Raw genomic sequence first — 72089 nt, forward strand, 5'->3', positions numbered from 1 at the left:
TGTGGGACGCAGCCACCATGGCAGATGATTATGCCTTAACCCACCGAATAGGGGTCCACAAACCTAACTCCTCGCCTAGACTCCAGCAGGGGAGTTATGGAACAGCAGGTGCGGAGAACGACCATACATGGCGGCGGCCTCGAGATGATTATGGGGACAACTATGATACCCCACCTGTTCGAAATCAGAGGGATGCGGGCCCAAGACAAATTTATAGTTCGGGGGGCCCGAGGCAGACAACGAGTTTTTCCTCCGGGCCTACTTGCGCTTTTTGCAAGAAACCTGGACACTTGATGTCCAGTTGTTACCGCATGAAAAGCGAAGACCCAGAGCGGAGTCCGACTACTACGACTCCAAACGCAATGGCCATTGTGAGAAATCGCCATCAAAAGGGTTACCAACCATTTATTTCAGAGGGGTTTGTGTCACGGGATGGAGCCTCGACTAACCGGAAACCGGTTAGGATATTGAGGGACACAGGGGCACATCAATCTTTAATGCTTGAAGGCATTTTGCCATGGTCCGAGGAGACGGCAACGGGGGATAGTGTTCGTTTACAGGGGATCGGGGGCGGTGTTAGTGCTCCCCTTCATGTCATCCATTTGGAGTCCGATTTGGTGTCAGGACCGGTCACCGTCGGTTTACAAGCCACGCTTCCTGTAGAGGGTGTATCTGTGGTTATCGGGAATGATTTGGCCGGGGGTCAAGTTTATGGTAACCTGAGGGTTGGTAAAGAGCCCAGCAGGGAAAATAACGCCACACCAGCTCGGGATGGCGACAAAAGTGCCAAGTTATTTGTAGGGGGACTGAACTTCAAAACAGAGGAAGAAGTTCTGACCTCTGTCTTCAACAGATATGGGCCGCTGGTGGAAGTGCGGTTGGTAAGAGACTGGGAAACGCAACAGTCAAGAGGGTTCGGCTTTGTCACGTTTGCCAGCACAAAAGACGCCAGAGAGGTAGAGAAGAATTGGAATGGCAAGGATTTGGAGGGTCGGACCATAACAGTAGGGAAGGCATTTCGTAGACGTCGAGAGGTCTACAGGAGAGGACAACTGGGCGGTAGTTTGGGTGGTGGCCGCAATCAATATTATTATGGAGGCTCCCTGAGTTACGGCCGCTCCCGAAGGAAGGATTGGCAAAGTAGTGGCCGAGAAGGAGACCGCTAGTCATGGGACTACAGGGACAAGTAGTCCCACCCTAAGTATTAGGGAAGTTCTGAGAAGTTGAAGCACTGAATGCGGCGGAGCCGCCGAGCCAAGATTCCTACACGGATTAACCATGAACGCCGTTCCTAAAGGCGTCCATGTAGTGAACTTTCATGCACGGACTAACCGTGAACTCCACGTTCCTCAAGGCGCCCATGTAGAGAACTTTCCTGCACGGACTAACCATGAACTCCACGTTCCTAAAGGCATCCATGTAGTGAATACTTGGCTTGGCCTCCCGGAAAAAGTGCTATCGAGTGGCTTAACTTTGGATCTTTGATCAACCCCTTAACCTTCATTCACAAGAAACTGACGGTCAAAGTCAGAGGGTCATGAGATGGAGTTTGATTTGGCAGGGACAATGTCGTTGCTGGATTTTTAAGTGATAACTGTGCCCGGGGGGAACTGATAATGTGGGGGGGGGGGGGGGGGGTTGAGTTATCTGGTTTGTTTCTCCAAATTGGCCGGCAAAGAAAGTTTTCGCTGGGTTCAAACTTTCTTTCTTGAAGGGGGGGAGTGTTACATATTTATGTGAATGTATGTGAATTACCATTCAGGTCTTTGCTTATCCGTGTGTAGTATATTAAGTTGTTGTGTAGTTGTTGTGGTTGGAGGGTCAGGAGCCCTTCTGAAAAAGTGGCCGGAAACGGAAGTGACCGGAAACGGAAGGGAAAAGACACGAAAAAAAAAAGGACGAGGATTCTTCCTCCTCGCCCCGCACCGACGAAAGGGGGGATTGATTGAGCCGTGTGGAAAAGCGGCGTTCCCGAGCCTGTCTGGCGAGAGGAGTTACCGGGACGGATACCTGCCCGGTGGACGTCAACCTGTCGTGTGGCCGTGCACCGACCTAGCGTTTGGCGCCGTTCGTGACACCGTCTAAAAAGACGCGTACGGGTCGCCCGTTGGGGCCTAACACGCCTGGCAAGCGGCGTGGGGCTTTTGGCTTGCTTTCCCGTACCCGTTTCGCGTGGCCACGAGGGGCTGTAGCCGGGGTGCCTGGTACGATACCTGCCCGGTGGAAAAACGTCCACCCGGGGTTCGTTCAACCGCCCGAGTGCGGCGACACCGACCATCATCTTGGTCAGGAGGGGCCCAGAGACATTGTGCGGGACCGAGACCAAAAGGGGGTAGTGAGTACTCACCGGGACACACATATATAAGATGGCCATCTTACTCATAGGGAATTGATTGTGAATGGGGAATTGTTGATGGTTGTGTATGGTTGATTGCTCGGGGAAAATCTCCGTGGTTGTGTCATTGAAATTGTATGGTATCATTACCATTGAAATATATCCTTGAACGTCCGTTGTCTCTTGGGTGAAATTCATATGGATTGCGTGGCGAAAGCGCATATATAATATAGCTTTCTGGCGAAGTTCCTCTCACGGTCCGGGGGTCACCGAGACCAGGTATTCACCGAGGGGACCACATAACACAATCCACAATCAATTCCCTATGATTAAGATGGCCATCTTATATATGTGTGTCCCCGTTGGTACTCACGACCCCCTTTTGGTCTATATCCCGCACAATGTCTCTGGGCCCCTCCTGACCAAGATGATGGTCGGCGTCGCCGCACTCGGGCGGTTGAACGAACCCCGGGTGGACGCGTTTCCACCGGGCAGGTATCGTACCAGGCACCACGGCTGTAGCCCTTCGTGGCCACGCGAAGCGGGTACGGTAAGGCACGCCAAAAGCCCCACGCCACTTGCAACGCGTGTTAGGCCCCAACGTGCGACCCGTACGCGTCTTTTTAGACGGTGTCGCGAACGGTGCCAGACGCTGGGTCGGTGCACGGCCACACGACAGTTTGACGTCCACCGGGCAGGTATCCGTCCCGGTAACTCCTCTCGCCAGACGGGCTCGGGAACGCCGCTTTTCCACACGGCTCGATATCAATCCCACCTTTCGTCGGAGCGGGGCGAGGAAGAAGAATCCTCGTCGCTTTTCTTCCTCGTGTCTTTTCCTCTTCCATTTCCGGTCACTTCCGTTTCCGGACACTTTTTCAGAAGGGCTCCTGACCCTCCAACCACAACAACCCTTAATCTACTACATATTGATAAGCAAAGACCTGAATGGTAATTTACATATTCACATAAATATGTAACACTTGTTCCTTCAACCTATCCACTCTCTTTGTCATTCTCTCTTCCCCCATCTGCACCAAATGTCCAGCAATCTCAGCCGACATTTCAAAATGAACTTCATAAACGAGGTGGAAACAGAAATTGTTACTCGACTCTATTTAATGATCCAGGGTTATTTAACACCATCTTCAATGAACAGCTCCAAAAACTGCCAGAATGCTCTTTTATACAATCTTTACGCGTTTTTGTCTTTTTGTTCAAGTTTTCTTATTTTCTTTTGTTAAATTGCTTTTCCTTCTTTTTCTTTGAAGTATAGAGATTTCTTTATTTTGAAAAAAAGATGATAAGATGTTATTTGTGTATTTCTTTTTATCAAGGGCTGTCCGACTATCAGTTTACGTTAGGGCCGCCCCTGTCCACAAATAACTGTTCAAACGCAAACATTTTTTCCATGTCATATTTCTTCATTCTCGTTTTCAAAACTATTTAAATAAAATTAAACAAAATATAATTTATAGAACTGTGATTTAAAAGTTTTGATTATGATTTTAAAAAATTAACTTACTATTCTTGCATTAAAATTACGTACCATTAAACAGCAAAATACTTAAGGCTGGCAGGATAGCTCAAGGAAGTACACACTCACCTCTGAGCTCTCTCAGTTCGAATCTGTACCCAGCTATAAATTGTCATCCTGGCGTTTCGCATGTAGAGCGATTCGTCAATGTGAGTGCTGTTCCTCGGATATATATTAAGCCAAATGACCCATCTTCCAGCCCTGGCCGTTAATGGACGTCAAAACCCCCTGGACAGTGTCTTTTTGGAACAGAGAGTGAGTTATTGCAAGCACCCTGAACATTTTTTTTTTTATCCTACCAGCCTCACTCATCGTCAAGCCTTCCAGGCGGTTTGTGAGACTTAATTCAACAAGATCGATAGTCTAACAACGGCATAGCCGGGCTTGTCTGGTACTTTCGTTGAAGAGGTTTGTTTGACTTGGGTGGGGATACCAGCAGCAAATAATGCATGTATTGAATTATTTTGCCTTCAGGCATGGTCAGCCGGTTCGTGAATGACTTGGTTTAAATAAACGGCGAATGGCAAACGATACAAACAACAAACAACATGCATTTTAAGGCCATTTACCCTGCTAGAGCGGGGGTTAGCCTTGCGGTCCCCATGACAATCTTCTCCATTTTGCCCTATTTTCTGCATCTCTCCTTGTTAACCCCCTTGCCCGCATTTCGTTTTCCACCATCTTTAGCCAAGTCTTTCTCGGTCTTCCCCGTCCTCTACTTCCTTCTACATTCATTTCCATCACTCTTCTCAACCAGTCACTTTCATCCTTCCTCAACACATGACCAAACCATCTCAACCTGTTCCTCTTCACAGCATCAATCACAGGCTCAATTCCCATCATCTTTCGCAATTCATCATTTGTCTTCCTCTCTCTCAACGATACTCCGCACATCCACCGAACCATTCGCATTTCCACCCTTTCCAGCCTTCGTTGCTGCTCTGCATTCATGACCCATGTCTCGCTCCCATAAATCATAACACTTCTCACACATGCAGCATACACCTTTCCCTTCAGCTTCAACGACACTCCCCTCGTCATCAGCACGCCACTCAGTTCCCGAAACTTCTTCCATGCACATCTCACTCTAGCAACCGTTGCCGAGTCTGATCCACCTTCTCCATTCAGCATGTCTCCGAGGTAGGAAAATGTTTTCACACCTTCCAGCTTCATGCCGTCTCCAAGATCCAACTCAACATTTCCTTCATCTGCAGCTCCCACTGTGCACACCTTACATTTGAATGTAGCTGCCACACTGGTTAATGACCCTCTCAGACCACGACATTTTTGATGAACCCACTCAGCGCACATTGTACATTGAATGGAGTTCATGCCGACAACCTTCCTGCACACAGCACATGGCCACTTCCCAGTTCTTTCCACCTCACCAAATGCTTTACCACTTGCCATCACCTTCGTCTTTCCTATATTCACCTGCAGACCTTTTGTCTCCATACATTCCTTCCACTTGTTCATCTTTTCCTTCAGTCCATCCATACTTTCCGCAATCAACACCAGATCATCTGCATACAACAACTCCCACGGTAAACCCTCTTTTACGTTCTGAGCCAGCACCTCCATCACAGCTACAAATAGTAGTGGACTTAGTACCGACACCTGATGCACTCCCACCTTCACCTCAAACTCACCACTGTTCCCATCCTTCGTCCTTACAGCTGTGCGTGCTCTTTTTTACATTGCCATCACAACTCTGATCAACCATTCCTCCATTTCTAACTCCCTCAATGCCCATATCAATACTTCGCGTGGAACCCTATCGAATGCTTTCTCCAGATCAACAAACCCAAGAAACAACTTCTTCCTCTTCTCCATGTACTTCTCCTGCAACTGCCTCACAATAAAGAGCGCGTCTGTCGTTCCTCTTCCTGGCATAAATCCAAAATGCATTTCGTCGATCTTCACCTTCTTCCTTATCCTCCTCTCCAACACCCTTTCCAATACCTTCATTCCATGCACCAATAACTTTATCACTCGGTACGAGCCACACTCCAGAGGGTCACCTTTCCCTTTGTATAGAGGGACGAGGGTACTCAGTTCCCAATCCACTGGAATGCGACCTTCTTTTTTTTCTTTTTTTTTTGTATACTGAATCGAGGCTCGTGAAAGAGCTGACATTTACTTTACAAACAAATCAACTAGACAAACAAAATATATAAAAAGAGGGAGCGGAAGACAAGATGGGGAGAGAAGGGGAAGCACACAAACACTTGAGAGCACACAACATTTGAGAGCAGGGAGATGTGTGGGAGGGAGAGGACTTGGGGGGAGGAGGCATGGGAAGGGGGGGGGGTGGGAGAAGTACAAAACACAAGGACACCAAGGACTTCCAGGACAGAAGTTGATATTTCAAAATAGTGGAATTGGGGTGAAATTAGCGGGGGTAGAAAAGTTCAAGGTTTTGGATGGGGGAAGATAAGAGATGGTGGTGAACAGCTGTTTTAAAGACCTGGAGGGTGGAGTGGGATTGAAGAGAGTGAGGGAGTTTGTTCCAGATGCGGGAGAAAAGAGGAATGAAGGAGTGAAGGTGAGCAGAGAGTCTTGATTTTGGCAGTTTAACCATAAGAGGGTTGCAGGCAGATCTTGTGCGACCTGTAGGAATATTTGCGGGACAGAGCCCAGAGAGAGCTGGGGGGGGGGGGGGCAAGGCCATAGAGGAGTCGGTAGAAGACGGAAAGACCACCAACCTGCCTGTGGTGAGTGAGTGAGAGGCCCTTGGAGTTAGCTTCATCGCGGAAGATTCCAATGATTCTGAATGCTTTGGTTTCAACAATCTGAAGACGAGCTAGGTGTGAGGCAGGAGCACCAGCCCAGAGGGGAGAGCAGTATTCCATTGAGCTGCGGATGAAAGCCTTGTATGTGGTGAGGAGCTCAGGTGTGCCAAGGAAGGACTTCACACGACGGAGGATGCCCAGTCGGCGACTGGCTTTGGAGGCCAGATTTGAAATGTGGTTTTCCCAGGAAAGATCATGGCAGATAGTGAGACCCAAAAGCTTGAGTGACAGCACTTCTTGGAGAGGATTATTCAGAAAGTGGATGCGAGGGTTGTCCAGTCGGTCTTTTCGGAAAGACATCGTAAGAGTGTGAGATTTGTCAGGATTGAAAGACATGTTCCACTTGTTTGCCCAGTCTGTGATTTTGTCCAGGTTTGCAGAGAGTGAGGAGGCTGCAGACTGCCGATCTGAGGGATGAAGAATGGAGTGACAGAGAGTCGAGTCATCAGATTACAGATCTCTGCCATTCTCTTCACACCCCAACTTCCTGCTGTCTTCAACATATCTCCCACAACTCCCGTCGGCCCTCCCGCTTTTCTACTCTTCATTGCTTTAATCGCTTCCTCAACTTCCTTCTCAGTTATCTTCTCTGCCGGTCCTAAAACTGGGTGACTCTCTATGTTGCTGTCCCATTCATTCTCTGCATTCAACAGCATTTCCATATATCTTTTCCATCTTCCTTTAATTCCATCTGGGTCCACAACGATTTGTCCCACTTCATCCTTCAAGCAACTCACCCCCATCACATCACACCTCTCTTTCGCTATCTGCTTTGCCATCCTTAATACCGCTCTCTGACCCTCTTCCGAATCCAAGCGTTCTCCGAACATTTTCCTACATGCCTCCTACGCCTTTGCTACCTCTTTCTTTGCAGCCTACTTGGCTGCCTTATAACTTTCATGCTCTGCTTTTTCTGCTCCCGTACCCTTCGCCTTCTGCCACTCCTTGAACTTCTTCCTTTTCTCGTCAATCCTCTTTCCAACTTCATCATCCCACCACCATGTTTCCGAGTGCCTCGGTGGTCCTTTTGTCCATCCACATACCTCACCAACGGCTCCCAACAGATTATCTTTCATTGACATCCAACCACGTTCAAGCTCAACCACATCATCCTCTACCCTACTCAGCCTCTCTTTTAATGCCTCCCTTACTGTCACCTCTTTCAACCTCCACACCTTCATTCTTGGTTGGTACTTCACCCGCCGAGCTCTCCTCGCACCTTTCACCCGTATGTCGCAGACAACCAAGTGGTGCTGTGAAACAGCCTCCTCCCCTGTGATCACCTTTGTGTCCCGGAGGTGCTCCCTATCTCGCCTACGCACCATCAGGTAGTCAACGATTGTCGTTGACCCACCTGACGTGTATGTAACAAGCTTATTATCCCCTTCCTGGAACTGAGTATTACAAATCAACAAATCAGCTCCATCAGCAAACTCCAAAATCCTTTCACCTTCTCCATTTCTCACACCATATCCGTAACCCCCATGAACTCCCTCAAAACCATCCATACTCCTTCCCACATGTCCATTTAGGTCTCCTCCTACAACAACAACTTCCTCATCTTTCACGTTTTCCATCAGCTTCTCTATCGCACACCAGAACTTGTCCTTCTCTTCATCGCTCCGACCAACCTGCGGAGCATATCCCGAGATGACGTTCACCAAGAGCTTTCCAATCATCACTTTCACCATCATCAACATATCACTCACTCTTGTCACACTCACCACACTGTCTACAAACTCCTCAGAAAACAGGACACCAACACCATTCACGCCCTCCGGGCACCCTTGCCACCCAAACTTGTATTTCTGTCCCTGCCTACCCATCACCATTCTCACACCACTTCCCTACCATCTCGTCTCTTTCACACAACATATGTCCACTCTTCTTCTGATCAATACTTCCACCACTTCTCCTGATCTCCCTGTCATTGTCCCTACATTCCATGTCCCAAACCTCAGAAACCGATCTCCACTTCGGGCTGTACCCTGCCCATATGTAGTTGTAATAGTCATGGTTCTCTTTTTGAGGCAATGTTTTTATGGCCGGATGCCCTTCCTGACGCCAACCCTCTTAGTCGCCTCTTACGACACGCAGGGATACGGTGTACCTATTCTAACCAGGGTACACACCGTACACACCGGTCCAAGTCATTGTAATTCATGTAAAAGCACAAGGATGGTCGAGTCGTCCTCCCAAATACATTACACATACAAGCTCCTCCACAAGCTTGAGATCACCATTGATAACAAAGAAAAGGTTCGTTTACACTGCACGTTAAGCAGCTAAGATGGCCAGGTGTACAGAATGTAAACGCAACACTTTCGAAGGTGAGATCCACAGTGAGCAGAATCACTCGGAGCCCTCAGGCACGTCGTGCAAACGAGCCTCAGGAAGCAGGAAAGGAGGCCTCAAGCACGTCGTGCAAACGAGCCTCAGGAAGCAGGAAAGGAGGCCTCAAGCACGTCGTGCAAATGAGCCTCAGGAAGCAAGAAAGGAGGACTCAAGCAAGTCGTGCAAACGAGCCTCAGGTAGCAGGAAAGGAGCCCTCAAGCACGTCGTGCAAACGAGCCTCAGGAAGCAAGACAGGAGGACTCAAGCAAGTCGTGCAAACGAGCCTCAGGAAGCAGGAAAGGAGGCCTCAAGCACGTCGTGCAAATGAGCCTCAGGAAGCAAGAAAGGAGGACTCAAGCAAGTCGTGCAAACGAGCCTCAGGAAGCAGGAAAGGAGGCCTCAAGCACGTCGTGCAAACGAACCTCAGGAAGCAGGAAAGGAGGCCTCAAGCACGTCGTGCAAACCAGAGTCCAGCAGAGTTTGGAATTCTTCAGGAGGGATGCGGCACCGTTCTTCCAGGAGAAAGTCAATCAACACACACCCCGGCCTCGTCACGCTCCAGCGGCAAGCAGCGCTCGTCCATGCATCGTTTCTCGAACATTTTCTCGAATGGCAAACGATGAACCAATAAATTCCACATTCCTGTGCCACCTTCAGTCGAACGTCAGGCATTGATAGCAGGTTCTCTATATTTTCATTCCAAACAGCATCATCCATCATTCCAATCACAAATTAATATGATGGTGAAGAGCAGGGCCCTTGCTTGAGATGGACGAAGTGACAGGCAAGACACAAACTCGTCCGAGAAGATGTTTATTGTAAAAACCAACTCGGGAACTCTAAAAAGCCCGTTTATCGGGCTGCATATATATCACAACCAGAAAGCACAACCGAAACCGAAAGCCCCGCCTCTCAGGCGAGGCGCGCTTTGGTGGTCACGTGACCGACAGGTGCAAAGGATTATAACCGCATGCGCGGCACGCTTTGGTGGTCACGTGACCGGCCACCCCGGCGCCGTGGTTTGCCCGCCGGCTACGTCACCGGCTGGAGCAAGGAGATTCTGTTGCTGGTCTCGCTTGGGGGACCCATGGGTCGCTACACACGCCCCCCCAGAATGGACCTGATCCAGGAAGGTCAACCTGAGGGGGGTCCGGATGACCCGACCGAAACGACCCCTGGCCAGTCGCGGGGGGGGGGGGGTCCGGTGTGGTGGCGGGGGCCGGACGGGGGGTGCAGTGGACGGGGGGCGGCCGCGCTGCGGTGGGAGAGCCAGCCATGGCGGCTGGCCGACGTCCATGTGGGCCGGCTTGAGGCGGTCCAGCAAAATCCGGTCCGCCCGGCAGCCGATGTTGACGATGAAGGACTTGTTGTCCCGTCGTAGGACCCGGAAGGGTCCGTCGTATGGTGGCCGGAGCGGCCCCCGGTGCACGTCATGGCGCACGAAGACGTACTCCGCCGTGCGGAGTGCTGGGAGGACGTAGGATTGGGGGTCGCCGTGGCGGGACATGGGCACAGGGGCGAAACGTCGGGCGGCCTCCTGGAAGTCCGTGTGCTGGCGCGCGGCGGACCAGGGTCTGGTGATGTCGGGAATGAACTCGCCCGGTACGCGGAGGGCCTGGCCGTACACCAGCTCGGCGGTGGACGCCTGGAGGTCCTCTTTGGGAGCCGTGCGGAGGACCAAAAGGACCCACGGGAGCCGGTTGGCCCAGCCATCGTCCTGGAGGCCGGCCATGAGTGCGGCCTTCATGGAGCGGTGGAACCGCTCGCACAACCTGTTGGCTTGGGGGTGGTAGGCCGTGGTGCGGTGCAGGGTAACGCCCAATGTGCGGGCGACCGCGCCCCATAGTTCGGACGTGAACTGTGGGCCGCGGTCCGACGAGATGTCCGCTGGTGCGCCAAAACGCGTGACCCAGGTGGCGATGAATGCCTGGGCCATGTCGGCGGTGGTGGTGGAGGCGAGGGGCACGGCCTCCGGCCACCTGGTGGTCCTGTCCACCATGGTATGCAGGTGGGTGAACCCCTGCGATGGGGGAAGGGGACCCACCAGGTCCACGTGGACGTGGTCGAACCGTCGCTCGGGCACGGTGAAGGGAGCCAGCGGAGCCTGGGTATGACGGTGGTCCTTGGCCCGCTGGCAGGGTGTGCAGGCGTTGGCCCAGTCACGGACGTCCCGTCGCAGCCCATGCCAGACGAAACGTGCCGCCACCAGCCTCTGGGACGCCTTCCGGCCCGGGTGAGAGAGGCCGTGGAGCGAAGCAAAAATGCGACGCCGCCAGGTGACCGGCACAACGGGGCGAGGTCGGCCTTGGGAGATGTCACACAGCAGGACCGTGTCCGCGAAGGGGATGTCAGCCAAGCGGAGGCCCGTGTCCGCCACCCGGAGCGCCTGCACCGTGCCGTCGGTGGTCTGGTCCGTTGCCATCAGGGCGAAATCGACGCCGAGGTGGACGGCATTGGCGCCGACTCAAGAAAGGCAGTCGGCCACGGCGTTGTCGTTCCCGGCGACGTGCCGGATGTCCGTGGTGTACTCCGACACGGCGGAGAGGTGGCGCTGCTGGCGGGCCGACCACGGCTCCGTGAACTTGGCCATGGCGAAAACCAATGGCTTGTGGTCGACAAAAGCCGTGAACGGGCGGCCCTCCAGGAGGTGGCGAAAATGGCGGATGGCCAGGTACAGCCCGAGGAGCTCGCGGTCGAAGGTGCTGTACTTCAACTCGTTGGGCAGGAGTTGCCAGCTGAAGAACGTGAGCGGCTGCCAGGCCCCGTTTACCCATTGTTCATGGACCGCGCCCACGGCGTAGTCGGAGGCGTCCGTGGTGAGGGCGATGGGAGCCTGGGGTACCGGGTGGGCCAGCAGCGTGGCGTTGCCGAGGGCCCGTTTTGCGCCGGTAAAAGCAGCGTCCATGTACGTGGACCAGACAACATCGTGTTTCGCCGGCTGGCCGCGGAGGGCGGCGTACAAGGGCCGCATGAGTTGCGCAGCTCGGGGCACGAAGCGGTGATAAAAGTTCACCATCCTGAGGAACTCCTGCAGCGCCTTGACGGAGCGGGGGCGCGGGAAAACGGCGATGGCCTCGACTTTGGCCGGTAGCGGCACGGCGCCGGTCCGGGTGATGCGGTGGCCCAAAAAGTCGAATCGTCGCCGCACCAAAGTGACATTTGGCCGGGTTGACGATCAATCCGTGCTCGCTGAGGCGGCCGAACAGCGTCCGGAGGTGGAGGAGGTGCTCGGCTCTGGACGTGCTGGCGATGAGGATGTCGTCCAGGTAGGTGTAGAGGAATGGCAAGTCGCGCAGCACGCGGTCCATCAGGCGCTGAAACGCCTGTGCCGTGTTTTTGAGGCCGAAGGGCATCCAGAGGGATTCAAAGAGGCCGAAAGGTGTAATAACGGCCGTCTTCGGGATGTCGGCCGGGCGGACGGGCACCTGGTGGTACCCCCGAATCAGGTCCACTTTTGAAAAAATGGTCCGCCCCGCCAACCGGGTGGAAAAATCCTGGATGTGCAGGACGGGGTAACTGTCGGGGGTAGTGGCATCGTTAAGGCGGCGGTAGTCGCCGCATGGTCGCCATGCACCCCCCGGCTTCGGGACGATGTGCAGCGGCGAGGCCCAGGCGCTGTCGGAGCGCTGCACGATGCCGAGGCGCTCCAGCGCGGCGAACTCGGCCTTGGCGACGGCGAGTTTGGCGAGATCGAGACGGCGAGCCCGGGCGTACACCGGCGGGCCCATAGTGGGGATGTGATGCTCGATGCCATGATGCACCGCGATGGCCGAAAACGTCGGTCGCGTGAGGGCCGAGAACTCCACGAGGAGACGTGCGAAGTCGTCTGCCAATGGGAGGACGCAGGAAAACTCGGTGGGCGCGGAACAGCTCAAGGCGCATGCCAGGGAGCTGAAAGTTTCGGCGTTGACGAGACGCCGGCGTTTCACGTCGACCAGCAGCCCGTGGGCGCACAGAAAATCGGCCCCGAGCAAAGCCATGGGGACGTCCGCCGTCACGAACTCCCAGTGAAAGAGCTGGCTGCCGAAGCGGAGGGCGACGGTGCATGGGCCGAAGGTGCGGATGGCTGAGCCATTGGCCGCGATTAAGGAGGGGCCGCAAACGGCGGCCCGCCTGTCCTCCGCCGAAGCGGGAATGACGCTCAGCTGGGCACCGGTGTCGCAGAGAAAGCGCCGCCCCGACGCTTGGTCCGCGATGAATAGCAGGTTTCCGGAACGGCCGGCGTTCATTGCTGGTAGGGAACGCCGGCCCGCCCGTTTCTCGACTTACCGAACGTGCACGGGGGTCGACATGATCGGGCCTGCCGCCCGAACCTGGCGTGGAAATAACACCAGGCCGGGTCCGGCGGGGGCTCCGGTCGACGCGTCGGGACCGGCGACGCGGCGTCGCCGCTGCCAGTCGCGCCGGCCCGGCGGCCTCCGGGAAGGAAACTGCGTCGCCGGCGCCAGGCGGGTGGGCGGGAGGGCTCCCGGCCGCCACCCCGACGAGCTGGCTCGCCGCTCCTGTGAGCTGGCTTGCCGAATCGATCTTGTCGGCCTCCTTGGCGAGGTCGCGGGGGTTCACGATGGTCGTGCCTGCCAGGGTGACCTGTACCTGGGCCGGGAGCTGGTGAAGAAAAGCTCCCGAAATAGGAAATCCGAGGGGTGCTCGCCGAGCAACGCGAGCATGTAGTCCATGCGTTCGGACGGGCGCGTATCGCCGAGCTCAGGAAGGTCGAGCAGGCGTCGTGCGCGCTCAGCCGGGGAGAGGGCGAAAGCGCCCAGAAGAAGTGCATTGATGGCGTCGTACTTGCCGTCAGCGGGCGGGTTCTGGAGGAAGCTCAGGCAGCGGGCGGCGGTCGCGGAGCCAAGCGCGGCGACCACGTAATGGTATCACGTGGCGTCCTCCGTGATGCTACACAGGGCGAACTGGGAGTCCGCCTGCGCGAACCAGACGGCAGCATGTGCTTCCCAGAAGGTGGGCAATTTGAGGGACACTGCGGTGTCCATCGCGTGTCGTAAATTCGGGGTCACCAGTGAAGAGCAGGGCCCTTGCTTGAGACGGACGAAGTGACGGGCAAGACACAAACTCGTCCGAGAAGATGTTTATTGTAAAAACCAACTCGGGAACTCTAAAAAGCCCGTTTATCGGGCTGCATATATATCACAACCAGAAAGCACAACCGAAACCGAAAGCCCCGCCTCTCAGGCGAGGCGCGCTTTGGTGGTCACGTGACCGACAGGTGCAAAGGATTATAACCGCACGCACGGCACGCTTTGGTGGTCACGTGACCGGCCACCCCGGCGCCGTGGTTTGCCCGCCGGCTACGTCACCGGCTGGAGCAAGGAGATTCTGTTGCTGGTCTCGCTTGGGGGACCCATGGGTCGCTACAATGGTATTAATATATCAAAATTAAATGTGAAATCACGATTGTATTGAAATATCAAACCAGCGAACCGTTATCATCTGTTTACATCCAGATTATGGGGCAAGGTCCGTGTAGGTCGCATTTCAAAATCATAATTGTATTGAGGAATTTCTGAAACCTTCTTCCTACCTTACAACACCCACTGGGACCCCAAAACGTTCCACAGGTTATTATATTTCCTTTTAGTAAAATATGCAACTGTAATGGTTACTGAATGCGTCCCCCTGTCATGTGGCCAGATCCTCGGCTCTGATTGGTGTTTGTTTGTAGGGACATATGGACAGGGACACGTGACCTTTTATGGGAGGATCGGCATCATGACGTCAAAATGACGCAATCACACAACCACAAATGATGTAGAATCGTTTTATACAGCAGACCAAATCTCGTATCTTGTGATGACTAGTTCCTTTTTATTTATAAATTTAAAAAAAAATCGATTTCCCCCTTCAGGAAAAAAAACAGGAGTCTCTCTCTGCATAATCACTCATGCGTTCCAGAAGCAGCACTGCGCCGTTCTGTTAGATGGAGAGTGGTGCAGCTCGGTGGAAGAATCAAAAAGATAAGCAAGGCAGTGAAAAAGCTTGCTTCGTAAAATAGCTAAATTATCCAAATTTGGGTTTACACTATTACAAGATGATGCAGCAAAGACACCAGTGGATCTAAGCAGTTTAACCGGCAGTGCTGATGACGGTGTTGCTAAAGAACTAGGCCTGGGTGGGCCTACAGAAAATAAACTTAACTCGCCTCCAAGAAAACATTGTCCTCCTACTCAAAACCCTGATCCTGTTGTTCTTACCTTCAGTATTTTGACTTTGGATTCTTCTTCAGTTTAAAAAAATGTCGGAGTGAAATGTTTATAGATCGACGCACAGTGCTTCAGTTCAGCCCTTTTTTATTTATTTTTTCTTCCCACAATGTTTCAAGGTTTGTGTGGGTGAGATGGTTCTACTCTAATGTCCCAGGATTGTTAAACTTCAATCTGACTCTGCCTCAAGGCTATGTTTGTAGTAGTAGTAGTAGTGGTAAAAAAAAATACTTCCCTACCATCCTCAGTAAATGTTGTGGTGTTAGTCAAATCTTGTCCATGATTAGCTGAAGACATGACTTCAGTTGTGTGTTATGGAGCTTGTCATGAACGCACTATCACTGAATTCACACGTAACTTCAACATCATTAACATGACATGGCTGTCTCCAGAGAAATTACTGGGACATTCATTGAAATTATATGTGTTCCTTCATTGGGCAGTGGTTTAACATACTTGAAGGGCATTCAAAATGTTCTACAATTTACAAAGTAACACAAATAAAGATGCCTTTAAAAATCCTTCAATATTCAATTTGTGTATCGATAATTAGTAAGAAAAATGTTTTCTTATTGACTATATATACTTGTTTATTCAAAAATATGAATAAACAATATTGGCATTTCTTGTAATCTTGTGGGAGTTTCTGATTTTGTGACATTTTTAAACAACCCTTGTAAGTATGAAAAGTGAAAATGTTGATAACAAGTACAGATACATTCAAAGTACACCGCCCCCATGCCAAATAAAGAACACATTCTCTGGCGTGTGACATTGCTGCGACACCTAAGGCACCCCACAATGCCACCATACAGCACATATAGACAGTATTTGGAGGGAGAGACGTACAATAAATGATTGATTAATTGCGTAATTAAAAAAAAAAAAATCGTAAAATAATTATTTTCTCAATCAATTGGCTAATGGCATACCTAAACCACCAGTGTTTCATCTGAAGCTGTAACTTTTTGAAAATTAATTAAATTAATTAATAAAAAATCATTAATTAATTGATTAATCAATAAATAATTAATCAATAAATCAAAAATACCTTTATAACCAAATCACTTGGTCATTGTCATGTCCAAATATGGGCAGTGGCGTCAGGAAGGGCATCCGGCCATAAAAACATTGCCTCAAACAGGGAACCATGATTGTCATGGGGCCCGCAAGGCTAACCCCCGCTCTAGCGGGGAAAATTGCCTTAAAACGATCATTCATTCATTCATTCATTGTCATGTCCAAATATCAGCTTCCTAGCTCATACGATGCCTGAGATATTGCCCAGTTGAGAAAGGAAAAAAATAAGTGATTAATAAATCGATAATAATTAAGTAATAATCAATTAGCTAATTAATCCCCAAAAAATATTGTTTTTGCCAAAGCACGTGCTCACTATTGTGCCCAAATTTCAGCTTCCCAGCTCAAAGGATGGAGGAGATATCGCCTGGACAAACAAACAAGAAAACAAGAAGGAAAGAAAGAAAGAAAGAAACCGGAGTGAAAACTGAGTATTCCCTTTCAGCGCGCGTCATCGCCGGGCCCCATTTGGGGCCTGGCAATGACGTCATGCAACACCTGGAGATGGAATAGGAAAGGAGCAGTGTGCAATAACAAAAGCTTGTTATTTTGAGATTTTTAAGTGTCAAGAGTGTTTAATTTCAGTAAGTAAATCCTGAAAAATCTGTTTAAAATTCCTTCTAAATCACAAATATGGCATACTCGTAATTAAACTTTTGTGCAATTAAAATAGCCAAAGAGCACTGGTGTTATTTTCTTCAAATGTACTTTGAAAATGTTTTCTGTTTTCAATAATTATAGAGATAGATTATTTTAAAAATTTAACTTGTAACCTCACACAAAGGATATCAGTTCTCACCTGTTAGCTCATATCGTTACATCAACGCATTTTGGTTTAAGGTCCATTCCTTGTGAAAGGCCATATCAACTTGTCACCAGTCACTGCATTGGCAGGACAACAATGCCCTCCTGTGGACCTCTTGAGGCTTTTACTTTAATCTCAATCAAAATTACAAAGTCACTGGGGATAAAAAATACACGACTTAGCCTGATAGGTGAACAACAAATCTGTGTTATTGGGTAATTGTGATGCATACATAAAGAATAGCGATAACAATTGTATATTGTACTGTAATTAGTCATTTTGATTTCCAGCTAAACTTTAAAATTACAGCATCAAGAAGTAGCTTTTTTGTCATATTGTATGCAATAAATATATCGAACGATAACCATTTAATCGAGAAATAAATGTTTATACTCTATTCCTGCAAAATGTTTATACATTTTTATGTTTGAATATGTACGCAAACAGAGCTTATCTACAGCCCAAGTAAATATTCATATAAATGACTTGTAGCCGGATTGTCTTCAAGCACTTCCATGCAGCATGTATACTGGTTTGGAGTATATTGTCATGTCGGAGACTCACATACACGATATGCCTTATCGTCGGGATCTTAAATCCTACAAACAGCTGGAAGGTGGTAAGCTAAAGTGTATTCAAGTACATACTAACCTGCTCTCGGATTTTCCCTTATTCCCAATAAAGCCAAATTCGGCGCTGGAATGTGATGTGCATGTGTGATGTGAAATATGGGAAAATGTGTCTTACCCTTAAAAGGGCTTATTCTGAATAAAAGGAAAGAAGAGATTTGGGGAGAAGAGGTTGACGGGACATGGGGAATGCAACAAACTAAGTGACATGACAGACATGTATAGGGAGAGGGGGTTTATGCAAATGTACACTGTACAGTGCTTTCAGAAAGTATTCACACCCCTTCACTTTTTCACATTTTGTTGTGTTGCCTGACTGAATTTAAAATAGATAAAATTGAGATTTTTTGTTTGTATGTTTTTAGAAGGATACAGAGAAGGCTAGGGAAATGCACACGATTTAATTTAACTTCCGTATGCAGAAGAATAAGATGGTCGAGAGGTACACACACACTCACTTATAAGCTGTCTAGCCTTAGATTGAATCCCGACTCGGCTATGAACTGCCATCCTGGTGTTTTACAGGCAGGGTGATTCAATGTGTTTGCCATCCCTCGGATGGATTTTAAACGGGCATCCGATTTGTCAGAATTAGTTGCTGGACGTTATAAAGATCACAAGGTATCCTTTGTGAAGGGTAGTCGAAGTATCGCCAACACCATTCCAAATTCCAAACTTCTAAATTTTAATGTGGTTGCGTAAGAAATAACCTCCATAATATAGGGCCTACTTCAAGATTGCCTGGTCATCGTTAAAGATCCCACGGTGTCATTGACGAATAGTGGGTGACCTATTGCTAGCGCCCTGCCCTGAGCTACAGATTGCGCTGCATCGGCGGCAAAGCCGCACCCTCAGCTAGTGATGCTGCAGCCTTCATGTCGTTGTGCAACTTTTCCATTTGTGCAGTGGATGTACTACAGACATTTTGAAGATTCAGAAGGTAGAGAGAAGGCTGCTACCTGTTTTGATATATAATTCAGAAGGTATATATAGAAGGCTGCTAGCTAAGTTTAGGGCATGCAGAATTGCTGGTAGAGTATATAAGTAGATGGATAACTGGATTAGTGATGGGAATCAATATGGCTGTGAGTGGGAGGATGTCTGTTTGGGAGGTTGTAGGTAGTGGGGTACTTCAGGAATCAATCACCACTAGGACCATTATGATTGAAAATTCACGTCGATGATTTGGTCAATGTTGTTGACAGTCAGCTTTCCAAATTTGTGGATGACTCCTTCACACTCTTCACTCCTTCACTCTTTCATTCCCCTTTTCTCCCGCCTCTGGAACAAACTCCCTCACTCTCTTCAATCCCACTCCTCCCTCCGGGTCTTTAAAACAGCTGTTCACCACCATCTCTTATCTTCCGCCATCCAAAACCTTGATCTCTTCTACCCCCGCGAATTTCACCCCAGATCCACTTTTTGGAAATTCCAACTTCTTTCCTGGAAGTCCATGCACTGTTCATGTTTTATACCTCTCCCACCTCCCCCAAAGCCCTTGCCCTCCCACATTTCTCCCGTTGTCCCTGCTCTCAAATGTTGTGTTTGTGTCCTTCCCCCTCTCTCCCCATCTTGTCTGCCGCTCCCCTTATTTTTTGTGCTTTGTGTGTCGGTTTGACTTTTTGTGTGATTAATGTTAGCTCTTTCACGAGCCTCGATCTTGTATACAAAAAAAAAAAAAATTACGAAGCTGGAAGGTAAGCTAGATATAGCAGAGAGGAGGTAATCAGATTCAGGAAAGTCGACATATTTCCATAGATGAGGCAAAAGATTGGCAGATGCAGTTTAATGTTTTGAAAAGTCAAATGTTGTGGATGAGTAAGGATAATGACAAAAGGGATCCTTGGAGCCTGTGACATAGGGGAAGAATCTGGGAATGTTGGTAGACATAGAGTGCAAACAGATAGTGCATTGCCTGCCAGGCAGCTATTGATAGAGCAAATAAGGATTCAGATTGTATTCGCTGGAGGATAACATATAAATCAAGAGGTAGTGTTTACACTACAGGAATTTGTTTAGGCCTCACCACTGGACAGGAATATTGTGTGCACTATTGGTCACGAGGCCTGAGGAAGGACATACAGTAATTACCAAAAAGATGGTTCAGCTTAGGGTGAATAAATTGATTACCAAAGAGGTAGAATGAAGGGTTGACCTCTTTTGCTCTGATGGTGGTCTGCATCTCCTTCCTTCCCACAGTGGTAAGCATACCTCAACAAACCAGTTGTTGGTTTAACGGTTAAGGTGGTTGGCTTAAGATGTTAGGGTCTTGAGTCCAGCCGTGCTTCCAGAAAATGAGGCATCCAGCAGCTGTGCATCCATTATCAGTCTGGCGAGGCATATCAACATTAGCCTTCACAATAAATATTAGTTTTCCATTTATGACTTTAAAAAAGCATACAAAAAGTATGCAACACTTAGACTTAGTATACAAAAAAAAAATGTCAAAACAAGTATTTCAGGGGATGATTTGGAATATCTCTGCAAACCATATAGTATTTCACATTTTTAAAAAGCACAGACATTGACTATGCTCAAATCAGTAAACATGCTTTATTTTTGAATTTCTTTATTCATTTTTGTCACTATTTTAAACAATGTTTGGGCTTTTCAATTATTCCAAGACCCCGAAAAGTCTTTATTTATTTATTTTGGTTGATACCTCCAGGCTGTTTATGGCATGTGTCCACATTATTTACAGAAACTTGGCTGTCTTAAATTCCTTGCTGGATTTATTTTGCTTTTAGCAGAACTGCAGGCATCTGCACTTGACATGGAAACTAAATTCACTCAATTATCTGAGCAGGAAAACCAGCTGCTGTACACACAGATCCTGGCACGCAGATCGCAATGACGTGCACTGCACAAGGAATTACATCCAACACAAAAGGTGTCCGCAAGCTTCTTGCAAGGAACATTTTGATAAGTAAGGTCAGAACCATGCATGGGTTCAATGTCATAAATTTGACAAAACAACCCAGGCCTTTGTATTTGAGAAAAAAAAGTTATTGAATGAATATGAGGAAATTTGAGAATTAAAAGTTAACCTCTGGAAGGCAGAATACATAATTTTCTTCTAGACTGGTTTTGGATGGATCAGGTATTTGAAAAGATGAAAGCAAAGTGCAATGTAGTGTTGTTATTCATAATGTGCATATTAACACCCTGGTGCCGCAAGGGCAAGAAGTTTCAAAGTAACATAACACCTTGGAGCAACATGTAAGAAAATAAGGAAACATTCAAACTTTTTTTTACAATAAAACCAAATTTCAAAAAAGTTACATCCTTTGGAAAGGAGAGATATTAGATGGACAAGGTAATATCTTATGTATATACATGGTGGTCCAGAAACCCTGGGCACATTTTGAAGAATGATACCTGCAACAAACAACTAAGTTTATTATTGGTCTTTGGTGCAAACCAAAACACGATTGTTCGTAAATGGATGTGACCGCTTTAATACGCACAGGCATCACGTGATACTGGGTGTGGTGCATCACGTGACATGGATCGGGATGAGCATCACTCACTGTGCTGCATGTGTTTGGCTTTGCATTAGTTCAGTTCATTATGAATTAGACGCCATAATATAACGGAGGATATCGTGAGACAGAAAATTCACGCTGTACAAGCTTGTATTCTGTATCTGGAAATTCGGCTGAAGTTCACAGACAACTTGTCAAAGAATGTGGCATCGACGCAATTGACAGAAGAACCATCGGCAGAATAAACAAGCAGTTTGATGAAACCGGCAGCATTCATCCAAAAGAGTCACCAGGTAGGCCTCGTACTGTTCGAACTGAGGAAAGCAGAGTGGTCAATCAACAACAACTCGACAGTAATACACCATTATCAACTCGTCGTTTATCAAACGTCACCAACATAAGCCGATTATCGATTCAAAGAATACTAAAAGACCTTAATGTGATACCATACATACCCAGATTAATTCACCAACTATCTGAGCATGATGTTGACAGGCGTGTTGAGGCATGTGAGACATTGCTTGGGTTAATGGATATGGACAATGATTGGCAGAACAGGATCTTGAGGTCAGATGAATCCAAGCTAACTTTATCTGGTTCTGTGAATCTTCATAACAGCCTGATATGGGCAGTAGATTTACTATTTTAACCCACGATTTACTATTGAGCACAACGCCCAGTATCAAGCTAGTGTGTCCGTCTGGGCAGGCATTTCTTCTGGAGGGATTGTTGGACCAATATTTTTCGAAGAAGAAGAACAATAATCAACTTAGTTGTTTGTTGCAGGGATCGATCTTCAAAATGTGCCCAGTGTTTCTGGACCACTCTGTATATATCCATGGACAAGGAGAAATATATATGTATATATATATATATATATATATATATATATATATATATATATATATATATATATATATATATATATATATATATATTGTTGCGGAACTCGAACCCGTCGATGTACTGAGGGGGGATTAAGCCCTTCTCCCCCTCGAGCTTCGAGTCCACGAGGCCGCTACCCACTTTACACTCGTGGGGGGCGGATTGCTGAGCAATTCCAACCGCCAAACCCACAGCGAGCGCGTGGAAGGGTTTCCGGTCAATAACCCGAGTACCTTTGATACGCGTGCCGCTGCAAGGACGGGGGCTGGACCTCACATGAGTCACGCTGGTGTGATACGCCCGGGCGGTTTGCGTGTCGCTAACTCGTGCCGTAAATTACTATGAATGAACCCGATCGAGCGGTTTTATCTCGTGCAATGCGAGGCCAATGGTGAAGGGACGAAAACGGCCAAGTTGGAAACAACGCAGGTTTATTAACAAATGTACAATGGTGAGAGAAAACAGACAAAGAGAAAACAGCTGGCCCAGGATATTTACCAATCTGTGAGGATAGCATGTAGGGACCTACAAGCACAGGCGTGGGACAAGCTGGTGATAGAAAAATTATGGCTGCTCTTAAGGACCCCGAGGTCCAGACTCTGGTGGAGTTGCAGGACCCGGTCACGGTGCCCCAAGCAGCGGAGTGCACGGCAAGACTGACCTTTTTGAGGAGGTCCAACCGCGCATCAGAGATGGCACCTGCGACGGTATGACAGGTAGAGGTACGGATCAGGAAGATAAGCGGGAAGCCGAAGGAATCGGCCATTGCCCGGATGCTAAGGGGGATCAGCCGCCAGCTGTCAGGTTTGACCAGGGGGAAATTTGCAGGGGGTGAGTCACAGCAGTGTGGTCCAGGTTTTCCATCGGGGCGGCCCGATTCTCGTTGGGTTGGCCCGTGAGTAGGGGGTGCTCCGTCTGGGTACCAGAGGGGTCCGTTTATGGGAACTTGTTTTCAGTGTAGGAAAAGAGGGCACGTACAGTGGCATTGTCGGCAACCACCTAGGCCATACCCTCCAAACAGGCTTCACAGCCCAGAGAGAGGGTCACCGCCTAGGCCTGTGCCTGCTGCCATAGAGTGTTCGGGAAACTAGAACGAGCCGGGCCTAACATCGGAGCAGGTAGAGACATTGCACAATTTGGTTGGTACGGACTTGGATTTTTTCTCTCTCTCCCCGGAGGATGTTGGACGCACGAGTCTCGTCAGGCACCAAATTAATACTGGTGACGCTCGGCCTGTTCGCCAACCGCCACGGCGGCACCCTTTCACTAAGAAAGAGGAGGCAGAAGAACAGGTGAGAAAAATGGAAAAAGCCAGATGTATCGAGCCCTCAGTGAGTCCTTGGGTGTCACCGTTGTGCTAATGAAAAAGAAGGACAGGATCATTTGGTTCTGTGTGGATTATCGCCAGCTCAATCACGTGACACTCAAGGACTCGTATCCGCTGCCAAGGATTGATGACACACTCAATGCCGTTTCAGGCTCAAAATGGTTTTCGACATTGGATTTAAAGAGTGGCTATTGGCAGGTGGAGATGGATAAATCGGCGAGAGAGAAAACAGCATTCACCACAGGAATGGGTCTTCTGGCAGTTTATTGTCATGCCTTTGGGATTGTGCAATGCCCCTGCCACTTTTGAGCATCTGATGGAACGTGTATTAATTGGTTTACCATAGCAAACTTGCCTTGTCTATTTGGATGATATATTGGTCCACGCTCCCACATTTGAACATGCTGCCAAACATTTATCGGATGTTTTTGAGAGATTAAGGGGGGCCGGGTTGAAATTAAATCCGAGCAAGTGCGAAATTTCAGGAGGGTGGTGACTTACCTGGGTCATGTGATTAACGAGGAGTGGCATGGCCACTGACCCTGGAAAGATAAAATCGGTAAAAGAGTGGCCCGCCCCCCAAAATGTAAGAGAAGTCAGAGGATTTTTGGGCCTCTGCTCTTATTACAGGAGATTTGAGGCAAACTTCACAGAAATTGCAAGACCCTTGCACAAAATAACGGAGAAAGGAGCCAAATTTGTATGGTCAGAGAGCTGCATCGAGGCACTCACTCACTTACAACAACGTCTGGTGGAGGCCCCTGGTTTTGGCATACCCGAAGGATGATGGCAACTACATCCTTGCTATGGATGCCAGCCAGGAAGGATTGTGAGCTGTGCTGTCACAAATACAACAGGGAGTCGAGAGGGTTATTGCGTATTACAGTCAGGTGCTTTTGAGGCAAGAGCGAAATTACTGCATTACCCACAAATAACTATTGGCCCTACTGTCTGCAGTTGGACACTTTCACCCTTACCTTTTAACTTTATGGGAGGGAGTTTGTGACCTGGGTAGATCATGCCTCCTTGCAATGGCTTCTTCGGGTCAAGGAACCGGAGGGACAAATTGCAAGGTGGCTTGAGAAGCTGCAGCAGTATAATTTCACTGTGCAACATCAGCCTGGCAAAGCAAATACTAACGCAGACGCACTCTCTCGAAGACACTGTTGGGAGGCACTGCAAATTCTGTGACAGGCAAGAAGCCAAGGATTCAATTGGGCAGGATCAAATTGATGCATGCCTGCCTATATGCAGCGAGAGTGACCCGACAAACTTTGCCACAACCCCCACCTGGATTGGGCGATGTAAATTGGCAAGAGAGTCAAAGGGAGGATCCTGTTTTGGGCCCCCTTTTTCATTGGCTGGAGGAGGACAAAAGACCTTCCTGGGAAGAAATTGCTCCATACTGGCCCCGGTAAAGGCCTATTGGACACAATGGAGGATGTCGGGTTTGAAGGATGGCCATTCGTAAAGGAAATAGTTCACACCAACGGGTGATGTAGCTTCCTGGTTGATCGTTGTACCTTACAAATTGAAGGAAGTGGTTATGGAGCACGCAGATGGGAGTAAAACAATGGGACATTTGGGCATGGCCAAAACATTGGCAAAATTGCGGCAGAGGTTCGATTGGGTGAATGTGGGCAGGGACATTCAAAATTGGGTGAGATCCTGCGACCTCTGCTGCGGTAAGAAGGACCCCCACATGCGCGCAAAGCCCCACTACAGGTGTACAACGTGGGAGCGCCGTTTGAGCAGGTGGCAGTAGATGTGGTTGGGCCCATGCCAGCCACCCGCCAAGGGAACTGGTACATCATGGTGGCAATGGACTACTTCACAAAGTAGCCAGAAGCCTACCCATTGCCCAACCAGGAAGCCCGGCTGGTAGCTCAGGTTCTAGTTGAAGGATTCTTCTCCCGGTTTGGTGTACCAAGGGAGCTACACATTGACCAGGGCCGGAACTTTGAGTCCGAGCTGCTGCGGTCGGTGTGCGAGCTCCTCCAAATTAATAAGACCCGGACGACCCCTCTTCGGCCTCAATTGGATGGGATGGTGGAGAGGTTTAAATGCAACCTGCTAACGCAGTTGGTCCTCTTCACCTCCGAGCACCAGCAGGATTGGGACAAGCATCTCCCATTTGTGTTGATGGCCTACAGGACCGCACAGCAATCCACAGCATGCAACCACTCGGTACCCCACATATTTGTTGATGGGACAGTCACCAGAGGAACCGGTTGAAGCATTTGTGGAAGGTTATGCAACCAATTTGAAAAAGAGTATGGAAAAGACTCACGAGTTTGCGAGGAAGCAAATTGGCTTGGCTTCCTCACATATAGTCCTTGAGCCAGACCAAAAGTAATGCTCCGGCGGGGGGAGTAATTCTCATTATGATTTTCCATTAGACCAATGTCTCAAGTGTCAGAAAAGGTGTGATGGACATCTGAGAACGGTAGCTTAGTGCCCGGATGGACGCCATCTTTGAAACCACCCAGCTCGAAAATGCCCATTTGGTGGGGTACATTGTTGCACGTGTATCTGGACTTCTATACTAGCTATCGATGTGCGGTTGACGACTAAATATACGTCCGATGTGTACCGTCTAAATAAAAAATAATATGAAGCATTTTGTTTTAGATTAATTATTATAAAAATCAATTATCGAAAAAAAATCATATATTTTTCAATATTTTATTATTAGACTTGTACTTTTTTTAGTGAAACAACACTGGTATGATTTTCCAAATTATGCATTGTGCTACACCGTTTATCTGTCTATAAAAATAACAAAAACTAAAACATATCATCCACCACGAGTTTACAACAAACAAATGTAAAGAGGCATAAAATGACTTAGGCCGCCGCTGGCATTATCTATTCTGACGATAACGCAAGTTAGGAATGTCGTACGGAGAGGATTTTAACACCATACGATATCTAATAAGCAGGCGGAAATTGTTACATAGGAAATCTGCACTTTGGTGGCCATCTTGGATTTCAAAATGGCCGCCAATTATATTAATTATTCATTACTAGAGTTTGGAAAGACGTATGGAGCTGATTTTAACACCATACGATGTATATTCCTAATAAGCAAGCGGAGGTATCATTGAACATGTCATGTTTTAGTCAAATAACACCGGTATGATCTTCCAAATTATACATTTTGCTAAACCGTTTATCTGTCTATAAAGATTTTCAGGCAATTTGGCCTGCATTATAATGGAGAACAACATATGCTATACAATATACAGTGCACACAAAGTTAATCATCAGAGTCGCCATCAGAGTCATTGGCATCCTGAGCCACGATAGCATCATCCTGCACCATGTTGGAGCATCCCTGCAGCTTACACACAACAGTGCACTTCAACCCATTCAGTATGCAGGAGCAATCTGACGGTCGACACGTCCTTCTGCATGTGCATGAGATGAGATTCAAGACGACATCTGGAGCTGGTAGACCCGCCATCCATCGGATTGTGAGCGAACCGCCATCATCGAGTTCCCAACCATGTCCTGCTGATGGTGTTGGGACGTCTGGTAGGTTTTCAAGGCTGCGTCGCCAGATAGCCGCCTGATAGTTGGCCCTAAGCGTATGCTGCATCAAGGAGTCTTCACAAGGCGGCAATTGTCCAGATTCGATCTGGCCCTTCTTTGCACAGAACATGTGATAACGGAGCGAATTAACACCGACGATCTTCGTGTTCTTGGCGTACAGCTGACACGTGAAGGCCTGAATGCTATTGAAGACGTCTGTTGGTACATTCCACGAAGATCCCAGATCTGTGAATGCTTGAAGATACAGCTCATTCGCTTGCACAAGCTTCAAAGCCTTTATCTTTCCTTGGCTAGCCAGAGCACTCACAGTGTCACACCCGCTCCATGCATGAAGCCCTGGCAATGCACTGCAAACTCCAGACCCCAATACCGCAGCCAACTTTCCAACGTCGATCATTCTGACTCGAACCTTTGTTCCTCGTCTGATGAAGAGCTGACTATCGATGGTTCTGCTGAGATGAAGACTGATGATCAGAACGTCGGTGTCATCTGCCACTAAGATGATCGTCTTGTAGTGGGTAGCGGCGTGCTTTGCGTGGAGAAACATACGCGTGTCTGCTTCCTCGTGGCTACATTCGAGTGCTTGCACCAACTTCCACCTATCGCGGGTCAGTACCAGACATTTTTCACCACAGGTGACATACAGTGTTCTGTTGCCTAGCTTTTCGCGATTTGTTTCATGTTTCCACGACTCCGCCAGAAACACAACCAGTTTCTCCTTTGTCTGGCTGCAAGCAAGGAGACGCCGCCAGTTCATGATTTTGTGTGCGGGTCTGATCTCGCTGAAACTGATGCCTTCATTTGAACCGCGGTTCACACGCTCAGCTGCTTTGATGGATTCTTCTGTGTATGTGTCAAAGACAACATCGATGCGCTCACTGCCTTGACCAGCGTGAAGCGCTGCAGCAAGGATGCGGTCAGATAGTTCTTCGAACGTGTCGTTCTCGCCATGCATCTTTTGTATGAGAGCCATCGCATCAATTATTGTTGCACTTCGCTTGTCAACGTTCTCGGCTGGTTCCACAAGACCTTCCATGTGTTTCGCAAGTGCAGCTTTGTTCGTTTTTTTCATTGACCCATCAACGTTTGCCAAAGACCATGGTAACGGCCCTAGTGGGTGACAAAGGACAAGTTGCATGTCGAGGTTCCTTGTCTTGGCGATGAGTATCATGGTGGCAAACAGTTGTCTGTCAGCTCTCAGGACGATCTCCTTGTTTGTGCCCTTCACAACTTTCTGCTTGATCTTACCAAAGGTCTTCAAGTTTAGCTTGTTCAATGTGTCATGAAAGCCTGTTCCCTCTTCAAGGCGTTTCTGGAAGCTTTGATACGCCGCTTCCCCCTTTTGCAGGGTGTTGAGTAGGTCATTAGAAACGTCCTCCCTCGCAGCCGCTCCGGTAGATATACTGAGAAGACATGATGGATCATCGGCGAATGGATTGGTCCAGTCATTTTCCAGTAGATCACAGATAGCTGTGACGCCAGACTCATCACGTTTGATGCGAGAAGTAGACAAGTCAGGGTGCTTGGCGTGAGATGTGTCGCTGCCATTCACAAGGATAGTTTCTCGTAGTTGCCTCAGTGCAGTAGCCCGATTTTCTGCAGTTAGATAGTATCGTGACACAGCCCCTTGTCGAAGACTAAAACCTCGTGTTCCTCCAGCTGTTTGCGTATCTTTGTTTACTGTTTCTTCTGTTGTCTGATCAACAGCGATTCTGGCAAATGGATTCCCTGGTCTAAGCTGTACGGAGAAGTAGCCTTGATTGAAATGCCTGTACAACTCGGGGCATGTTTCGTGGAGTTGCGTCATCTGTGCATAGTACACTGGTAGATATCTAGCATAGTTCACCTTGTTCATTGCGAAACACCAAGGGATCACTCTTCTGACACAAGCCAAGTGAAGCATCCAGTCGCCTTCTCTATCCGCACGAATCAACCCCAGCAGGGTCTCTACCATATCAATATACATCATCCAGAAGCGAGCCAGGTCTCCATGTTTGGTTCGCAGAAAATGTAGGTATTTCGCGAACATGTCAAAGCTCTGTACACATGAATCATCATCGAGAGCAGCAGCGAGAGTCTCGTGGCAAACATCCTCCTTGATGCTGCGAATTTTGAGGTCAGTGCTTCGAATCTGGGGTTCCTTGTCAGGATGATTGCTTTCTATCCACACCTGGAAGCCCTTCCAAATGATGTGCATTAGTGCCTCGTACATCAACTTGTGGAGTCGCACAGCACGGTTGTATTGCTTGCCTTCCAGAACCCTGTTGATGGAACCTTCAGCGATTACTCCTGACTCAACAGCTACATCCCGAAGGCCTGCATCTCCAAACATTTTCCCAATGCTCGACATGAAGTTACAGATGGTATGGAAGTTCCCCATCATGAGCACGATTCTTCCATATCGATCGACATCTTTCCATGCTATTTCGGTCGCCTTAGCAAATAGTGCCTGGTCTAGCACCACCGGTATACGCTCAAGCTGAAGTGATGACATGATGTTCAGAGCTTCTCTGAGGATTTCTTGCACTGTTGCCATATCTGTGGCAGGCGCGTTTATAGTCGGCAGGTAGCCAACTACATCTTCCGTCACCTGAACACGATCTCTAGTCATGATGTTGAAACCAGTCCACGAACTGATTGTCTGGTCGCATGGTTCCAGCATGCGAGTCATAATCCATACGTGATTTCGGCGCTGCGCAAGGGATGTTGCGCCTGCAAGAGTGTCAGAAAGATCTGCAGGCTTGATTGCAGGTGGGCCCTCTCGTTTCCCACCGCTGTATATTGGAACTAAATCGCTGGATGACGGGATAGATCGCTTCTTATCTGCTTTGGATACTGCCGATGGAGGTTGGGGCGGCAAACACGACTGCGACTTCGGTTGGACGATGATACCGTTGACGCGATGCGATGTTCCGCCACCACTCAGCGATTCCTCTAGCCTGTCGATGTTATCGAATGCTAATACAGTCGGGACCGAAGGGTGCACATGTGATGGAAGTGGTACTGTATCTTTCTCCACACTTGCTAATTTGTCTATGCATAGCGCTGTCTCGATTTCTTCCAGAACTGTGTACGAACATCCGTGCCCGAGTCAATTCAATATTCTGATGACCTCTGTATTACCGGTGAGCGTTTTCATGACCCACGGAAGTAGGACATGCTTCGATGTTCTGATGGTACCCCGGTGTACAGCATTGATGATATCTTGAGCCATCGACCATACCAGTGTGTCGGCACGCGCAGAGCTACCCCCACTCCCGCAAATCAAAGTATGCAGAAATACACGAAGAGAATCTGGTATCTTCACGTAATCTGAAGTGAGTTCTGCTGGCTGAGGCGGCCAACGTTCATTGTAATGAGCATCTTTGATCTGGTGTCGCAGTGAAGTAGCTGCACGCACAATGTTACTTTCACCGTCCGTTCGTTCAAATGCTTTCACTTCTGCTTTCAGGTTTACGCACTCTGCAGCAATCTCTCGCTTTGTCAGATTATCGGGCATCAAGTATACACGGTGTTTCACATTGAAGAAGATGAGCGATTCTCCAAACTCTCTTTGTAATGTGCGCTGCAGATTCTTCTTGATGGAGTCACGAACATCAACTGAAAATGTATCTGAAGACAGGATATCTGTTGCAACATCAACTATTGGAACAATCCTCGGGTTCAAGAACAAGTCAGTGCGAATGAAATTGAATATACATCGTATCATTTCTTTTTTCTCGATATTATCTTCAATGTCAGTTTCTACTTGAGGTTTTTGGGGCCGTGTGTAGTTTCTATAGCAGGAGAAGTGGTAGTGAGCCTCAGCTGCAACCATATCTCGTGTAGTCAATGCCAAAACTCTCTCATCATTGCGAGCTGTCGCAGCATCTCTTATTGTCTTATCTGCTCGAAGTTCAACAGCCAAGACAACTGTTTCACGGGTACGACTGCCTTTTATGAATTTTGAAGCACGCTGGCAAAAAATGCATTTATCATCGTAGACCGTTGAAGTTGATCCTGTCTCTTCCCGTGATGATCGCCGTCGCACCGCATCGCCAGTATCAACTGAAGAACTTCTAGCTGCATTGGTCAAAGTAGCTAGGTGGTTTTTGTGAGTGAAGTCTGATCTACAAGCCCTATGGTATAATATTGGAATATTAGGAAGTTCAACTGCGCCTTCTTGGACTAGCTTTAGAATTGGATAAAAGTTTCTAACTGCGGCTGCGTCACACAATGTCTTCCAATAACTGTTGCCCGCTGCCTTGCTTAGTTCAGAGAGTGGCGACTTCTTGCTGCACAGGATGCACGTTCCGGACTCAGGTTCAATCTTCGCCCGTTTCGCCTCGACACCGGCCATCTCAGCTGAAAGAACAAAAAGACTGACGTTAGATTACTCCGATATCCGAAAAGCTCGCCAGCTTACATAGACATACTCATCCAAGTCAGTGAACATGTTAGATGGCGCCACAATACAACTCTATAATAGAGTTGTATGTGGCGCCATCTAACATGTTCACTTTTAGTTCTTAAGCCACCCACCCCCCCCCCCCCCCCCCCCTCAGAAATTAATCAGGTCACCGCAACAAATCTCAGACTGAGATATAGAATATAGAATATAGATATAGAATAGACTGACGTCACTTTCGGCACTGGGTTCTGTGGGTTGATTATCGGCGGGAAATTCCAACTGACATAGTTTCGGTTTGTGGAAAGTGCATGCCTTTTCATATATTTTTTGTGTACACTCGTGGTGGATGATATGTTTTAGTTTTTGAGTTATTTTTATAGACAGATAAACGGTGTAGCACAATGCATAATTTGGAAAATCATACCAGTGTTGTTTCACTAAAAAAAGTACAAGTCTAATAATAAAATATTGTAAAATATATGATTTTTTTTCGATAATTGATTTTTATAATAATTAATCTAAAACAAAATGCTTCATATTATTTTTTATTTAGACGGTACACATCGGACGTATATTTAGTCGTCAACCGCACATCGATAGCTAGTTATAGAAGAATAGCGATATTATAGAAGTCCAGATACACGTGCAACAATGTACCCCACCAAATGGGCATTTTCGAGCTGGGTGGTTTCAAAGATGGCGTCCATCCGGGCACTAAGCTACCGTTCTCAGATGTCCATCACACCTTTTCTGACACTTGAGACATTGGTCTAATGGAAAATCATAATGAGAATTACTCCCCCCGCCGGAGCATTCACTTCAAAATATGGCCGGTTGGCTCAAGGACTAATATGAAAGTGCGGTATGACGCTCGGGCACACACACCTCTGTTCCTTCCCGAAGACCTTATTTGGCTCTACTGGCCCCAGACGAGGAACGGTGTGTGTCCAAAACTCACCTCACCCTGGAAGGGCCCCGGGATGGTGCTTCGGCAGGTGACTGATGTAGATTTCAAAATTCAGATGGGCCCGCATACCTTTCCACAGATAGTTCACGGGGATCAAATGAGCTCCGACATGGGTCGGGAGGCTCCTGCGTGGATTGGAAGGGTGAGGGGGAAGTTAGGTGTGGTGGATGACACTCTTGGACCCGACCAACCTGCGATGACCTGCACATAAGGTAAGGTGCCATTGGGACATGAGTAATAATAATAAATTAAAAAAATTGTATACAAGATCGAGGCTCGTGTAAGAGCTAACATTAATCACAAAAAAAAAACGGACACATAAAACAAAATAAAGGGAGCGGGAGACAAGATGGGGAGAGAGAGGGAAGCACACAAGTACAACAGTAGAGAACATGGACATCGGGAGATCTGTGGGAGGGAGAGGGCTTAGGGGGAGGAGGCATGGGAAGGGGGTGGGGGAGAAAGAGTGTTATAAAACACATAAACACTGCTAGGACTTCCAGGAAAGAAGTTGGTATTTCAAAAAAGTGTATCTGTGGTGAATTAACGGGTGTAGAAAAGGTCAAGGTTTTGGATGGGGGACGATAACAGATGGTGGTGAACAGCTGTCTTAAAGACCTGGAGGGAGGAGGGTGGGATTGAAGAGAGTGAGGGAGTTTGTTCCAGAGGCGGGAGTGAAGAGGAATGAAAGAGTGAAGGTGAGCAGAGAGTCTTTATTTTGGCAATTTCACCAGAAGAGGGTTGCTGGCAGATCTTGTGCGACTTGTAGGAATATTTGGGGGACAGAGCACAGCTAACAGCACAATTGGGCAATTTGGAATGGGGGTGGGTGCGAGTGATACCATGGACGGTGAGGGGATTGGAGTGTGTGCCACAAAGTGTCTTGTGGGTGGCGTTTGTTTATGTGTGAAGGTTTTTGTGTTTTTGTGTGGTTGTGAGATAGGAAATTGAATTGTGGTTGAAGAGTGAATGTGAATGGGAAATTCACGTGTATGCATGCCATGGCAGAATAGGAACACGATCAACATCTTTATGGCATGAGTTTTTGAGAATGGCCATGGCAGCATCTTTTTCTGGATGACATCTTTTTATTGGAAATATGTGGTTGAGAATTGAATGGCGGCGGGGGATGTCACGTAAGTGTATCTTTGTCCCCATGACGAGGGGTGTGGTTATACTAATCAGTTAGGCATTAATGGTAAATCCCCGGTATGTAAATGGCCACTGTGATCTTCCCCTCTGTTCCTTATGACCCTGCACCACACACATAGCCAAGCCAAGCAATTGGCGTGCATTATAACACTAAATAAAATAAAATAATAAAATAAGACATTGAACAATACCGCTGGTGCCGCCAGCCGCCACATCGCAACGTCAAGCAGGCAGGTGCGTGAAGACACGCCCCGAAGAGCAGTGATTGGTCTGGTACCATAGAATGAGGGAATGGACTCGCTGATTGGAGCGTGTGCAGATGTCATCGGATGACGTAAGAGCCCTGGCTACAAAAGATTAGGGGTCCCGACATTTTGTCTCGCTCTGCTTTGGGATTTTATTGCGAACAGTCACATTTTGTTCTCTTGAGCCAGGGACATAGATCACTTGCAGTCACAGTCGCACATTTACCCTTTTTGGTTCGGGGTTCGTAGAAAGGACAGTCGCATTTTGCACTCCGCTTGGGTCCTGGCTGTGTGGAGCAGATGACATGGACGAGCTCGGTCTGCTCGCTTCGCGTGCTGCGGCTGGAGTGAATGGACTGCGCACTGAGGCCTGTTTTCCCGTGCACGGACTTTGCACCAGAGCGTGTGGATTCCCACGCACGGACTCCGGAACCCGTTCGCGGACTGACAGGGTTCAAAAGCCGCCCAGAGCTGAGTACACACATTTATTATTTTCCAGTTATTTTTCCCCATGTGTTGTATATGAGTCTTTTTGGGGGTGTCCCATTTAGGATTTTAGTTTTACCGTGCATTTCTTGTTCCCTGCATTTATTTTTATGAAACCCTTTTATTATTGCATTTTAATTCCATGCCTGACTTGTTTATTCGTTCATGTTTTGAAGTTGCTCCAATGGTAACCGTGCAGGTAAACGTCCACTGCACTCCCCCCACTCCTCGCGCATTTAAAGAAGGTCAGGCCATTGTTGACTGATCATCTCGGAGTTTAAGCTGATCGGCTATTCATCCCCAGGGGTGTTAACCCTGGGAATGCCACAATATCTATCTATATAATATATATACATACATATATATATATATATATATATATATATATATATATATATATACATATATATATATATATATATATATATATATATATATATATATATATATATATATATATATATATATATATATATATATATATATATATATACATACATATATATATATATATATATATATATATATATATATATATATATATATATATATATATATATATATATATATATATATATATAATGCATATATATATATATATATACATGTGTGTGTGGCGGTTATCACACTTTATATCGATAATCTTCAGAGGTCACGAGACTTGTCTTGGCTTCAAAAGCGTGTCTTTAATTCACGTAAAAACTGAAAAGGAAAAATACAGCCATTCAGTTCATGCCGTTAATTTATGGCGGCATAACGAACTTGCGATATGATTTACACAAAACTTACTACGATACATTTTGCATCCACACAATACAATAATTATGCCTAAAGCAAATCAACACTTCCCAGAGGTTCAATTACAATAAATTGAGATTCAGCTTACCTCTATCCAAGGATTGGGTATTAAAGAGAAAATATCGAAAATAATAATAATAATAATAATAATAATAAAGGAGTCTTATATAGCCCCATCAAGCAGAGTAAACTACCCTCATGGCGCTTTACATTATCATGTGAACGCACACACACCGCACACAAACATACACACACACAGACACACCTTCACTCTTGCCCTATTCCTCTCCCTCCCCATTCAAAACCCACAGATGTGTACTCCCCCTCCTCCTCCCCTCCCTCCCCCCGCACATGTACACAGACATACTCTCGATCTCTGTCCCACCTCAAACCAAAGGGAAAACAGGACTTAGACTTTGAAAGACTTGTGAAACAGATAGGTTTTGAGGGAGGTTTTAAAGGCAGGAAGAGAGTCAACATGTCGAACAGAGGAAGGCAAGTCATTCCAGAGCAGAGGTGCAGCAAAGGAAAAGGCTTTCTCGCCAAACGACTTGGTGCTGGTGCGCGGCGGCTCTAAGGCCATAGAGTCGTCGCTTGAACGAAGCCGTCGCTGAGGTTCATAGAGAGTGAGCAAATCGGAGAGATAGTGAGGTCCCGTTCCACACAATGATTTATAACATAGTGTGCAAATTTTGTATCGCACACGAGCAGAGACAGGCAGCCAGTGTAAAGATTCAAGAAGCGGAGTAACATGGTCAGACTTCTTCGCCTTACAGACAAGACGAGCGGAAGAGTTTTGAACCTTTTGTAACTTATCCAAGAGAAACTGAGGGCAGCCAGCATACAAAGAATTACAATAGTCTAGCCTTGAGAGGACAAGGGCACAGACCAGAGTTAGAGCAGCTTGAGGAGTAAGAAAGTGGCGAATGGATGCGATCTTTCGCAGCTGAAAGTATGCTGATTTGCAAGTTTGAAGTACTTGCTTGGAAAATGTCATGTTACAGTCGAAAACCACACCGAGGTTCTTGGCCGACGAAACAAAGTTTACATCGGTTTCACCAACATGAATAGTGGTAGGAAGTGAACATTGTAGAGGACATCTGTGCGATCTTACAATCATGGACTCTGTTTTATCATCGTTCAGCTGAAGTTTGTTTTGGGTCATCCACGCCTTCACGTCGGCAATACAGCCTTCTAACACTTCAACAGTGGCCCCGATTTGTTGAATCGTGCTTCCTTTGTACAGCTGATTGTCGTCCGCAAAGGCGTGGTGATCAACTGAATGTCTGGCAACAAGATCAAATAGAGGCTGGGTGTACAAAAGAAAGAGGATAGGTCCCAGGACTGAGCCCTGGGGAACGCCAAAGGAAAGCGGAGAAGGGGCTGATTTCTGGCCATTGACAACAACTGTTTGCACTCTATCAGTAAGATAGGACATCAGCCAAGAAAGGGGAGTACCAGTTATACCAAATGTGATTTCAAGACGACGAATTAAGACACTATGGTCAATCGTGTCAAAGGCGGCAGACAAGTCCAAAAGAGCAAGAACGGAAACTTTACCACAGTCAAGAGAGGTCAGAAGAACATTGGTTATTCTTAGCAGTTCAGTTCGTTCGCTCGTTGAAGTGAAAACAGTATGGCGGGAAGAAGGCGGAAATGCAAGAATGTGTGTTCGGCGCCCAACCACCAGAGGGAATCATAATAAAGCTTACATAAACAACAGCTACAATATCTATATTATAATAGGCTATGGTGATTCTGTCTGTCTGTTGGACGTCTGTCCGGGGGTGTGGCTTACTCGGTTTGCAGAGTAGCTACACCCACTCCTCCTTCTCGAATAGCTTTGAGGCCTGTTTAGTTAGGCCCGTGCTGTCTTTCTCTCTCACACAGGTTTATTTCAATTCTAATTCGATATATCATTTCATTTTTCGCAGTCGCTAACATAGTTTTAGACTCGGTTGAAAAAAAACTGGCAGAAAATCCGATCCGATCCTTCGGATTTTGAGTCTCTCTCACGCCTTTATCTCCAATCTAACTCACCATCTGATTTCATTTTTATTGATGGTTTTAGACTCGGTGTCAGCAACGCGGGAAAACGCAGAGATATATTTTTAAAAATACACCATATCACCGCCCAACAACCGCCCAACAAGTATCATACACCGCCCAACATGACACAGACGGCAACATGTCGACATTATCGCTTTTTCTTTAAACCGAGTGAACCGAACCGAACCGAACCGAATAAACCGAGTGAATTCACCGAGCGAATTTCATCCAATTCCACGGAGTTTCATGAAATTACCGAGAGATATTTCTTCGTTTTTATTTTATTAGTTACCAGCAGAAGTACCCAGCGTTGCCGGGCGGGGGAGGGGGGAAGGGCACGTACACTTTAAACATGTATATACATGTGGGATGTGGGATATATACATGTGGGACATGTGTACGTGTGTGTGTGTGTGTACGTGTGTGTGTGTGTGTGCACGTGCATATATGTGTGTGTGTGTGTGTGTGTGTGTGTGTGTGTGTGCGCGCGTGCATATGTGTGTATGTGTATGTAGGCTAACCCCCGCTCTAGCAGGGAAAATGGCCTTAAAATGCATGTTGTTGTTTTCATTTTCTGCTGCTCATTTTCAAGGGGGGTGTGGTCTCTCGCACTCTCTCTCTCTCCTCATGGTCGTGGAGATCCGTACAAAATAACAACGAAACAAGGACAGTGTTTGGTATGATTGTCATCACTTTGCTTTATTGTTCAATTACGAATTGTACTACTGTACAAAGATGATGAACCGAACCCTTACCAAGATATTAACGTCATAAGCAATCGATATTTCCGTGACGGTTTGTGTGTGGGGGGGGGGGGGGGGGTTCGATGGGTCGCGACTGGATCCCTGGGTTTTTTATTGGGTCCTGGGCGAAAAAGGTTGCGGAACGCAGCTCTAGAGAACCGTACCAGTGCTCTGATATCCAGCCGACCCTGACAGAGCATGCCATTTCCCCACACATATGATTGCCACTCTTTCCGTCAATGCTTCTGGGCCTTTGCATTTGAGAAAAACAGTTATTGAATGAATATGAGAAAATTTGAGAAGTGAAAGTTATTCTCTGGAAGGCAGAATACAGAATTTCCTTCTGGACTGCATTTGGAGGGTCAGGTATTTGAAAAGATGAAAGCAAAATGCAATGTCAGCCAACATCACCGCTTTGCACAAAAAAGGTGCAAAAACAGATCCTAGCAACTACAGACCAATCAGCCTTCTCCCAATTATCAACAAAGTCATGGAATCCATCATTGCTTCAGATATGAAATCTTTCCTCTTCTCCAATGGCTTGATCTCTGATCATCAATTTGGTTTCAGACCAGGTCACTCTACTCTGGACATGCTGCTTCTGCTGTCTCAACAATGGATGGAGATCCTCAATGCCAAACAGGAAATTAGAGCTGTCTCCCTCGACATATCACGTGCCTTCGATACGATCTGGCACCCTGCTCTGCTCACCAAACTCTCCTCCTTTGGTATCCATGGAAATCTCCACGCATGGCTGGCGGACTTCCTCTCTAGTCGTCGTAAACGTGTGGCCCTGAATGGGTTTCTCTCATCTCCTCTTCCTGTTCAGGCTGGAGTTCCCCGAGGCAGTGTTCTGGGCCCTGTGCTTTTTCTGGTCTTCATCAATGATCTCTCTGACTCTCTTGAAAATCCTCTCTATCTCTTTGCTGATGACTCCACTCTCTGCCACTCCATTCCTCATCCCTCAGATCGGCAGTCTGCAGCCTCCTCACTCTCTGCAGACCTGGACAAAATCACAGACTGGGCAAACAAGTGGAACATGTCTTTCAATCCTGACAAATCTCACACTCTTACGATGTCTCTCCAAAACGACCGACTGGACAACCCTCCCATCTACTTTCTGCATAATCCTCTCCAAGAATTCTGTCACTCAAGCTTTTGGGTCTCACTATCTGCCATGATCTTTCCTGGGAAAACCACATTTCCAAGCTGGCCTCCAAAGCCAGTCGCCGACTGGGCATACTCCGTCGTGCGAAGTCCTTCCTTGGCACACCTGAGCTCCTCACCACATACAAGGCTTTCATCTGCAGCTCAATGGAGTACTGCTCTCCCCTCTGGGCTGGTGCTCCTGTCTCACACCTAGCTCGTCTTCATGCTGTTGAAACCAAAGCGATCAGAATCATTGGAATCTCCCGCGATGACGCTATCTCCGAGGGCCTTTCACTTAATCACCGCAGGCAGGTTGGTGGTCTTTCCGTCTTCTACCGACTCCTCTCCGGCCTTGCTCCCCCAGCTCTCTCTGGGCTCTGTCCCCCAAATATTCCTGCAGGTCGCACAAGATCTGCCTGCAACCCTCTTATGGTTAAACTGCCAAAATCAAGACTCTCTGCTCACCTTCACTCCTTCATTCCTCTTTTCTCCCGCCTCTGGAACAAACTCCCTCACTCTCTTCAATCCCACTCCTCCCTCCAGGTCTTTAAAACGGCTGTTCACCACCATCTCTTATCTTCCCCAATCCAAAACCTTGATCTTTTCTACCCCCGCTAATTTCACCCCAAATCCACTTTTTTGAGGTGACTTTTGACTTTTTCCCTGGAAGTCCTTGGTGTTCTTGCGTTTTATACGTATCCTGCCTCCCCCCAGGCCCTCTCCCTCCAAAAACATCTCCCGATGTCCCTGCTCTCAAATGTTGTGTTTGTGTGCTTCCTCCCCTTCTCTCCCCATCTTGTCGACCGCTCCCCTTTTTATATACTTTGTTTGCTTGTTTGTTTGATTTGTTTGTTTGATAAATGTTAGCTCTTTCACGAGCCTCGACTCTGTACACCAAAAAAAAAAAAAAAAAAAAAAATGTAGTGTTGTTATTCATAATGGATATATATATATATATATATATATATATATATATATATATATATATATATATATATATATATATATATATATATATATATATACACATATATGTATATATTGTTGCGGTTTTTCGAAGCCCATTCCCTTACAAAGGGGAGATTAAGCCCCTTTTTCTCCTGGGTCTTCAAAACCGCGAGCCCGAGTTGCCACTTCAGGGAAGACGTGGAAAAGGGTTTCGGGACAATTTCACGCGTACCTTGAGTACCCATGCGGCAGCGGAAGCGGGGATCGAGTCTCGCACGAACCACGCGTGATTGCGTACGCCTGAGCGGATGGCATACCATGTGACTCGTGCTGTTACCTTCCTATAGAACCCGATCAGAGCGATCTAATTCGTACCATGCTAAGCCAATGATGGAAGAGACAAAAGCGGTCAAATCAGAAGGAATAACAGATTTATTTACACTATGTACAGGGATTTGGTGGAAGAAAAGGGACACAGGGCAGAACTTAAGCAGCCTTAACTTATTTCCCAGACACGGGCCCGATCACTCACACGGGGAAATGGAAGAAGAATGTTCGCACGCCAAACGCGCCTGCTTCGTTCGCTCCAGGAACAGCTCACCCGGCGTGGCCCTCTGGCGGTCACAGCACGTGTCCCGGCGAAGGCAGGCAGGCGGGAAAATCCTCGTGGTGCGTATTAGGCAAAGGCAGGCAGAAGGAAATATCGCGCATCTGTGGCCCGGCGCGGGTCGTCTTTACAGCATGATTAATACTGCGCAGAGCACGGGGAGCAGGGCAAGTTCATGTACAACAGGGTTATGCGCATCTCCTTCTGAACTCAACTCAACTCAACTCAGCGCGATTCCTCTCGTAACTCAACCGAAGACCCCAAACTCATAACTCAACTGACTCCACGGGCTGCGCGACTCATCTGCCCTCTGCGATCTGACTTGCCCTGCGCTCATCTCATAACTGAGGTGGGGGGCTCTGGGCACAGGGTTATATCGAACCCGCCCGAGCCCCACTCGAAGGTTCCAAACCCCGCCTTTTTCCGCAGTGGTAAGTCACTCCCCTCGAGCCCTGATTGGCGGCTCGTGCTTACCGACGGCTCCTCCTTCGCCTTCCTTCGGCCTCGGTCGACTTGTTCAGGCCTGCCACGTGGTATTTCGGCGCCAATGCCAACCCAAAGCGCCATAAGGACACCTAATTTTCATTATCCTACTCAACGCAAAACTAACACAGGAAAGGACTACGCTTACATTTACTAAGAAATAACTGAGCTTAAACGAGGCTACATGTTGTAGTGTAACTAACTAGGAGGGGGAAATTAACCTTTATTATAAAACCGCAACACTACACCCCTCCATCATCAGACTCGTCCCCGAGTCGAAACCACCAATGGAACGACCGGTTAGAGAATGACATGCAAAATTAACCTTACTCTTACATGTGACACACAGGTGTGGTTCCCCCTAACATTTACTCTGACCCGTGTGTGCGACAGTTTTAAAACACTAGATATGTCCCTCCTATTGCGTTGAGCAGCTTCATAACAGATTCACGCCCACAACTAACCGAGTATTTCCGGAATTTCAAACTAAACACAGAGCCGGTGGGCAGAATTCTTATATTTACAAGCACAAAACATAATTTTATTTACAATTTCATGACCCAGGACCTGTTCTTTTTGGAAGAGAAGATTGGAGGGGAGGGAAAACACAGCAAAGCACACTCAAAATCATGACACTTGCTGCTTGCTTCTTGCATCTTGCTTCTTCTGTGTGCATATATCAAACCAGCTAGCCCCCGGACCGGCATACAGGCCATTTTAATCTTCAGGGCTATCTAAACTTACACATCTTCTCATGCCTAGCACACCATAATAAAATGCACAAAAATGCTTTTATTTTATTCCTTTCCAGGCAGGGCCACTCCCATGTGGTCCGACTGCGTGACATAAATGCCACTCAAACAAGTGGTCCGAAGGTGCAAGATGGTTTTGCAGCAAAATGCTACACAGCAGAGGTGCAAGGCCACAAGGCCTGTGGTCCATAAGTGTGATAATGTGCAGCAAAGGGTTTGTGGCAGCAAAGTGCTGCACAGGTTCAACAAGGGTGCAGCAAAAGGATATGGCAGCAAAGTGCAGCGCAGTTCAGCTGCACAGATGTAGCAATGTGCAAAAGGAATGCTGCACAGGTCGATGGTGCTGCACATCCACCTCCAAAATGGTCCTGGGGTGGGGGAGAGACAAGGCACAACAAGCAAAGCGGCAAGGACACAGCGTCACACAGAAAACAAGGTAATGAAGTGCGAGGGGCGAGGAAGAGCGAGCAGAGCAGGCTCGTCCCTCGCCGTCTGTACCCCCCACCGTCGGCTTACACTACCCTAGCCCTCAATGTATTTACAATCCGTGTCTACGTCGTGTCTCCCATATCCCCCTCTATCTCCAAATTCGTCTCCCAATCCCTCCCAAGAAGGAAGGGATGGAACAAACACAATGTCACATTACGTCATGATGCATCTTACAACTCAAATCATTCCACAGAGTCTTGGTGTGGAGTTCCGTCTCCTTGGTGATTAGCTGTGGATGGTGCGAAGGGATTTCTCATCCCAACTACACTACTGACATTTACTCATTTAAACTACCCGGGGTCGTATCCTGCCAATCGGCCTCTTTAAACTATGTGGTTCTGAGAACCCTAATTCCCATTGCCCACCCAGTGGTGCTCTTCGAATTTGGGTCTCACTCCCAACGAATTTTCATACTGTGCCCTCGCACAATTTCGTGGTTGGGTCATGTGGCCCTACCAGCAGGTCTACCTACCTGCGCACCTCCGCCACTGAAGTCGCCATCCGAGCTTACCTGCTCCTGCGACTACCTAACTGGGGAAGGCCTCTCCTGGCACTTTACCCCCTGATGCCTACCTTTGCATTGGGCAACCCGGGTCCTCTCCTGGGATCCTCGGGCCCCACTCAACACTACAACTAACCGGCTCCCAGAGCCTACCTGCGGCCTCACCTGGCCGACAAACTACCAGTGGTGGAGTGCACCAATAACCATATGCACCAATTAAGCCACACGCCCAGCCATTCCACGTACTCATGCACCCAACAAAACTCTTCGTTTCCACTACCCGCACCACAGGTGTCAATATCCATACAAATCTTGCCTATACCCTCTACCTGGCTTTACACTACCCACCCCGGGCATCCGTGAATGGGTTCCACCTCCCCCCATTCACTCCTTCGCACCATGCATTCCACACCAAGCATTCCACACCACTTATCTCGCACACCATTTCTCTCGCACACCTTTTGTCTCACCCACCTTTTGTGCTCACACACCACTTTCTCGCACACCTCAAACACAATTCCTTTTATTTTCCACACACAATTCCACAAACACACAGCATCATCTAGCTGACTACTTCCCCTAAAACTCGTGCTTCCCCGTCGTCCCTTTACACTGGGCACACCCTGTTTCATTATCAACCATCGAAACTACTTACATCCCCGCGACAGTACAGGTGTCACTACTTAAATCTCTGTCTCTGCAGTCTTCTAGATCCCTATCATTATCCTAGCCCTCCCTCGGCTAGCTTCGGTGCCCCATGGAGGTAACCATTGCTGGCACCTACATGTGCCTATCACTGCCATCCCCCGAAACTAATGCTCAAGGGCCCTGTCTGTGTGAGGAATGGTGACACCACCATCCCCCCACGTGGGGGTACACTACTCTCCACATCCGCTTCACTACGAGCCTCTCCAATTGGATGTACATTGTCACGGCTTGACCTCGAAGGGCCGAGCGATCCATGCGGATGGTTGGTCGGCTGTATGTTGGGTCCGTCCGGCATTTTCGATCCAAGGGAGGAGGTATGGATGGGCCGAGGTGCAGGGCTCCATCCCAGCGTGGAGCCTTGCGGTCCCACGCACGGTGACCAACCGGCCACGGTCGGAGCACCACCTCCACCAAGCCGCGTGGCTCCGAAATCTCCTACCTACCCTTGAACCTCGCCGATTGCCTTTGCCGCCACGGCACGGCACCAACCATACAGTGCGGGGGCCGGCTGGAATCGTGCATGCCGGTCCTTGGGAGACCGACGCGGCACCGATCCCCACAGTCCCTGCTGCACACCACTCACCGGGGGCTCACGTCTGCTATCCGTCCCGCTAAACGCTACCCCGGTCGGTGTCGATGCTTGAGCCGCGTCCTCACACCTCGCGACCCACTCCGCACTCACACACCTAGGCGTCCCCGCTCCTCCCATACACTCTGTTACTGCACACTCTCCTTCCACATTCTCTGGTGTGCATCCTCCCTCACACTCCATACTTGTACCTGCACACCTAGGCGCACTCACGCCTTTCACACACTTTAGTAAACACTTTTCCCGCACACAGTCTGGTGTGCATTCTCCCTCACGCTCCTCGGCCATCGCACACTCTTTTTCCACACCCCCAGGTGCGCACTCCCTCGTTACTCACTCCGGAACACACTCTTTCTCACACTCATGCTCCACGCATGCCCTCTCATACCGCACAATGGGCCTTTTGTAAATCGTACCAGCCGCCCTCGTACACCGCACAATGGACCTTCCGTGAACGCCCGGGTCTCATCTCTGTCCCAAGCGTGGCAAAAACCCCTTCGCACCAAACACATTCGCGCCATTTTTTCCACTCACCTCGGGGTCCTCCTTCCCCGGCAGCACCTGCAAACTTTTTATTGGGTTAGCAAGCCCGGCATCACGGTGCAAATACAAGCTTTGTGCGGATTCCATTTCTTTCTCCCGCGATTTATTCGCTTTCTCTCCCGTCTCTTCAGCCCCCGTCTCTTCAATTCAAATTATTTCTTTTTCTACCTCGACAATCGTCGGCGCCCATAAATTTTATTTTCCAATTTGACGATCGTCGGTTTTTCTACCTCCTGCGTCGCGATTTCCATATCCCCGGTCAACTTGGCTGTCCTTTGCTCAAGCTTGCTCCCCACGCGTTCCTTACACTGCTTCACCCCGTCGCGTACCACTGCTACCTTCCCACTCAACCTGCGCCCAATGTCCTCCCCCGCCTTTTTCATGTCCCTCTTTGACTCTGCCATCATTTTTTTCTAATGTCTCCCCTCGGGTGTCTATTTTTTCATTCATTTTATTCATATTATTATTTAGTCCCCGAAGTTCGTCTGTTTAGGCATCCATTTTTTCCATTATTTGGGCCAGGTATAATCGCATGTACCCTGGCATCTCGGCTCGGCTCTCGCCGCCACGTGCGAGGCGCCGCCATTTTCTTTACCAAATGCTGCCTCCTTTTCAGCTTCCATGACCAACTGTCCCTGCCGGTCCTGGGTCATCAGTTTCTCTTTTTCTACCCCCACCGGCATTCGACCGCCTTGGCCAGCCATGGTACGAATACAATTTGGATTTTACAAACTCAATTTCGTTCGCAAGGAATTTGGAGGCAATTCGTCCAAACATTTTTTTTTTAGGGTTCAAATCCCACTCCGCTGACACCAAATTGTTGCGGCCAATATGTACAATTTGGTGTCCAAATTTTTTTCAGGGTTCAAATCCCACTCCTGACTACCAAATTGTTGCAGTTTTTCGAAGCCCGTTCCCTTACAAAAGGGAGATTAAGCCCCTTTTTCTCCTTGGGTCCTCAAAACCGCGAGCCCGAGTCGCCACTTCAGGGAAGACGTGGAAAAGGGTTTCGGGACAATTTCACGCGTACCTTGAGAGTACCCACGCTGCAGCGGAAGCGGGGATCGAGTCTCGCACGAACCACGCGTGATTGCCTACACCCGAGCAGATGGCGTACCACATGACTCGTGCTGTTACCTTCCTATAGAACCCGATCAGAGCGATCTAATTCATACCATGCTAAGCCAATGATGGAAGAGACAAAAACGATCGAATCAGAAGGAATAACAGATTTATTTACACTATGTACAGGGATTTGGTAGAAGAAAAGGGACATGGGGCAGAACTTGAGCTGTCTTAACTTATTCCCAGACACGGGCCCGATCACTCACATGGGGAAATGGAAGAATGTTCGCGCGCCGAATGCGCCTGCTTCAGTCGCTCCAGGAACAGCTCACCCGGCGTGGCCCTCTGGCGGTCACAGCACATGTCCCGGCGAAGGCAGACAGGCGGGAAAATCCTCGCGGCGCATATTAGGCAAAGGCAGGCAGAAGGAAATATCGCGCGTCTGTGGCCCGGCGCGGGTCGTCTTTACAGCGTGATTAATACTGCGCAGAGCGCGGGGAGCAGGGCAAGTTCATGTACAACAGGGTTATGCGCATCTCCTTCTGAACTCAACTCAACTCAACTCAGCGCGACTCCTCTCGTAACTCAACCGAGGACCCCAAACTCATAACTCAACTGACTCCACGGGCTGCGCGACTCATCTGCCCTCTGCGATCTGACTTGCCCTGCGCTCATCTCATAACTGAGGTGGGGGGCTCTGGGCACAGGGTTATATCGAACCCGCCCGAGCCCCACTCGAAGGTTCCAAACCCCGCCTTTTTCCGCAGTGGTAAGTCACTCCCCTCGAGCCCTGATTGGCGGCTCGTGCTTACCGACGGCTCCTCCTTCGCCTTCCTTCGGCCTCGGTCGACTTGTTCAGGCCTGCCTCGTGGTATTTCGGCGCCAATGCCAACCCAAAGCGCCATAAGGACACCTAAGGACACTCAACGCAAATCTAACACAGTAAAGGACAACGCTTACATTTACTAAGAAATAACTGAGCTTAAACGAGGCTACATGTTGTAGTGTAACTAACTAGGAAGGGAAATTAACCTTTATTATAAAACCACAAAACCGCAACTATATATATATATATATATATATATATATATATATATATATATACAGTCATCCCTCGCTATATCGCGGTTCACTTTTCGCGGCTTCGGTACATCGCGGGTTTTTCTCGCTACTATATGTAAAATTATATCGCCGATTTTTCGCTATATCGCGGGATTTTGCGGTATAAATGTATTTTTATATACTATTATTTTAAATATTTTTGTGGTAAAATAAGCATTTTCTAGCCTAAAAAATAAAAAAACGTAAAGAAATAAGAAAAATACAGTATTTAAAACATATTACAAGAAATAAAATACTGTACATACTACATAGTGTACAGTAGAAGGGTAGACAAAGAGTCGTGCGTATGGAAAACGCAGATGCGGCAGCTTGCGCTAGTTACCCACGTAATGGGTAACTGTAATGCTCTTTCTGGCTGTGCAGTACATTCATCATCGTCATCATCGTCATCACCTTCATCGTCATCAGTACTGCACAGCTAATTCATCATCATCTTCATCACGCAAGTTGTAGTATTGAAGAGCCGGGACTCTTGCTTGATACGGACGAAATGACGGGCAAGACACAAACTCGTCCGAGAAGATATTTATTCTCAAAACCAACTCGGGAACACTGAAAAGCCCATTTATCGGGCTGCATTATAAAGCACAACCAGAAACCGAAAGCCACGCCTCTCAAGCGTGGCGTGCTTCGGTGGTCACGTGATCAACAGGTGTAGCTGATTATACCCGCAAAGCGCAGCACGCTTTAGCGGTCACGTGACCAGCCACTCTCGCGCCGGGGATCCCCGCCGGTGACGTCACCGGCTGGAGCAAGGAGATTCTGATGCTGGTCTTGCTTGGGGAACCCATGGGTAGCTACAGTATCTTCAATGGTGAGTACCCATTAGAATTTTATATGTTGTTAAAATTACGTATGTTTAAGAGTGTAAAAAGTGTTTAAGAGTATAGGAAGTGTTTATAAGAGCATGGGAAAGGTTAATAAGAGTGTGGGGAGGGTCATAAAGCTTTAAAATATATATAAATAATAAAATAAAAATATGGTCGCTACTTCGCGGATTTTCGTCTATCGCGGGGGGTTCTGGAACGTAACCCCCGCGATAAACGAGGGATCACTGTATATATATATATATCTATATATATATATATATATATATATATATATATATATATATGTATATATACAGATATATATACAGCAATACCCCGGCCTACGTCATTAATTGGTTCCATAAGCCGTGACGTAACTCGGTTTTTGATGTAAACCGGGCGTAATGTCTTTAAAATGCCTTAAAATGAAGACAAACACCGTAATTCGTAAAACTAGAGTAAATAACTGGAGGGGGCTGCGGCTTCGCCCTGAAGCTTTGCCGCTCCCCATCGGGAGTCCCTCCGTTGTTTTCTATCGGTCGGGTCTTCTCCTCGAACGGGGTGACCGGCACGGACGTGTCGACCGTGAGCTGGCTTGTGTGCCGAGTGGCTCCGGGGCCCGCTTCACCACGGCGTGCTTTACCCAACGTGTCCGAGCAGTTTCGCCGGTTGTCGTGTCGTGTCGTCTGTGATGAACGAACGAGCTCAGGGTTCCGTGAACCCGGCCACCCCGGGGATCGACGCTTGCCTCCGAGTCGTAAGCGTGCCCCTTCTTTCCTCGAGCGGCCGAAGTTGCTTGCTTCTTTATTTTTGGACAATGCGATATACGCAGAAATGACGACGTACAGGCAGGCATTTGCAAATCCATGCACATATGCACATGCATACGTCGATCGGTTCTTTACAAGGATATGCATCAAGGGTATCTTCTTGGTATATCTACTACAAAAGTGCAGCCGCACAGCTCAGGGTTCCTGCACACTACCCTCAACAAAGGATATGGGTCCATGGGTGGGGAGGAAAGACAAATCAGAGGTTAGCGGGGGAAAGGGCGCAAGGGTACACGTAATCACAAAGTAATGCAACATGAGGGGCGCGGGGGAGCGAGCGGAGAAAGCTCGTCCCTAGCCGTTCGTCACCCCCCATGTCAACCTACACTACCGTTGCCCCTCCCCGTATTTACACTTCACAAATTCCGTCTCCACCCTCTTATCTCTTCTATCCCCCTTTATGCTAAATTCGTTTCCAATCCCTCCCAAGAAGGAAGAGATGGAATAAACACAATGACTCACCCACGTCCTGATGCGTCTTTCATTCCAAATCATCTGCAAAACCTGGTGTGGAGTCCTGTCACCTTGGTGAGTGGATGTGGATGGTGCGAAGAGATTTCATCCTAACTATCCTTCTAATTGACATTAACTCTTTAAACTACCCGGGGTCTTGCCCTGCCAATCAATTGGCCTCTTTACACTATGTGGTTCTAAAAACCAATTCCCATTGACCTACCCTGTGGTGCCCTACCAAATTTGGGGTCTCACTCCTCCCTTTTTTCTATCTATGCCTTCACACAGTTTCGTGGCTGGGTCATATGGCTCTACCAGCAGGTCCTACTTACCGCGCACCTCCGCCACTGAAGTCGCCACCCGAGTTTGAATAGCTCCTTCAACTACCCTAACTCGGGGAAGGCCCTCCTGGCTCTCTCACCCCTCTGATGCCCTCTCTGGCATTGGGCTACCCGGGTCCTCTCTTAGGATACTCGGGCCCCACTGAACTCTACACTGAATGCTACCTGGCTCCCAGAGCCTACCTGCGGCCTCACCTGGCCGACAGACTACCAGTGGCGGAGTGCCCATTTAACCATACTCACTAATTAAGCCCACACGCCCAACCATTCCACTCACTCATGCACCCCTCAAAGCAACAACTTGCTCCTCCCTGCACCACAGATGTCAATTTCCAAACAATTTACCTACTCCCTCTACCTAACTTTAAACTACCCTCCCTGGGTATTCATGAAGGGGTCCATCCTCACCCATCCACTCCTTCGCACCATGCACTCCACACCACTCAATCCACACTACTCACTCCACACACCATTTATTCCCACACACCAAGTATTCTCTCCATTTATCCACTTGCACCCCATGCAAGTGTTACGGATCCGGCCCTCCCGTGGTGGTGGTTTTCATCCACGTGAAACATTTCTGGTTAGGTATTATTATTCTTATCGGGGTTGGAAGGAAACGGCGATTATTGTTGTTTAAAGGAAATGGTTATTGTGATTAAAAGGTTAAAAGCGCTCATGGTAAAAATGAAACAGTAAATCGGATCGTGCACCGGAAGACGTCGAGCGAAGAGGAAGAGGTCATGAGGCAAAGGTCGGGGAAGACGCGTGTCGAAGCTGTTGCGGGCATGGTCGAGTGATCGTCGCGAGTGAACTTTGAGACCTTGAAAGGAAGTTCGTGTGTTAGGTGTTATCGCCGGAGTATTGAGGAACCTGCGTAGTCAGGTATCGGCATTGAGGTTCCGGAGAATCCTTGCCTAGAGGCTCCGGCTCGGGTGAGAGCCGTCCGCCATTTTGCCCCACGCGCTGCATTCATCAGAAAAGGTTTTTGTCACGTCGGCTGGTCTTACCCTCCAGTGGTCTGCCAGGGAGGGCTGTGCACTAAAGTGGCATTTGAAGATTACACGGCGGTTCGCTGATTGAGCGGCGAACGTGTACGTCGGCGCGTGTCTTTGGGGATTTTCCATTCTACCGCGAGTTTGCTGGGTGTTGGACCACGTGACTTCTGTGTCGCTTCGACCGCCTACGCCTCGATTGATCTTGATCGGACATTGTTCCAACGATCCCTGGAGTGAATCAACTTCGCCTTGGAGAGTTATGGAGACATTGAGGAGTGCTCGGTTCCATTCCCTGGGAGTGCCGTGAGTTTGAGTTAAGTTACTAGATAAGATGGTACCATCTTAAGATTGATTATATGGTTGATTGCTATCATTGTTGTATGGTTCTTCCTGTGTGCTTTTCAATACATTATTTGGTTGGTGGATAATCATTGGTGTGGTTTCAATATTGATTTCGACACGGAATAACATATATTTTTCTGTTATTTTTCTGCCGTGGCTCCTCCCGGGGTTCGGAGGTATACCTAGACCAGGAGGTCGGGGAGGAACACGTAACACAAGTCAATCACTCAACACCATTACACATGTCCTCAATACACCACTCATACACTTTCTCCGGTCATCCCAGACCATTGCCTCATTTCACCAAGTTCAACGATAACCAGATTCTCACACACACAAACATTCTCGACCAATGCCTCATTTCACCAAGCCCAAGAGGAACCCACAATTACACACACACAGCATCATCTAACTAACTACTTCCCTCTAATACTTGTGCTCTCCCTGTCTTCCCTTATACTAAGCACTTCCCTCGTCATTAACATCCTTCTAATCTGACTACGTCCCCTCTACCTGTATCAGTGTCTCTACTTAAATCTCAGTCTCCTATTGTCATCCTTCTAAATCCCTAACAATATCCGAGCCCGCCCTCGGCTAGTTCACACTGCCAAACCCCATAAATCTACTGCTCCTTTGCCCCAATGTGAGGGATGGTAGAGCTACCATCCCTCTACATCGGACATTATCTCCCACTATCACCCCCCCCCCCCAGTCCTCTCGCACTATGAGCCCCCGTCATTGTAGGTACTGGGTCCTGCCTATATATTGTTGCGGATATGGGATTTGGCCTCCATCCATATCCGCTTGTAAATACTCCCCTATTTCCCCAATACTCCCCAACTATCCCCAATCCCCCATTCCCTAGTCCCATTGTCTGTAAACAACACTCTGTAGAACCGACCTTCCCCTTTTTCCCCCATTAAATGTCGTGCCCAGGTTCACCGCATCTCACGTAGACAACTATAGGACATCTTGCTAGTTATTCTTAGTCTATGTCAGTTAAGGACTCGTTTCCATTAATTCTGACTCTTCGTTGCACCAGAATGTGATTGTATGGCACCAGTAGTTAGTTTAGGACCTCCCCATACCTCCTCCCATCTTCCTCATGAAACTACAACAACAACAACAACAACTACAACAACAGCGCGCGGGGAGTGTGCGTCCTCACTCCGGCTTGGTTAGCCGCCATTGCCCATGTGCTCGACGGGGTTACCACGAAGGGGCTGACTGTCGGCCCCTCGTCAAGGGCGGAGCCCGGTAACCCCCCGCACCCAATAAGAAGCAACGGGCCGATTCCATCTGGGGTGGAGCTAACGAGCCGAGGGCGTGTCACTCCCCGCTGGGATACGCAGCCACTTACCGGACGTGACGTGAGATGCGCCCCCAGCATGAAGAGAACCAGACGCCACCTCCAGCGCGACGATACCTCCCTGCATCTTTTGGACCGCGCGATCCTGTCCCTGAGCCAAGGTGCACCTTGTGCTGTCCATCGACTACCTGCCCTTCCTTGCCATCAATCCCTGTGTGAGTCAGCCTTGTCCTGTTTATCTGTGGTCTGTCGGGGCTACTATAAGACCGTGACTAAGTGCCTACCTTCCTATGCTGTACCTCTTGTCCTTGTAATCTCAACGCTCTGCATACAAATATTATAACCTCCTCCGGAGGTCTTGAGAACTGTACCCCTGGTGTCGTGTCATTTAACCCAGCCGTTGTGTCCTTTCCTTAATTGATTTAGCATAGCGCGATTTGGCCAACGTTCGAGTGTAATCGGGTAAACTGTGCAGACGCGGTCATACCAAACCGCTCGGTAAACTAACATCCAAAACCGCGTCTGTAACATTTGGTGTCAGGAGTGGGATTCGGACCTGGGACTAAATTCATTTAGCCCAAATTTTGGAACACCAATTGTACTATTAGAGTAACATTTGGTGTCGGGAAGTGGGATTCGATCCGGAGCGCGTTTCACACGCTCGAAATTATAACAGCGAAATTTAATTGTGTTTTACAAAAAAAATAAAAACCCGAATTTTGAAAGTCGCGCTATGGCACACCAAGACGGCTGGGTTCCGGTAGAAGAGAGTGAGGCAGGGTCGATCCAGGACCAAAATGAGGGACAAGAGGAGAGCGAAGCAGTGAGGGTAGCAGATTCGCAAAATAGCGTCGTCGCGCACGAGTTTACGGGCGCGCAAAATGGCGCCTCGCACATGGCCACGGCATCCACGCCCGCGACCGTAGTGGCGCCGCTGGTAGATTTGAACCTTTTTTTTATACAAATGAAGGCCCTTATGGACAAGAATAGCGAAGAAATGGAAAGCAGAATGATGGGGGTAATGGGGAACCGGATGGATGCTCAGAGTGAGCGATTGGAGGGCCAATTGGGGGTAATGGGAAACCAAATGGGGGTAATGAGGGACGAAGCGAGGGGTACCGGTGAGGGGTTAGACAATAATTTTAAGGGATTAGACAAGAAATTTGGGAAATTAGACAATAGATTAGGGGAAATACAGGAGGGGTTAACGGGGGTAGAAAATAGAATGGCTGCCCAGGAGAATCAGATAGAGGGGATGCAAAAGGGGTTAGAGGGGTTAGAAAACAGTATGGAAGGCAAATTGAGGGACATGAGGGACCAAGCGGAAAGGGAAGTTAAACAAATGGGGCAGCAGATAGAGGGGGTTAGAATGGGGGTAGAAACCAAACTGGATGCTCACAGGGAGGAAATGGAGCAGATGAGGGTGGCATCTGGGCAGGAGATGCAAGTGATGGGAGAAGAGATCAGAAGAGGTGTGAGTGAGGAGGTCGGAGGAGTGCGCGAGGAGGTGAGGCACTGTAAGGAGCACATGGAGAAGGAGGTGAGAAAGGGGACTGTAAAGTTACAAGGGGGCATAGAGGACCTGACGCAGGAGGTGGAACAGCTGACGGAGGGACAAAAAGGACTAACGGAGCAGGTTCAAAGGAACACTGCGGTATTAGGAGGGTTAAAAGCGACACAGAAAGAACTAAAAGATGAGTTGATAGCGACGAAGAGGGAATGTCAGATGGTACGTGAGGGACTGACAACGAGGTTGGACGAGGTGATAGAGGTAATGGAGACGAAGGACCGGCAGGTGAGGACGCACATGGAAACGGTCAAGGTAGCCTTGGAGGACGAGCTTGAGGAGACGTACCGGGACATAAAAGAGGTGAAGCAGAAATTAGAAGAAGTGGAAGAAGGGGTGAGCGAAATTAAGAAGCGACGGAGAGGGGATAAGAAAGAGATAAAAGAGGAGATAAAAGAATTGGTCCAAAGTCTGTCTTTGGATCGTGATGATGTGCTCATTAACCGGATGAGGGATTCGCAGGTGATGGAGGAGAAGCGAAGAGGAAGAGGACCCGGTGTAAGTGGTGACCAATATGGTCGTGCGTATGATGCGCCAGGTGATTTAATGAGCTTGGGGGTCGAGATGGACCCGGGTGTTCGTGAGAGGCCGTTGGTGAAGTGTGCGACAGGTCTGGTGTGCGAAAAAGGAGGTGTGCGAGAAAGTCCGACTCTGGGGTGTGTGAGGAAAAAGTGCGTGCCAAGGAGTGAGGGTGCTGGCGAGAGTGAGTCGGTCGTAGCGCGTGTGCAGGGAGCACATAGAAGCGCGGTGTGGTAAGAGTTACAGAGGGTGTGACGGGAGAGTGTGCGCAAGAGTGTGCACGAGAAAGGTGTGTGACGGACAGGTGCATGGGGAAAGAGTGCGCTGTCAAAGGCAAGGAAGAATGCACGCCTGTGGTGAGTGTTACAGAGGGTGTGACGGGAGAGTGTGCGCAAGAGTGTGCGCGAGGGAGGTGTGTGACGAACAGGTGCATGGGGAAAGAGTGCGCTGTCGAGAGTAAGGGTGAGTGCGCTGTCAAGAGTGGAGGTGAGAGTAGTAAGAGTGACACGGAGCGTGAGTTGGTTGTGACAGGTGAGAAAGGAAGCACACCTGGAATGGTAGAGCGTGAGTGGGAATGCACGCTGGAATTGGTATTGAGGCACGTGGTTGGGTGTGCGGGTGAGAGCACACCTGTGATTGTCACAAAGGAGGTGACCGAGGAGGGGGCGCGAAGAGGTGTGTTGGTGAGGTGTGCGAGCGACGAATGTGTGCCAAGGTGTTCGGTGGTCAGGTGTGTGACCAAGTCGGTAAGTGGAATGAGTGTACCTGGGTGTGTAAGGAAAGGTACGAGGAGCATGGGAACAGCTGGATGTATGAGCACGAAAGGGGTAGCGTATGCTTGTAAGAATCCAGGTGAAGCATCGACGGTAACCAGGTTAGAGGTTAGGTCGACTTTTAGCCGAAGCGGGCCCTCGGTGCGTGCCGGGCCTCGCTTTGAACGGCCGCGTCCGTGCTCCACTAGGCGGAGCGGGCAGCTGGATAGGAGGGTCGTCATGGCGACCACTTTTTGTTGAGGCATAACGGCAGGTCGAGATCGGGCCATGGGATGGCTCCGTGCCGAGATGGTGTGTGGGGTCTCGGGCCGGGTAAGCCCCCGTCCCTGCCCCGAATGTGGGACGCATCCAGCCGCTGGCACCAAACAACCCGCATTCATGGCTTGGCTTTACGAAGCCGGGCTTTGGACAGGAATTGGCGCACCGAGAGGCATTAGTGAGTAGACTGTGTGATGAGGTTAGTGTTTTGGACCCAAAATTAGAAAAAAACAAAATTTGATGATTGGCAAAGGATTGGCAGTAATGATTGGCAGATGATGGGTAGTGATTGGCAAATTTTTGATTTGTTGAAATTTGATGTGCAAAATTAGTAGTGAGCGATGGGCCCGGTGGGTAAGGGTGGCATCCCTGCCACCCTTCCCATGGTGGGGCAAATGCGCAGTAGATTATGGGGTATATGGCAGTGAAAACTAGCCCGGGTGGGTTAGGATATTGATAGGGCCCTAGAAGATGACATTAGGTGACGATAAGGTTAGGTAGTGACTGATACCTGTAGTGGGGACGCAGGTAGTTTAGTGTGGATGATAATGACGTGGGAGCGCAATAGTTTAAAGGGACGACTGGGAAGCGCAAGTTTCAGAGGGGAGTAGTTAGATGAGATGATGCTGTGTGAGAGCTGGACAGGTGTGTGGAGCAGTGTGGAGCAGTGGATGAGTAGTGAGTGTGGTGGATCAGCGCGAAAGCGCTTGGGGAGAGAAGGGTGCAGGTGGCACCAGGTGTGAGAGCACAGGTGTGCAAGTACAGGTGTGTGGAATATATGGAGCAGAGAATGAGTGGTGTGGAGAGAGTTGGAGTAAGTGGTACGGAGTGGTGTGCATGGTGCGAAGGTGTGGATGGGGGAAGAGTGGACCCCTTTCACGAGTACCCGGGGCGGGTAGTGTAAGTGTTAGGTAGAGGGTATAGGTAAATTGTGGTTGGATATTGGCATTTGTGGTGCGGTTGCAGAATGGTATTGTGGATGGGTGCATTAGTGTTGTGGAAATGGCTGGGCGTGTAGCCTGTTAGTGTGTGTAGTTGGTTGGGCACTCCACCACTGTGAGGATGTCGGCCAGGTGAGGCCGCAGGTGGGCTCTGGGAGCCGGTAGAGTTGTGGATGGGGCCCGAGGATCCGGAGGACGGACCCGGCTAGCCCAGTGCCAGAGAGGGCAGCGAGTGGGGAGAGCGCCAGAGGGCCTTCCCCAGGTAGTTAGGTTAGGGTAAGGAGCAGGTAAGCTCGGGTGGCAACTACAGTGGTGGAGGTGTGCAGGTGGGTAGACCTGCCGGGAGAGCTACACGTCGCGGCCCAGAAATTGTGCGAGGGCACCGGGAGATGAATCGGGGGAGTGAGACCCCAAATTGAAAAGCACCACAGGTTGGTCAATGGGAATTGGTTTTTAGAACCCATAGTGTAAGAGGGCCAATGGTTTGGCAGGGAAAGACCCCGGGTAATGTAAAGTTGTTAAAGTCATTTAGGAAATAGTTAGGATTAATGAACCTGTCGCACCATACGCAGCCACTTACCTGTGGTGATGATGATGACTCCACACCTGTGTTTTCTTTGTTCTGTGTGCAGGAAATGAGAATTGCTGTTTGGATTTGTGAGACGCATCACGACGTGGATGAGACATTGGGGTGATTCCATCTCTCCCTCCTTAGGAGGGACTGATGATGAATTGGTGATGGCAAATTATGATGTTGAGTTGGAGATGGCAAATTGTGATGAGAGTTGAAAATGGCAAATTTGATTGGTTAGGAGGGAGAGAAGACGAATTTGGTTTATGGGAGGAACGGGGAAGACAGTAGGGACGTTTGTTGATTTGTAAAGTAGATGTTTATGGGTAGTGTGGTGTTTTGTGGATACAGTAAGGGGTAAGGGAGGGGCAATGTAGGTTACCTGGTGGGGGGGGGCATACGGTAGGAACGTACCTGTCTCACCTGGTTCCCATGTGCCCCCAGTGTGCATCACCTTGTATTGCGTGCACTTTTGCGCCCTTACCACCTTACTCACTTGTCCTCTTCTTTTGTCTCCCACCTCCGAGGATCTGGCTTTGGGGCAGAGAGAGAGGAGAGAGAGGTGCTGGCTCCGCAGTTGTGGGCCTGCACTTTCGCTGCTTGCTGCCGGGATCGATACACCATATGGACCGCAATGTTTGTGGCCGCCCACCATGGACCGCAGTTCTTTTGCGGCCAAGCACCACCCGTGGAAGGACCTATGGGTCAACGTGGCACCTATGCCATACAGGTGAACCACATTTTGTTGGCCCCCTGACGGCCACAATACAGAAATGGACGCGGTTGGCGCCTTTCTTTATTTTTGAAGGAAGCCAGAACACCAAGTGGGCTCCAAGGCAAGACCAGCGGCAGAACATCGGCCGGCTGCGACACCACCGGTGACGTTGAGCACTTTATTGGTGCACCGGATGGTGCTGACTGTACATGATGGGGTGGTGCTTTTGGTGCTTGGATGGGGTGCTCTGCACATTATTAAAGGCCGTAAGGCCACAGAGCACTCATGGGTTGGTGTATTGATGCTGGCATGCGTGCTCTCTCTATGCATAACATCTGCATGTGTTCCTCCAAAAACAGGTCCTGGATCGTAGTGTAAATATCAGCGTAGTCTTGTGTAAATAATGCTCCCTACCGGCTGTATGTTTAGTTTGAGGATTCTTTCCGCGATTCAGTTATCCTGTGGCTGTGTTTCTGTGAGGAGAAGGGTGCAACGTCGCAGGGGGACATATTTACTCATTTGTGAACATCTGTAAAACTGTCGCACTCAGGGTAGAGTTAATAGTAGAGGGAACTACATCTGAGTGCCACACTAAAGTAGGTAAAAATTTATCGGGTCGGGACGCCCCGAGGGTAGAGAAGGGTGCAATGTTGCGGATATGGGATTTGGCCTCCATCCATATCCGCTTGTAAATATTCCCCTATTTCCCCAATACTCCCCAACTATCCCCAATCCCCCATTCCCTAGTCCCATTGTCTGTAAACAACACTCTGTAGAACCGACCTTCCCCTTTTCCCCCCATTAAATGTCGTGCCCAGGTTCACCGCATCTCACGTAGACAACTATAGGACATCTTGCTAGTTATTCTTAGTCTATGTCAGTTAAGGACTCGTTTCCATTAATTCTGACTCTTCGTTGCACCAGAATGTGATTGTATGGCACCAGTAGTGAGTTTAGGACCTCCCCATACCTCCTCCCATCTTCCTCATGAAACTACAACAACAACAACAACTACAACAACAGCGCGCGGGGAGTGTGCGTCCTCACTCCGGCTTGGTTAGGCGCCATTGCCCACGTGCTCCGACGGGGTTACCACGAAGGGGCTGACTGTCGGCCCCTCGTCAAGGGCGGAGCCCGGTAACCCCCCGCACCCAATAAGAAGCAACGGGCCGATTCCATCTGGGGCGGAGCTAACGAGCCGAGGGCGTGTCACTCCCCGCTGGGATACGCAGCCACTTACCGGACGTGATGTGAGATGCGCCCCCAGCCTGAAGAGAACCAGACGCCACCTCCAGCGCGACGATACCTCCCTGCATCTTTTGGACCGCGCGATCCTGTCCCTGAGCCAAGGTGCACCTTGTGCTGTCCATCGACTACCTGCCCTTCCTTGCCATCAATCCCTGTGTGAGTCAGCCTTGTCCTGTTTATCTGTGGTCTGTCGGGGCTACTATAAGACCGTGACTAAGTGCCTACCTTCCTATGCTGTACCTCTTGTCCTTGTAATCTCAACGCTCTGCATACAAATATTATAACCTCCTCCGGAGGTCTTGAGAACTGTACCCCTGGTGTCGTGTCATTTTAACCCAGCCGTTGTGTCCTTTCCTTAATTGATTTAGCATAGCGCGATTTGGCCAACGTTCGAGTGTAATCGGGTAAACTGTGCAGACGCAGTCATACCAAACCGCTCGGTAAACTAACATCCAAAACCGCGTCTGTAACAATATATATATATATATATGTATATATATATATATATATATACACAAACGTATACTGTACGTCCGAGCCGGCATCATCATGTTTCGCCGTTGCCACGTTATGTTGGTTGTTTTACACAGTAAAGGAATAATCACAAAAATACCAGCGAAAGGCAAAGCAAGCACGCGACCGCAGCACAGGACAAAATGGATATGGCATTGCCTTTGTTTTGAATGAGAACCAGCAGCTACGCGTACGTATACTGTACGTACATTTTTTTTTTTATTGTGCTTTTTATTGTATTTTAAATTGTTCCGATCGTTAAAACATCAACTTTAAAACAGCGACAAACGATCGTTAAAACGTTAAAACATCCAATTGTTTAAATTGTTTAATTTTTTTCACGTCCGTAGGAGTGATGTAAAGTCACACATAATGACGTTCGCTGAACTGAAATTTACTCTATAAGAGTGGCGTAAAGTCGGATTTGACGTAGGTCGAAATGGCGTAAAACGGGGTATGACTGTATATATATATATATATTGTTGCGGATATGGGATTTGGCCTCCATCCATATCCGCTTGTAAATATTCCCCTATTTCCCCAATACTCCCCAACTATCCCCAATCCCCCATTCCCTAGTCCCATTGTCTGTAAACAACACTCTGTAGAACCGACCTTCCCCTTTTTCCCCCATTAAATGTCGTGCCCAGGTTCACCGCATCTCACGTAGACAACTATAGGACATCTTGCTAGTTATTCTTAGTCTATGTCAGTTAAGGACTCGTTTCCATTAATTCTGACTCTTCGTTGCACCAGAATGTGATTGTATGGCACCAGTAGTTAGTTTAGGACCTCCCCATACCTCCTCCCATCTTCCTCATGAAACTACAACAACAACAACAACAACTACAACAACAGCGCGCGGGGAGTGTGCGTCCTCACTCCGGCTTGGTTAGCCGCCATTGCCCATGTGCTCGACGGGGTTACCAAATAGGGGCTCCCTGTCAGCTCCTCGTCAAGGGCGGAGCCCGGTAACCCCCCCGCACCCAATAAGAAGCGGCGGGCCGATTCCATCTGGGGCGGAGCTAACGAGCCGAGGGCGTGTCACTCCCCGCTGGATATACGCAGCCACTTACCGGACGTGACGTGAGATGCGCCCCCAGCTTGGAAAAGAGAAGTCGCCACCTCCGAGCGCTGAGAGACCTCCCGCATCTCTGGACCGGACCGGGTCGATTCTGCCCCTGAGCCAAGGTGCACCTTGAGCCTCGACTACCTGCCCTTCCTTGCCATCAATCCCTGTGTGAGTCAGTTTTGTCCTGTTTATCTGTGGTCTGTCGGGGCTACTATAAGACCGTAATTAAGTGCCCACCTTCCTATGCTGTCCCTCTTGTCCTTGTAATCTAAACGTTCCGCATATCCCATATTATAACCTCCTCCGGAGGTCTTGAGAACTGTACCCCTGGTGTTGTGTCATTTAATCCAGCCGTTGTGTCCTTTCCATCATTGATTTAGCATAGCGCGACTTAGTCAACGTTCGAGTATAATCGGGTAAACTGTGCAGACGCGGTCATACCAAACCGCTCGGAAAACTAACATCCAAAACCGCGTCTGTAACATTTGGTGTCGGGAAGTGGGATTCGATCCGGAGCGCGTTTCACGTGCTCGAAATTATAACAGCGAAATTTAATTGTGTTTTACAAAAAAATATAAAAACCCGAATTTTGAAAGTCGCGCTATGGCAGACCAAGACGGCTGGGTTCCGGTAGAAGAGAGTGAGGCAGGGTCGATCCAGGACCAAATTGAGGGACAAGAGGAGAGCGAAGCAGTGAGGGTAGCAGATTCGCAAAATAGCGTCGTCACGCACGAGGGTGCGGGCTCGCAAAATGGCGCCTCGCAGATGGCCACGGCGAACACGCCCGCGACAGTAGTAGCGCCGCTGGTAGATTTGAACCTTTTTTTTCTACAAATGAAGGCCCTTATGGACAAGAATAGCGAAGAAATGGAAAGCAGAATGATGGGGGTAATGGGGAACCGGATGGATGCTCAGAGTGAGCGATTGGAGGGCCAAATGGGGGTAATGGGAAACCAAATGGGGGTAATGGGAAACCAAATGGGGGTAATGGGAAGCCAAATGGGGGTAATGAGGGACGAAGCGATGGGTACCGGTGAGGGATTAGACAATAGATTAGGGGAAATACAGGAGGGGTTAATGGGGGTAGAAAACAGAATGGCCGTTCAGGAGAATCAAATGGAAGGGATGAAAAAGGGGTTGGAGGGGTTAGAAAACAGGATGGAAGGCAAATTGAGGGACATGAGGGACCAAGCGGAAAGGGAAGTTAAACAAATGGGGCAGCAGATAGAGGGGGTCAGAATGGGGGTAGAAACTAAACTGGATGCTCACAGGGAGGAAATGGAGCAGATGAGGGTGGCATCTGGGCAGGAGATGCAAGTGATGGGAGAAGAGATCAGAGGAGGTGTGAGTGAGGAGGTCGGAGGAGTGCGCGAGGAGGTGAGGCACTGTAAGGAGCACATGGAGAAGGAGGTGAGAAAGGGGACTGTAAAGTTGCAAGGGGGCATAGAGGACCTGACGCAGGAGGTGGAACAGCTGACGGAGGGACAAAAAGGAATAACGGAGCAGGTTCAAAGGAACACTGCGGTATTAGGAGGGTTAAAAGCGACACAAAACGACATAAAAAACGACTTGATAGCGACAAAGAGGGAATGTCAGATGGTACGTGAGGGACTGACAACGAGGTTGGACGAGGTGATAGAGGTAATGGAGACGAAGGACCGGCAGGTGAGGACGCACATGGAAACGGTCAAGGTAGCCTTGGAGGACGAGCTTGAGGAGACGTACCGGGGAATAAAAGAGGTGAAGCAGAAATTAGAAGAAGTGGAAGAAGGGGTGAGCGAAATTAAGAAGCGACGGAGAGGGGATAAGAAAGAGATAAAAGAGGAGATAAAAGAATTGGTCCAAAGTCTGTGTTTGGATCGTGATGATGTGCTCATTAACCGGATGAGGGATTCGCAGGTGATGGAGGAGAAGCGAAGAGGAAGAGGACCCGGTGTAAGTGGTGACCAATATGGTCGTGCGTATGATGCGCCAGGTGATTTAATAAGCTTGGGGGTCGAGATGGACCCGGGTGTTCGTGAGAGGCCGTTGGTGAAGTGTGCGACAGGTCTGGTGTGCGAAAAAGGAGGTGTGCGAGAAAGTCCGACTCTGGGGTGTGTGAGGAAAAAGTGCGTGCCAAGGAGTGAGGGTGCTGGCGAGAGTGAGTCGGTCGTAGTGCGTGTGCGAGGGAGCACATGGAAGCGCGGTGTGGTGAGTGTTACAGAGGGTGTGACGGGAGAGTGTGCGCAAGAGTGTGCGCGAGAAAGGTGTGTGACGGACAGGTGCATGGGGAAAGAGTGCGCTGTCGAGAGTAAGGGTGAGTGCGCTGTCAAGAGTGGAGGTGAGAGTAGTAAGAGTGACACGGAGCGTGAGTTGGTTGTGACAGGTGAGAAAGGAAGCACACCTGGAATGGTAGAGCGTGTGTGGGAATGCACGCTGGAATTGGTAGTGAGGCACGTGGTTGGGTGTGCGGGTGAGAGCACACCTGTGATTGTCACAGAGGAGGTGACCGAGGAGGGGGCGCGAAGAGGTGTGTTGGTGAGGTGTGCGAGCGACGAATGTATGCCAAGGTGTTCGGTGGTCAGGTGTGTGACCAAGGCTGTGCGAGGAATGAGTGTACCGAGGTGTGTAAGGAAAGGTACGAGGAGCATGGAAACGGTTGGATGTGTGAGCAAGGAACGGGCTGCGGGGTGTAAGCATGCAGGTGAGGCATCGAAGGTAACCGGGTTAGAGGTTAGAACGACTTTTAGCCGAATCGGGCCCTCGGTGCGTGCTGGGCCTCGCTTTGAACGGCCGCGTCCGTGCTCCACTAGGCGGAGCGGGCGGCTGGATAGGAAGGGTCGTCATGGCGACCACTTTTTGTTGAGGCATTCCGGCAGGTCGAGATCGAGCCATGGGATGGCTCCGTGCCGAGATGGTGCGTGGGACCTCGGCCCGGGTAAACCTCCTTCCCTGCACCGAATGCGGGACGTATCCAGCCGCTGGCACCAAACAACCCGCATTCATTGCTCGGCTTTACGAAGCCGGGCTTTGGACAGAAATTGGCGCACCGAGAGGCATTAGTAAGTAGACTGGGTGACGAGGATAGTGTTTTGGACCCAAAATTAGAGAAAAACAAAATTTGATGATTGGCAAGGGATTGGCAGTAATGATTGGCAGATGATGGGCAGTGATTGGCAAATTTTTGATTTGTTGAAATTTGATGTGCAAAATTGGTAGTGAGCGATGGGCCCGGTGGGTAAGGGTGGCATCCCTGCCACCCTTCCCATGGTGGGGCAAATGCGCACTAGCTTATGGGGTGTATGGCAGTGAAAACTAGCCCGGGTGGGTTAGGATATTGATAGGGCCCTAGAAGATGACATTAGGTAACGTTAAGTTTAGTTAGTGACTGATACCTTTAGTGGGGACGCAGGTAGTTTAGTGTGGATTATAATGACGAGGGAGCGCAATAGTTTAAAGGGACGACTGGGAAGCGCAAGTTTCAGAGGGGAGTAGTTAGATGAGATGATGCTGTGTGAGAACTGGACAGGTGTGTGGAGCAGTGTGTGAGTAGTGAGTGTTGTGGATCAGCGCGAATGCGCTTGGGGAGAGAAGGGTGCAGGCGGCACCAAGAGTGAGAGCACAGGTGTGCAAGTACAGGTGTGTGGAGAGAGTTGGAGTATGTGGTACGGAGTGGTGTGCATGGTGCGAAGGTGTGAATGGGGGAGGAGTGGACCCCCATCACGGATACCCGGGGCGGGTAGTGTAAGTGTTAGGTAGAGGGTATAGGTAAATTGTGGTTGGATATTGGCATTTGTGGTGCGGTTGCAGAATGGTATTGTGGATGGGTGCATTAGTGTTGTGGAAATGGCTGGGCGTGTAGCCTGTTGGTGTGTGTAGTTGGTTGGGCACTCCACCACTGTGAGGATGTCGGCCAGGTGAGGCCGCAGGTGGGCTCTGGGAGCCGGTAGAGTTGTGGATGGGGCCCGATGATCCGGAGGACGGACCCGGGTAGCCCAGTGCCAGAGAGGGCACCGAGTGGGGAGAGCACCAGAGGGCCTTCCCCAGGTAGTTAGGTTAGGGTAAGGAGCAGGTAAGCTCGGAGGCAACTGCAGTGGTGGAGGTGTGCAGGTGGGTAGACCTGCTGGGAGAGTTACACGTCGCAGCCCAGAAATTGTGCGAGGGCACCGGGAGATGAATCGGGGGAGTGAGACCCCAAATTGAAAAGCACCACAGTTTGGTCAATGGGAATTGGTTTTTAGAACCCATAGTGTAAGTTGGCCAATGGATTGGCAGGGAAAGACCCCGGGTAATGTAAAGTTGTAAAAGTCATTTAGGAAATATTTAGGATTGATGAACCTGTCGCACCATACGCAGCCACTTACCTGAGGTGATGATGATGACTCCACACCTGTGTTTTCTTTGTTCTGTGTGCAGGAAATGAGAATTGCTGTTTGGATTTGTGAGACGCATCACGACGAGGATGAGACATTGGGGTGATTCCATCTCTCCCTCCTTAGGAGGGACTGATGATGAATTGGTGATGGCAAATTATGATGTTGAGTTGGAGATGGCAAATTTTGATGAGAGTTGAAAATGGCAAATTTGATTGGTTAGGAGGGAGAGAAGACGAATTTGGTTTATGGGAGGAACGGGGAAGACAGTAGGGACGTTTGTTGATTTGTAAAATAGATGTTTATGGGTAGTGTTGTGTTTTGTGGATACTGTAAGGGGTAAGGGAGGGGCAATGTAGGTTACCTGGTGGGGGGGGGGGCGTACGGTAGGAACGTACCTGTCTCACCTGGTTCCCATGTGCCCCCAGTGTGCATTACCTTACATTGCGTGCACTTTTGCGCCCTTACCACCTTACTCACTTGTCTTCTTCTTTTGTCTCAGACCTCCGAGGATCTGGCTTTGGGGCAGAGAGAGAGGAGAGAGAGGTGCTGGCTCCGCAGTTGTGGGCCTGCACTTTCGCTGCTTGCTGCCGGGATCGATACACCATATGGACCGCAATTTTGGTGGCCACCCACAATGGACCGCAGTTCTTTTGCGGCCAAGCACCACCCGTGGATGGACCTATGGGTCAACGTGGCACCTATGCCATACAGGTGAACCACTAATAGTTGGCCCCTGACGGCCACAATAAAGAAATGGACGCGGTTGGCGCCTTTCTTTATTTTGAAAGAAGCCAGAAGGCCAAGTGCACCACACGAAGGCAAGACCAGCGGCAGAACATCGGCCGGCTGCGACACCACCGGTGACTATAAACATTTTATTGGTGCACCGGATGGTGCTGACTGTGTTATGGGGTGGTGCTTTTGGTGCTTTGATGGGTTGCTCTGCACATTATTAAAGGCCGTAGGGCCACAGAGCACTCGTGGGTTGGTGTATCGATGCTGGCATGCGTGCTCTCTCTATGCATAACATCTGCATGTGTTCCTCCAAAAACATGTCCTGGATCGTAGTGTAAATATCAGTGTAGTCTTATGTAAATAATGCTCCCTACCGGCTGTATGTTTAGTTTGAGAATTCTTTCCGCGATTCGGTTATCCTGTGGGTGTGTTTCTGAGAGGAGAAGGGTGCAACGTCGCAGGGGGACATATTTACTCATTTGTGAACATCTGTAAAACTGTCGCACTCAGGGTAGAGTTAATAGTAGAGGGAACTACATCTGAGTGCCACACTAAAGTAGGTAAAAATTTATCGGGTCGGGACGCCCCGAGGGTAGAGAAGGGTGCAATGTTGCGGATATGGGATTTGGCCTCCATCCATATCCGCTTGTAAATATTCCCCTATTTCCCCAATACTCCCCAACTATCCCCAATCCCCCATTCCCTAGTCCCATTGTCTGTAAACAACACTCTGTAGAACCGACCTTCCCCTTTTTCCCCCATTAAATGTCGTGCCCAGGTTCACCGCATCTCACGTAGACAACTATAGGACATCTTGCTAGTTATTCTTAGTCTATGTCAGTTAAGGACTCGTTTCCATTAATTCTGACTCTTCGTTGCACCAGAATGTGATTGTATGGCACCAGTAGTGAGTTTAGGACCTCCCCATACCTCCTCCCATCTTCCTCATGAAACTACAACAACAACAACAACAACTACAACAACAGCGCGCGGGGAGTGTGCGTCCTCACTCCGGCTTGGTTAGCCGCCATTGCCCATGTGCTCGACGGGGTTACCAAATAGGGGCTCCCTGTCAGCTCCTCGTCAAGGGCGGAGCCCGGTAACCCCCCCCCCCCCGCACCCAATAAGAAGCGGCGGGCCGATTCCATCTGGGGCGGAGCTAACGAGCTGAGGGCCTGTCACTCCCCGCTGGATATATGCAGCCACTTACCGGACGTGACGTGAGATGCGCCCCCAGCTTGGAAAAGAGAAGTCGCCACCTCCGAGCGCTGAGAGACCTCCCGCATCTCTGGACCGGACCGGGTCGATTCTGCCCCTGAGCCAAGGTGCACCTTGAGCCTCGACTACCTGCCCTTCCTTGCCATCAATCCCTGTGTGAGTCAGTTTTGTCCTGTTTATCTGTGGTCTGTCGGGGCTACTATAAGACCGTAATTAAGTGCCCACCTTCCTATGCTGTCCCTCTTGTCCTTGTAATCTAAACGTTCCGCATATCCCATATTATAACCTCCTCCGGAGGTCTTGAGAACTGTACCCCTGGTGTTGTGTCATTTAATCCAGCCGTTGTGTCCTTTCCATCATTGATTTAGCATAGCGCGACTTAGTCAACGTTCGAGTATAATCGGATAAACTGTGCAGACGCGGTCATACCAAACCGCTCGGTAAACTAACATCCAAAACCGCGTCTGTAACAATATTGTTGTGGATTTGAGAATCTTGTTGTAAATATCACCCTGAGTAGTGTAATGATTCCTTGTAAATATGTCTGTTTTGTGTGTAAAGGTCAAAGGTCGTCCTCTTAGTTAATCCATATACATGCACGTAGCAAATCATATACCCTTCTAAATAGTTATTTCTTTATTATGTGTATTAGTTTAAGGCTGTGTTTCCCATTAATTGACTCTGCATTGCACCGAATTCAAATTTAGATAGATCCCCTTTCAATTCCCCATTTGTCCGCAATTGCCAACTGCATTCGCCCTCCATTGAACACGCGGTCGGTTCGGAGAAGAAAGGCATGTCTCCGCCCTCGTCATCGGAAGGAGGAGTGAGCCAGCCCTTGCCGACCAATCAAGCACGAGGGGTTTGGCTTGAGAGGGCGGAGAAAGAACGATCGGGGAGGTTCACGAAGATTCGAGGGTGTGGCCTATATAACCCGTCACGCGACACCCCCACCGAGATGAATGAGAGAGGAGTTCAGATGCATCAGAGAGAGTCCACCGGTGGTTGTTGCTGAGAGTAAGAGAGAAGGGAGAAGTTCATCAAAAGGAGTTTACCGCAGCTTTGGACAAACCGGAGCTGAACCAACGGCAGTTTTGACCACAGCAGCTTTGAGCGTCGCAAGCAGTTTTCGGCCACGGCTACAAAGCGCCGCCGCCATGCGAACACGCCTGCGGAGGGGCGGCGGCTGCTCACTCCCGGCCCGACCATTCTCCTGCTCCAACTGAACCTTCCTCCCCTTCCAGCCATCCGTGCCATTCATCCCTGCCTTCATTCCCTGTGTAAGTCTGATTGTCGTCCGTCTTCTGTGTTGTCCTGGGGTTTAAGTAAGTCTGTATAAGCTAGTGTTGCACTGTGTCTTCTGGTCCTTCCGTCCTTCTGTCTTTATTTTCTTATCTTTCCTTCTCCTTGGTTACTTTTCATTGTGAACATAATAGTAGTAATAAATCATATTTGCTCTTCCTACTTTTGCCTTCTTCTTCTTCACAACCGTTCGTCTTTGAGGTTTCCACATTGAACACCTGTGGCGCGATTTTGGCCAACGTTAAGAATCGGGTCAGTTACTTGCTAATGGTTTGTGCCGCGGCTGCTAATCCGCTCGGCAATTAACATCTTGTCCGCGGTCGCGAACGGGGTTGCTCACCTGCCTCTCCGGAGGGAGCTTGGGCAACTTCAGGACTCACGTCGGTCAGTCATACACAAGGGGATTAATCCCCCCTTCTTAAGGGGGAAAAGGCCGACGGAGAGATCCGTAACAATATATATAATTGTCTGTCTCTCTGTCTCCGTCCGCCTGCCTGTCTCCTCTATAACTCCAAAACCATGAAACTAGCGGCCCCAAACTTTTCATGCATACACCTGGACCTTCAACAAATTGCAAGGATGAAAACTGGGTGTTTGGGTGTTATAACATCGTTTTTGAAGATGATTAACGAGGTGCTCATAAGAAAAAAGAAAAACCCCCCGATGTAATGGTTTACCAATATGGCGGCCCACCATCTTAGCCACCCCACTACACCTCGCTGGGTTCTTAAGCCGCCATTTTATTTCGGCCTCCTCAAACGTGCCTTGCCTTGGAAACACGATCGATCATCATTACATAATTGAAGCATATCATCAAAATCTGGATACGGATATGAGGATTGGAAGATGTAGACTATCTACTTTTCATTGTGTACATAATAGTAGTAATAAATCATATTTGTTCTTCCTACTTTTGCCTTCTTCTTCTTCACATCCGTTCGTCTTTGAGGTTTCCACATTGAACACCTGTGGCGCGATTTTGGCCAACGTTAAGAATCGGGTCAGTTACTTGCTAATGGTTTGTGCCGCGGCTGCTAATCCCCTCGGCAATTAACATTTTGTCCGCGGTCGCGAACGGGGTTGCTCACCTGCCTCTCCGGAGGGAGCTTGGGCAACTTCAGGACTCACGTCGGTCAGTCATACACAAGGGGATTAATCCCCCCTTCTTAAGGGGGAAAAGGCCGACGGAGAGATCCGTAACAATATATATAATTGTCTGTCTCTCTGTCTCCGTCCGCCTGCCTGTCTCCTCTATAACTCCAAAACCATGAAACTAGCGGCCCCAAACTTTTCATGCATACACCTGGACCTTCAACAAATTGCAAGGATGAAAACTGGGTGTTTGGGTATTATAACATCGTTTTTGAAGATGATTAACGAGGTGCTCATAAGAAAAGAAAAAAAAACCCCCGATGTAATGGTTTATCAATATGGCGGCCCACCATCTTAGCCACCCCACTACACCTCGCTGGGTTCTTAAGCCGCCATTTTATTTCGGCCTCCTCAAACGTGCCTTGCCTTGGAAACACGATCGATTATTATCATTACATAATTGAAGCATATCATCAAAATCTGGATACGGATATGAGGATTGGAAGATGTAGACTATATAATGCCCAAATCTTGAGTGAAATCTGACAAAATTCACCATATCTCGTGATTTTATAACTAAATGTATATATGCATTTATTTAAGTGAGGCTGTGATTTTCATTCTGAGGTTAGTTTTTTATTTATTTAAATTTGTCAGTCAAAACTCATCTCGCTATATGAGATTGGTGCCGGTGATAGATATATAGAGCCAGCATGTGAGAAAACGATCAATCCACAAAATGTGATGAAGGCACAGTAACGACTCCATAAGATGTAGTTCGGTATAAGGTATATTGATCGTGGGTTTAAGTGGATCGTTTACCGCAGTCCTGTAAACTGTGTCGATCGCCGAAATGGACGCGTGATGGTTGCCTATGCGGCGTTGTTGGTTCGGTTAAGACAATGGTGAAGTGTGGTGCTGCGCACACACAACTTGCTTGCCAAAGAGGTAGGCCACAACGCATTTGTTAAAACAAAAGAGTCTTTATTTCAAAAGCTCGAACTGCAGCACTGAGCGGGCTCGACCTTGGAGCCCGCATATATGTGCCGAGGCCACGCCTAGTCCCCGGGCGTGGCCGATCGGTCGAAGGCGGGGCATGTGCCATCGGTCCCCGCCTGGGCGCTCGCGCCACCCACTGGTGCGCGGAATTATTACCCCTTGTGCCCGCCACAATGGTTTCATTCATACTATCGGATGCTGGGCTGAGGGACAAGGGCGGCGATCCCGGGAGGGCACGTATCCTCCCCAATATTTATGGTGTGGGGGACGCTAATGACAATACTCCCCCCTCCCCCCCAATATTTTAGCCTTTTCCCCTTCACAGCAAGTACAAATGGGCCTTGTTTACGGCCTGTCCACGACTTGTTTACGGCCTGTCGACCCCCCAATGGTGTTGTGCTGGAATTGATCAGTTGGATAACAGTTCTCAACCAGTTTTGTGTACATGACAACATTATGAACATGGATGGATACCAGAGACTTTTTCACCAAATCAGCGTTGAAGCGAGCAAGGTTCTTTGTGCAATTTTTTTTTGTCATGTAGCACACTGCAGCTGAATTATTAACAAGTAAACGAAAAACATGTTTTCGGGCTACACACTTTTATTTAAAAAAAAAATTGAACCTTTTTTTTTTTTTTACATTTATTTTTTAAATTACATTTTGATAGATGAAAATGTACCAGATAAGAGGACCGTGGGGCAAATTTCAGCTCTCTATGACGTATGGAACCTAGAAAACTAACTGCTCAAAGATTTGAAATGGCACAAACAAACAAAGTTCAGATGAAGTTAAATAAAAGTGTGTAAAAAGACCAGCACAAGTGCCACTAAAGTGTGTGTGTCTATGTGTGTGTTTTTTCGTTCAGTATCGAGGGGAATTTTCCTCAAATTGCCCGGTCTCCACCCCCCCCCCGCCTCCCCCAATCGTGCAAAGAAATCTCCGCCGCTGCTGAGGTAGCCTTTGTTTCGTGCTCCCGCTGTGCTGGGAACGAATGAGGTGCGATTATAACATCGCAGTGATTTCTGGTAAATACATCACGAGGTCTCGTGCTCGTGGCGTTTCCGGGTCGGCGCATGCTCTGCCGCATGGCGTGTCCGGGTGGATGCACGTTTTTCTATCGACGTTTATAGTTGCTGCATGTGTAGTGCAGAACGAACGATTGAAGGACCAGGTGCGTGTCTTCTCACTACAGCTTGGTCGGTGCACGAAGAGCGCGAGGACCAGTTTTGGGTGTGTTGCGGAGCGAGGTAGCGCAAAGCGATACTCGCACGATTGGAAGCCACATTGGAGCTGCAACTTTTGCCAGTGGAGCAGGACTCGTATGGACGGTGTGTTTGGCGAATACTTGCATATCGGGAAGAGTGTGAGGATGCCTTTTGAGCTCTTATTATATGGAGGAAGAAAATTATTCGGAATCCTAGAGGACTATTCTGGCCAATCGATGTGGAGCCGTAAGCCAAGTGTTGTCGTGGTCATCATAGCACACCCCTAAGTCACAGACACTGGCTAACAAGGAAAACTGGGAAAATCCTTACAAACGTAATAATAATTTTTAACTTCATTCATACTTGCATTGGATAGGGTGTCTCCCCACTGCATCAGAATCCACTGTACCTGCGATCTGTTTTTAAAATTCCCTCTAGATGATGGGCCCAGCTTGTGTATATATATATATATGTATATATATATATATATGGGTCATCTCTGGAGCATTAAATATATCCCGTACAATGGTCAACCTTATTCCACGGAGGTAAGTCGAACTTGTGAACTTGTGAACAGTGAACTTGTGACAGCAATAAACAAAATATATTTATTAAACTTGAGGTGCTGGCACATCATCTACTTGAGAATCACACAAGTTGTTTGTTCATCCAGCCCTGGAAATATTTTATTCATTCCGTGTAAATATATAGGAATAAATTGGAATAAATATAGGGAATAAATCAGTCAAAGGTTTCTAAACAGCGAGATAACAAAAGACATGGAAAATGTAAAAGAGATTTAATTTTGGACATTCCTTAATTTTTCCCCCAGCTCTTGGTCACAAGATTTAGGCTGCAGTTTCAGTGAATGTTTGTCAGGGTAAAGATGGTGAGAGGAGGGAATGGGCAGAGTTTAGCTCTGTTTCACTGGCATGGTATATTGGAATCCATGAAGCCAGACGGCGCTTAATGATAAAAGAGCTGCTGTCCATGCTCGTAGCCTTCACACATAGGTGCAAATGCTGTCTCAGGAAGATGGCCGCACTTGATAGCTGCCTCACGGGACCTTAACTCCATGCCACACTCTGTCCAGTGACTTTGGAAAGCTGCAGCAGGCCTCCTAAATATGGGATGCTCTCATTCACTGTCCATGCTTTT

Source organism: Myxine glutinosa, chromosome 4 (assembly GCF_964187855.1).
Source record: "Myxine glutinosa chromosome 4, kmMyxGlut1.1, whole genome shotgun sequence".
Lineage (NCBI taxonomy): Eukaryota > Metazoa > Chordata > Myxini > Myxiniformes > Myxinidae > Myxine > Myxine glutinosa.